The sequence below is a fragment of the Anomaloglossus baeobatrachus genome, chromosome 1 (assembly GCF_048569485.1).
Source record: "Anomaloglossus baeobatrachus isolate aAnoBae1 chromosome 1, aAnoBae1.hap1, whole genome shotgun sequence".
In the NCBI taxonomy this organism is placed as follows: Eukaryota; Metazoa; Chordata; class Amphibia; order Anura; family Aromobatidae; genus Anomaloglossus; species Anomaloglossus baeobatrachus.
Window position 1 is genome coordinate 864,740,090 of NC_134353.1, and position 72,089 is coordinate 864,812,178.

Consider the following 72,089-nt stretch of genomic DNA (forward strand, 5'->3'; position numbering starts at 1 on the left):
TGCCGAGGCCAGGCTTGTCCGAAGAGTCAAGGCTAACCCAAGGACAACAAGGAAGGAGCTCAGGGAAGATCTCATGGCAGTGGGGACATTGGTTTCAGTCAATACCATAAGTAACGTACTCCACCGCAATGGTCTCCGTTCCAGACGAGCCCGTAAGGTACCTTTACTTTCAAAGCGTCATGTCAAGGCTCGTCTACAGTTTGCTCATGATCACTTGGAGGACTCTGAGACAGACTGGTTCAAGGTTGTCTGGTCTGATGAGACCAAGATCGAGATCTTTGGTGCCAACCACACACGTGACATTTGGAGACTGGATGGCACTGCATACGACCCCAAGAATACCATCCCTACAGTCAAGCATGGTTGTGGAAGCATCATGCTGTGGGGCTGTTTCTCAGCCAAGGGGCCTGGCCATCTGGTCCGCATCCATGGGAAGATGGATAGCATGGCCTACCTGGAGATTTTGGCCAAGAACCTCCGCTCCTCCATCAAGGATCTTAAGATGGGTCGTCATTTCATCTTCCAACAAGACAACGACCCAAAGCACACAGCCAAGAAAACCAAGGCCTGGTTCAAGAGGGAAAAAATCAAGGTGTTGCAGTGGCCTAGTCAGTCTCCTGACCTTAACCCAATTGAAAACTTGTGGAAGGAGCTCAAGATTAAAGTCCACATGAGACACCCAAAGAACCTAGATAACTTGGAGAAGATCTGCATGGAGGAGTGGGCCAAGATAACTCCAGAGACCTGTGCCGGACTGATCAGGTCTTATAAAAGACGATTATTAGCTGTAATTGCAAACAAGGGTTATTCCACAAAATATTAAACCTAGGGGTTGAATAATAATTGACCCACACTTTTATGTTGAAAATTTATTAAAATTTAACTGAGCAACATAACTTGTTGGTTTGTAAGATTTATGCATCTGTTAATAAATCCTGCTCTTGTTTGAAGTTTGCAGGCTCTAACTTATTTGCATCTTATCAAACCTGCTAAATCTGCAGGGGGTTGAATACTACTTGTAGGCACTGTATATGGAGCAATAGGATTACTCCGTCCTAGGTGCATTACTTTACATTTATCAAAATTAAATATAATTTGTCAAGTGTCTGCCCATTCCGACATCTTATTCAGATCTTATTGTAGTATTGTACTATCAAGGTCAGTTTTTAATATCCTACATAGTTTGGTGTCATCAGTAAAGACTGACACTTTACTATCAATTCCATCCACAAGGTCATTAATAAAGAGATTGAAAAGAATCGGTCCTAGCACAGATCCCTGCGGTCCCCACTGCTGACTATAGCCCAACTAGAGAATGTACCATTTATGACTACTCTTTGCTTCTTATATTTTAGCCAATTCCTTACTCATCTGCTTATAGTTTCCCCTAGTCCTTGCTTCTGGAGCTTCATTACAAGACTGCTATGTGACACAGTATCAAATACAAACACAAAGTAGCAAGTATTGGTGAACTGTAAAGGAAATAATACATGGTTTTCTAAATATTTTAAAAATATAAATCTGACAATTGTGACGTGCATTTGTATTCAGCCTCCCTGAGTCAATACTTTGTAGGCCCACCTTTCTTTGCAATCAATACAGCAAGTCTTTTGGGGATGTCTCTACCATCTTTGCACATTTGGAGTCTGAAATATTTGCCTATTTGTCTTTGTTAAGTAGCTCTAGCTCAGTGAGATTGGATGGAGAACGTCTGTGAACAGCAATTTTCAAATATTACTACAAATTATCAATGGGATTTAGGTCTGGGCTGTGACTGAAACAAACACATGAATATGGTTTGATCTAAACCATCCATTGTAGCTCTGGCTTTAAGGTTGTTGTTCTGCTGAAATGTAAACGTATTCACCAGTCTCAAAATTTTTGCAGCCTCTAACAGGTTTTCCTCCAGGATTGCCCTGTGTTTAACTCCATCAATCTCCCATCAATTGATATCAGCTTCGTTTTTCGTGCTGAATAAAAACAGGTCCACGAATGATTCTGCCACCACCATGTGGGGATGGTGTTTTCAGGGTAATATGCAGTGTTAGTTTTCCACCAAATGTAGCATTTAGCCCAAAATTTCAACTTTGGCCTCATCTGATCAGAACACCTTGAAATTTTTGCACATGTCATAATGGGGACACAGCTACCCCCCCTAATGAAGAAAGGGTGAAACTTGCGTTGGGGAGTAGGGAAGCACTTCTACTACTTCATCACCAATTTTCTAAATAAATTCATTTCTAAAGGTGTAATTGACATGAATTTCTCAACAGATGTCTGTAGCAACCCATCCAATCCACACAGGCAAAGATATCAAACCATAGATGTCCCTATATTAAGTTATGTGTAATAATGAGAAATGAAAGAAGCAAAAAGCATTCAGCACATGAAAAAAGGGATGGGCAAAAGCCATGAAAAGTCATGATAACACCAGCTGAAAACTATTAGTAATTAGAAAGCAATTGTTCATCTGATGTCCTATAAAAAGGTCTCTCATTACCAAGGTCAACAGGTGAAAGAGGGTGAGGGTTTTGTATTTTATTTCAAATAAAGGATTTTTTTCTGTGTTTTTTGTTTGGACATGGTAATTTATAAAAATTGGGTGTAGAGAAATATCAATAACGTTGCTCAGAAAGTCTTATCTCTTTTTTGATTTCTAAGCAGTGGAATAAAAATGACAGATGGGATGAGATCGAAACTGGCCGATTTTCATAAATGTGTCATATTCTCCTAATTCCACCTAAGGTTTATGCATTCAGAGTAACACATTGCTCGTTTTAATCACTAGCCCCAGTAATTTTATCTTACAATTGTTCTCTCAATTTCTTATACTAGATTTCAGATCACGTTCCTTAGTAATTTAATTATCTTGGTATGTGTCATAATTGCTCTTTAAAAAGCCAAGTATTTCTGGCTTAGCACTTTTTCCAACTTTTTAATAAAGTTATAAAGTAATAAAAGATAGAGTGATATTCATCTTAATACCAAGAATATGATTATCATTGTATTCTCCATCACTATTCTTTGATTAAAGAAAAATTCAGCCGCAGATCAGACGAACAAATCTGTAATGAATTCATGACAAAATCCACATATATAGCAGATTTTGCCACAGACTAGGCAACGACAGTAAAATCGAGGAGAAATCTATGGCACAATAACCCACATTATCAAATCATCCAGTGACATCATGCAAATCCTCAGTCACTTGCAGTGTATTCTACTTTGCTTCTGAATCCACATAAAAAAATCAGCTTCCAATATAATGTGTGAGCATGGTCTTAGAGAAGATTATATACCGTATTTTTCATTTTATAAGACGCACCGGATTAGAAGACGCACCCCAAATTTGGAGGGAAAAAAATGGGGGCTGTCATATAATCCAGTGGTGTCTTACACGAGAGGGGGCAGCACTGGTGGTGCACCAGAGTAGGAGGAGGCAGGGGTGGTGCTGGAGTAAGGCGATGCTGCTGTCAGTGCAGCGGGTGTCCCAAATGTTCACTGCGGACAATGGCACTGAAAGGCCCTGCTGCGCTGTGGACGGTAATGCAGGTGCCGCCACCATCTTGAATGTTGGCGGTGCGGGCTTCAAAGAAATGGTTCCCGGAGTCTGCATATTCACAGATTGAGCTATCGGCTCAAGCACAAACCTAGATCTAATCTGCGTACGTGCTGCCTCCAGGCACCATTTTTCTTAAGTTTGCTGCTGGGAGATCAATGGGCCAAAAGCGGCGCGTGCGCAGATGAGATCAAGAGCTGAGAGCTCCATCTATGCACGCACTGACTCCGGGTGCCATTATTTGAAGCTCGCACCTCTGACATTCAGGATGGCGGCCCCTGCATCACTGCCTTCAGTGCAGCAGAGCCCATAGAGCACCGTAGCAGAGCCCATAGCACACCGAAGCAGAGCCCACAGCTCACCGCAGTACAGCCCAGCGCACAGCACAGCCCACAGCATCGCCCCTGCCTCCTGTGACCCTTCTCCAGCACCCCCCAGTATGCTATATCAGCTTATAAGATTTGCCTCCTAAATTTTTGAAAGGAATAGTACATATAATCCGAAAAATACGGTAAATTTAATTACCAATGGTGATGCCCCCAAATATTATGTTATTAATATGTTATTTTACCTTGATATATTATATACAGTAAATATCAAAAATCATTGGAATATCACTGACCCTGAACATTCATGACCACCATGACCAATGTCATAGTTTATAATGGAAAGCATATACTTCATGGGGTTATCCAATTTGGAAAAAAATATAAAAACACTATCAGATAAATAACAAATAATTATACTCATCACCTTTGTCCAATGGTGGTTCACCGCCCCAGCGGTGCCCCAGTTATTTACAACTGCAGGCAATCATTGGCCAAAAAGGCAGAAGGATTATTATTAATATATGGGGAATTATTAATATGGTGGCACAAGGGGTAGTTAAAGAGAACCAGTCAGTCGGTTAATGCTGCTCAAACCACAGTCTCTCCCCGCTCTGCTGTAGTTGAGTGATAGATCTTTTATAATGTACACGCATGGGGGAACCTGTCAATCAGCTGTAACAATGTGGGGAGAAGCCGGACTATGGTCTCTGCCGATAATCCCAGGCCAGTAGTGATAAGCAAATACTAAATATTCAGGTTTGGTTTCTTCAAACTGAATACCTAGTACTATTCCAGTATCTGTCACCAATAATAAACCTAATGCAAGTCATTGGGGAACCTGAACATTTTTCTTGAAGATTTCCAAGAAAAATGTTTATGTTCCCCAATGACTTGCATTAGGTTCACTATTCGTGATGAATACTGAAATAGGGCTAGGAATTCAGTATGAAGAATCTGAACCCAAATATTTAGTATTCGCTCATCACTACCTGCCGGATCTTCTCTGGAGTGTTTCAGAGAAAAACACACCTGGCTGCAATTGTTCAGACATGTTCTAATTCATTCTGCTCATAGATTGGTCACCATGAATCAACTGAAAAGTCTTTAAGGGAACCTGTCAGGTGCAATATGCGCCCAGACCCACGAGCAGTTTTGGATGCATTTTGCTATTCCCTGCCTAACTGTCCCTGTATATACTAGCATAAATAAAGAGATCTTTAGAAAAAGTATTTCTAAATATCTTTATTATATGCTAATGAGGCCAGGGACTAGTCACAAGGGTGTGAATTCCCTGAGAACTGAGTTCCATCAAGACTGAGGCACATACCTCAATCTTGATGGCGGCCGGCGGTGGATGGATGCAAGCACAATGTGCATGATCCGGAGTCCCCGAGACTTCTGGTCATACGCACTATACCTCACTGAAGCTGGGAAGCTTACACTCGGCATCAATTTAGTGCACATGATCGGAAGTCCAGGGGTCGAAGCTGTGTATTTATTAGCATATTAATACGCCCACAGGGGAGTGCTGACATGCTAAGGGGGCCGACTAGCCAAGGGGACTCAGGCCCTTGTGACTAGTCCATGCACTTATTAGCATATTATAAAGGATCTTTAGAAATACTTTTTCTAAAGATTCTATATTTGTGCTACTAGATATAGGGACGGTTAGGCAAGGATTAGCAATATATGTCGCGGGCGGCGGGGCGCTGCGCTCGCTAACGCTCGGGTCCGGCGCTGCTGTTGCTGCTGCTCGGTGGCTTGAGCGGTGGGCCGGATCTGGGGACTCGAGCGGCCTCCTCGCCCGTGAGTGAAAAGGGGGTTGGTTTGTTTTGGGGATTTAGTCCGTGACGCCACCCACGGGTTGTGGTGAAGATGGGCACCACCGCTGCTGGTGACGGGGATCCTGGGAGCGATGGTAGGGCACAGCTGGGATGTTGTTTTCCCCCTCCGTGGGTAGGGGTTGGTGGTCCCGGGGCCCGGTGGTGTGACGGGGAGGCAGGGTCGATGAGATGCAGGGTTGCAGGGACAGCGCGCCGCGGTACCGGATGGCACAGGTGTACTCACTCAGCAAGAGATGCACAAAGTCTTCGGTAAACCAAACGGCTGGATGGACAGGTCCCGCAGCCGGCTGCAGTGTCTCTCTCCCCAGACAGGTGATGGTGGCTGTCTCTCCCTGCACCTTTGTGTACTGTGTTGACTCCAATGGCTTCCCAACGGTAGTCCGCTTCCCGGTATATAGATACCGGAGGAGCTCGTTTCCCCGCAGGCGCTGGCCCTTGGATTTGTAGCCGTTGGCGGTGGCTGTGTATCCTCACGGTGTGAGCTGTTGCCTTCAATTGGGACTTGGTTGTTAGGGAACCCCGGGGGTTCCTGTCACATTCGGATTTGACTATTGACGGCGGCTCCAAGCCTGGTCGGGGTCCGATGGCCCTGCCTGGGTGTGCTTAGATTCACTCCATTCCCCGGTCCGGTACCGGTGGGCTACCGCCCAACCGCAGTCCTTTGGTTCCGCGTTGATCCACCACTCCTGCAGACGGCCACCACCGTCTGCCAACCTTGTTGTCAGTGCCTGGGCCACAAACGAAGACACTCTCCACTTCACTCCTCTCACTTCAACATCCTCAACTAAACTGTTCCTTTTCCCGCCTCCAGGCCTGTGAACTCCTCAGTGGGTGGGGCCGACCGCCTGGCTCCGCCCCACCTGGTGTGGACATCAGACCCTGGAGGGAGGCAACAAGGGTTTTGTGTCTGGCTAAGGTAACTGTCCGGGGTGGTGGGGGTGTGTGTGTTACCTGTGACGAATTGGCTAGTCCAGGGCGCCACATATGTACCCAGAACTGCTTGTGGTTCTGGGTGCATATTGCACCTGACAGGTTCCCTTTAATAATATATGGTGGTTCAATGTGCAATATAATGTGCAATATAATTAATATGTGGAGGAAGACGGGCACAAATAATAAATGGCACACAAAGCGAGCATAACATATTACATGATGGAACATAAGGTGAATTAATATTTAGTGACACAAGGGGGTAATACTGTTACTGGTAATATTAACCCCTTCACCTCGGACGATTTTACGTTTTCCATTCTTATTTTTTCCTCTCCTTTTTCCAAAAGCCATAAAATTTTTAGTATTTCTATGTTTCTGTATGAGAGCTAGTTTTTTGCAGGACAAGTGGTATTTTTGATTGACACCATTCATTATGCCATATAGTGTACAGGAAGACGGGAAAAAATTCCAACTGTGGTGAAATTGCAAAAATAAAGTTCAATTCCGCAACAGATTTTAGTGTTATTTTATTTACCATGTTCATTAATGGTAGAACTATCAATAAACTGTTTGGTAGGCACTCCACGCTAGTCTGGTAGGTGCTCAATGGTAGTGGTAAATTAATACGAGGAAGAAAATACTATGGCACATCAATTTGAAGCACTAACGATTTTATTTCATCGTAGTGATCTGTGCATATGGGCCAACGTTAATGTTTCAATCAATAGACCTTGTTCACAGCGTCAGTATGCTCCTGTCTGCCACTCTGCTGGCCATCATTAGGTCTATTGATCGAAACATTAACGTTGGCCCATATGAACAGACCACTATGAAGAAATAAAATTGTATATTACTTCAAATTGATGTGCCATGGTATTTTCTTCCTTGTATGGGAAATATGATTCCCCGGGTCAGTAGGATTACGTAGATACCAAGCATGTATAGTTTTGTTTATATTTAAGTGGTGAAAAAAAATTTTGAAATTTGTTAAAAAAAAAGAATTTTGCTTTTGGCGCCATTTTCCGAGACCCAAATGTTTTTATTTTTCAGGATTTGGCCGAAGTGATGGCTTATTTTTTGCACCCTGAGTTGATGTTTTCACTGATACCATTTTGAGGAAGATGCAATAATTTGCATTTTTCTTCTTTTTTCATATTTTTTTAAAACAATTTTTTTACATTTTACAGAATTTAGTAGTCTCCTTGAGGGATTTGAAGCTGCAATCTTATGATCACTTCTGTTATACTGAGCAGTGAATCAGCACTGCTTTGTATAGCAAAAATCACAATCTCCTATTAATGCCGGCTCATAGCTGGTGTTCACAGGAGGATCGTGATTGTGATGATAGGCAGCTGACCCTCGGCTGTCACGACAACCCATCGGCGCCCCGTGATCACTTGAAAGCATGTTGATGAGTGAGATTAGTGACACCTTTCCTGCCAGTGTATGTTAAATGCTGCTGTCAGAGACTGACAGCAGCATTTAACTGGTCAACAGTTGTGGGTGCATCGAAGTTGTTAGCGGTACTTGATGGCTAATTAAATTAGCTGTTAAGTGCCAGGAAAGATATGGGCTCAGCATGTGAGCATGCATAAGAGGCAGGGACCCGGCTGATTACATACATGTACAGGGTATAATATATACTGTGTGCAGAATTTTTAGGCAAAAGAGTATACAAAGGATACAATGCCCTTTATCAAGTTGTGCAGCATTATTAGGCAGCTTGTTTAGCATTGTAATACGTTAGTCACACGATCTCTATGGTTTGGTTGCCAAGAAAGTTCACCATTACATTTTTGAACGACTCCATGCCTTAGGGGTACTTTGCACACTACGACATCGCAGCTGCGATGTCGGAGCGGTCAGATCGAAAGTGACGCACATCCGGCATCGCTGTCGATATGGTAGTGTGTAAATCCTTTTTGATACGATTAATGAGCGCAAAAGCTTGTAATCGTATCATCGGTGTAGTGTCCGACATTTTCATAATTTCGCTGCAGCGACGGTACGATGTTGTTCCTCGTTCCTGCGGCAGCACACATCGCTGTGTGAGAAGCCGCAGGAGCGAGGAACATCAGCTTTCCTGCATCACCGCGGCTCACGCCGGCAATGCGGAAGGACGGAGGAGGGTGGGATGTTTACGTCCCGCTCATCTCCGCCCCTCCGCTTCTATTGGCCGCCTGCCGTGTGACGTCGCTGTGACGCTGCACGACCCGCCCCCCTAAGAAGGATGCGGGTCGCCGTCCAGAGCGACGTCGCAGGGCAGGTATGTGCATGTGAAGCTGCCGTAGCGATAATGTTCGCTACGGCAGCTATCACAAGATATCGCTGCTGCGACGGGGGCGGGGACTATCGCGCTCGACATCGCAAGCATCGGCTTGCGATGTCGTAGTGTGCAAAGTACCCCTTACTCTTGCTTAGTTTTGTGTTAAAATCATTGTCTTTCATAATTCCCCTTATTTGTGATCCTACAAAAATTCCTTCCTTGATCTTGGCCTCGCTGATTAGTGGCAACTTATTCTTTAGATATTTTATCAGCCCATGTTTTATGTGGAATGGAAAAGGAAAACTTTTTCTGGAGCCATCATAATTTGATTCAGGACATTCTTTCCTCCAGGAGTAAAACTGTCTTGGTGGCCACTGTTTTTTTTGTGGAATGTTTTTTTGTGGTCCTTGCTGTCCCATTCACAGAGAAAATAACAAAACTTTGTATGCCCAAGTTGCAACCCAAGCACCAAGGCATTACCTTCAGATCACCACAAATATTCCCCTTGTTTTTGTAATGGATGTTTGATAGCAGAAGGCGCATGTTTTCATACGTTTCTTTCAGACTTGCTGCATAAGTAAGAGTAACAGATGGATTTTCATTGCAATTATACAGAAGTACTTTTTAACTGTTTTTTGAAGAATCTATTAAAAGCCTCCATTCTTGAGGTCTGTGCTCTTGTCCCATTGCATCTATCAGAGAATTCACATTGTTGAGTAAACTAGAAACCCTTTCATTGAAAATAAGTGTTCAAGCTTAATGACAAAATGTATAATTGGTGGAGGAAGGTTGAACTAGATGGACCTAGGTCTTTTTTCAACAACCTATGTAACTATGCAAGCTTCAGTTACTTATGGTGGAAAGAACATATTTTGGTCCCTGCTCCAGCAAGTGCCATCCTTTGACCCTTGAAGCCTTAATCTTCACCTGACTTTTTAATAAAGTCAAATCGCAAAATAAATTATTTAGATCAACCTGGTTTAGTTTGTGAGGATCCTCAGACCTATGGCCTACAAAATCAGGATCTTTTCAATCAGCTTCTTCTTCAACCACATTAGCATCTGAATCTTCTGTCCAAGATGTTAGTGGAGTGGGGACTGGAAGGTTTAAGTTATGTGATATTGGCCTAATTTCTATAGGAATGTTTGGATATTTCACTGATTTATTGTCTTACTTGTTCTTCCAGCAGTCTTTGTCATACAGAAATGTCAATCTGTAGAATGGTCTCTTAGCTCCCGCCATACCATTGGAACAGTAAATGCCATGTGCTGTGGTTTACCATTGAGCCAACTTGTGCGAAGTTTAACACAAGATGAGCAACAAATATGGGGGCCCAAAGTTTGTCTTGATCTCCAATATTGCACTGAAAATACAGAAAATAACCTTTCTTTACCAATGGTGTTAGGTGTATTATCTGTGGTATTAAAGTCACTTTGCCACAAATGTAACAAAAGTTGTTGGGGTGGTTTACACAACTGTGTGACCTCCTTAACAGAATATCCTACGACATAAGAACCACAACAGAATAAACATTAAATTTATTATAATGACAGTTTAAAATAAAAGAAAACAGCGAAAAAACGCAACTGATATTCACAAAGGACAGTGAGATAATGAACCTTTTTGGTATGTAACCCATGAATACCTAAAGCTTGCAAATCCCTAAGATTAGTCAACCTCGGGAAAAAAAACAGAGCTCTGTTACCAAAGTATGAGAACAAACAGACTTCATAAGAAGGGAGCAAAGTAATAATCCAAGGACCAGAAAAGCAAAAGTAATTTATGAAGGGGCAATGTAGGATAAAATTATTGGGAAAAAAACAAAATTATGGAAAATTGGTGCCCAATAGGAAAATTCTGATTGCAGTCAGAATCGGCACACAAAAATGTTTTAAGAACAACCAACAGTATTCATTTAATAAAATCTTTGTTGATCAATGTCATTATTCTCACTTTAACAAATGAAAATAAACAAATGAGATGGGAAAAAAAAATGTTTTTTTATTTATTTGCCCAATAATTGTGCCCACATAGGTATTCTACTAAGAAAGACGAAACCTTTAACTTTCGTACATATTCCGGTTTCTGGTTTATAAATATTTTTATTTAAGCGGCATCATGTTCAATGATAAAATTAATAATAAAAAATCTAAATAACCCAATAATTGTGCACACAGCGTATGCATATACTGTATTTTTAAGATTATAAGATGCCCTATTCCTCCCAAAAATTTGGGGGGAAAATGAGGGGTGCGTCTTATAATCCGAATGCTGCAGGCACTGTACTGTGCTGGGGCAGTGGACCATTAGCACTGTGCTGTGCTGTGGGCCTAAGGTGCTGTGCTGTAGTCACTGTGCTGTGCTGGGGCTGCGGGAGCCATCCTGAAAACATTGGCGGTGCAGACTTCAAATAATGGGGCCCGGAGTCAGTGTGTGCGCAGATGGAGATCTCAGATCAAGATCTCATCTCAGCGCGCACCGCCTCCAGCCCATTGACCTCCCATCAGCGGACTTAAGGAAAGTGGCACCTGGATGTAGCACGTGCGCAGATGAGATCTTGAGCCAAGAGCACCATCTGCACATGCGCCTACTCCGGGTGCCATTTCTTTAAAGCCCACAACGCCGACACTTTCTGGAAGTTGCCTGCCTCACTGCGCCCGCAGTGAGCATCTGGGACATCCACCACACCAACCACAGCATCGCCCTACTCCACCACCGCCCCTCCCTCCAGTGACCCCATTGCATCACCGCTGCCGCCCGATCCTGGTAAGACACCACTAGATTGTAAAAAGGATCCCAATTTTTTCTTACCATTTTTTTTCCTCTAAATTTGGGGTGCATTTTATAATCTGGTGCATCTTATCAACCCAAAAATACGGTATGTATATAAAGTATATACTGTTTAGATATTCGGGTTGAATTTTTTAATTAGGGAGCGAATTAAGACATCAGACATGAACAGCAGAAAAGAGTAGTGTTGTTTTGTAGGGTAAAAAGTCAAAAGGGTAAAAAGTCAAACCATTTTTTCCAATCCCAAACAATCACTTTAACACAACTGTATCTCAAATGCATAATACTGGATAACACAATTGCTAAAAAAAATGGTTAAAACCCTATACATGGTTTTATTTTACTAAGACACTGAATATGTTGCTGCTCTTTACATAGTCCTTTATCACTAATATTAACTGGAAAATGAAAGAGTGGGGGCCTTGCTGGTGACTTCACAATGCTGGGCTTACACTGAGCTCGGATCCCTGATGCACCATTAAATCAGAAAATGTTAATTTCTAGTGACATATCCAATGTAAACTGCCAGAATTAAAATTCCAGCCATTCTGCCAGAATCAAATTTAGAACAGTAATGATTAAAATTAATTTGTGTTTGCATTCGTTCAACTTTTCAGAGAGCCATTCTCTAGCTAACTTCATCAAGCGTCAGAGAGAACAATGGAGCAGTGTGATAGAATAAGCGCTCGGCTGGCTCCATTTTTCATCCTTCTCCCTTCTGCTGTTATCTGGGGCTCTTTTTTTAATAAAATTTGTATAGTAATTATTCTGAAAGATTCATTAGAACAACTTGAGCATCTATAAGCAATCATACTCTTAATCACTGCTCTTTGTTTGAAAATATCCAAAATATGCTGGTTCTGTACCATGTTGATGTGTGCTCCAGATGCACGCAATAATTTGCCTATCTGACGCCCTGGACTAGCCAGGTAGTCATAGATAGACCCCCGCACTACACCTGTCCCCCAAAAAGGTAACATCAGCCAACCATTAAAACCTAGTCACCTCCCTCAGTGCTTGATGGACACACCAGGGGCGGAGTCAGGTGGTTGGCCACACCCACCGAGGAGTTCAGAGGGCCTAAGGCAGGAAAACAAAAGTTCAGTTGTTAGTGGAGTGTTGAGTAGTGAGAGGAGTACCGGGCACCTTTGGCTAGGAGGCAAACGGTGGCCTTAGCCTGCAGGAGCCGGGAAGATGGCTCGGTGGAACCGTGGTGGACCGGAACAGGGTAGTGGCCCGCCGCTACTGACCCGGTGAACCGACTCGGAAACTGGAGCACTCAAGGGGGTACTCAGACCTTGAAACGAGGTCCAGAATCCACTGGACTGAGTTAATTAACTGATTGCGGTCTGGACTATAGGTCCTTTCCCACCCAAGTCCCGACTGAAGACAACAGCCCATTGAGGGGGATAGAAAGCCACCGCAAAGGCAGAGAGATCCCACGGGCCAGCGTCTGCGGGCAAAAGGGCTCTCCCGACATTCACAAAGCCGGGGAGCGGACTCCCGTTGCTGAAGCGCAGGCAGCCCAAATACACAACACGGTGCAGGATAAAGGCCAAGACCACCGAACTGAGTGGGGGACCAGACGCAGCCGGCTGCAGGCACCGACCACCATCAACTTGGTTTACCAGAGACTTGTGTGTGTCAATAACAGTGAATACAACAGTGCCATCCGGCCGCGCACCGCCCTGCACCGCCCAGCTAACCCCCAACGGGTTTCGGAGCCACCATCCCTGCCCACAGAGGGGTTAACAACTTGCTACATAAACATCTCCCCCGTGTGCCCCGTAACTGCAGTGGTGGTGTCTACCTTCACCACATCCCGTGGGTGGCGTCACAAACTCAAGCGCGGCTCCGGCCGTGCACCTACCTAACCCCCACCAAAAGCACTAGCATCCCCTTTCAGAACGAAGTGACCCTGAGTCCGGAGGCGCTCGAGCCACCCACCAACGAGCCCGGATCTGAGCGGCTCGGCTGCAGCCGAGCGCGGGGTGGTACACATCGACTCTTCTGATTTCACGAACAGGATACTTACATATTCACTTACCTAGTGAAATGCGCCTTGAAGTGAAGTCAGCGGTGATCCGTTGCGAAATTTTCGGAGTCCGCCATCTTTTGGCACGAAGATTCCCGCCACAGTCTTCTTCCCAGCAGAAAGGGAGCAAAAAACTGAAGCCCCGCCCCCTGGGAACGCGGCCGTGCAGCAAAGCGAGAGGTCAAAAAGCGAAACTGCCTGGCCAAAGAAGGGAGTGTTGCGAAAAGACCAAGGGGGGGCGGGTGAAGATTCAGCGACATGTGACCGAGCTGATAAAGGGCAGGGACTCCAGGACCCTGTGTCACGTCCCCATCGGAGTCTGCTCCTGCGACTTCTGCTCCGATCGCCAGATGACGCCATGTTCCCACCATGGATAGTGGTGGTGATGGGAGAGGAGTCGGTACCCGTGGCTCTGCGGAGCACAGGCTCCGTTCATCCACTAGGCTGGGTTTCCCTGGAACCTGCAGTACCACTGGCTGACTGTAGGTGGCGTGTGTCTCCCGGCTGAAGTAGCCAACATTCACCTGCAGCCTATGGGAAGACACCACACCCTTCTTATTCCCCCTCCTGTCACATGATCACTGCCAGTGATAGTTCTATTCTCCTGGCTCATGTGCTGTTTGTATTGTGATTCCTGTGCGCTGACCTTGTTTGTGTTTGACTACCCTCCTGCCTGTCGTTTTTGTACCTTGCTGCCAGTTCCGGATTTGACCCCTGCTTTGTCTCCTTACTACGCCCTTGCCTGCCGATTCTGTTCCTGTTTTGCATCTCCTGGATTTTGACCCTGCCTGACGACCACGGACTACAGTCTACCATAGGTAGCGATCTCTGAGGCTCTGTGTAATTCCAAATCCCTGTACAGGGGTTAAAGGGTTGCAGAGTTCTTGGGGTCCTGCTTTGTGAGCGGCTTTTCACTAGATTCCCCTTACAGCCAGTCTGAGTCTGTGGATCCTATCAGGCATTACACCCTGCCACACTTCTGGTTCCTGGACCCCGCGAGAGCCCCATGGTCGACCCGTCCCGCAAGCCCGCAGCACCGGAGCTCGCGCCTGGAACAGCAGCGTGGGTGGATACCCTCACCACCCATACCGGCTACCGCTGCTTCCCTGCTCAGTCTGCTGCCCCCGACATCGGCAGCAAAGCCTGTCCAATCCGCCCGCGAGGACCCGCCGGTGGAAGCAGCCCGAGGACGGCCAGTCACCCGATCAACACCCATCCTGCTTCCATGGAAGATTGACCGCCAGCAGGTGTCCGGCCCTGGAGCGAGCCCATCGGTCCCAGAAGTAGCTGCGCCCCAGCTAATCCAGGCCCCGGCAGTCCGTCCGGCCAATATGGAAGTACCCGGTGACCGCTAGGAGGTCCAGCGGGCAAGGCTGGCCGCTCCCACAAACCAGGCCTCCGCTGAGGCGTCGCAGGGTTGCCGCTGCAAGGTAGCACAGCAGGCCACATCACAGCGGAGTTCCCCAGTGCAGAAGGTGCCGGTCGTAGCCGGCACGGGGGAGCTCCAGCTGGGCCTGACCCTCGCGCAAAGGGAGCAGGTAGACGCTTCGTATTGGGAGCGGCAACAGCGCCAGCTGGGCCGGAAGATCGTGGCACGTGAGAGGCAGAAGGCGGAGGTGCTGGCCCGGACGATCAAGGAGAAGGACAATCTCCGCAACGCCACCTATCTGGTATAAGGCCCGACCTACGAAGGCCAAGTCTGGCAGTTTGACCCTCGCCGTGGATGGGGGTTTATCTTTGAGCCCGGCCGTGAGGCGGAAGTGTTTGTGTCCTGCATGGACGTGTCCCCGCACCTGCCCATTGGTCACCCTGAGCGGGACCTGGAGCCCGGAGAGCTGGTGAGCTACACCCGGCATTGCGGGGAGAGGGGATGGTTCGCCCTCAATGTGAAGAGGAGGGTGAGCCGCAGTGCCCAGAGGCACACCCAGTCCCCTCCCCCGCCATACAGTCCCGAGGAGTGTTAAAAAAGTAGCGGTTCCTGGCTACCATACTGCCCGTCCCTGTTGGGACTTTGTTGATCCCCGTTACTGCCCGTTTAAATGAACAAGGCTGAGAACTTGCAAGCCACCCAAAAACTTTTGGGCTTGTAAATAATCTCGAACCACCCTTTCAGGTCCTACAGTCCCCGGGGAGGCTGGTTGGAGGAAGAGCCTGCGGCAAAGGAGGCCGAGGTCTCGTCACCATAGGAACCGGTGACTACCCTCCGGGTCAGGGGTCCCCTGAACATGGGGCCTCTGAGAGACTGCCGGGTAAGGAACTTTTTACCCGGCCCGTATGGGCAATACCCGGACCTGAACCCGATTCCTGGACTGGGGAAAAGGGGTGCTGACCTGTTTTTAGAGGCAGCATCAAGGTTTAGGTTTGCTTGGGTGGGCAAATGAAAGGACTTGGTCCAGTCCCGTTCCCGGTTAATAAAAGTGTTTCCTTTTATATGTTTACAATGTTTAAGTGACAGGCCTCCCGCAAGAGAAGAAACACAAACATGCTTAATTGTAAATACTGTTATTATAATTGTACATCTGTTCTCTTTTATCTTTTGCAGTTACAACAAAAATAAACGGTGGTGGTTGGACAGCCCGCGGACGGTCTGTAGTTAACCAAGGGGGAGTGTGACACCCTGGACTAGCCAGGTAGTCACAGATAGACCCCCGCACTACACCTGTCCCCCAAAAAGGTAGCATCAGCCAATCATTAAACCCTAGTCACCTCCCTCACTGCTTGATGGACACACCAGGGGGCGGAGCCAGGTGGTTGGCCACACCCACCGAGGAGTTCAGAGGGCCTGAGGCAGGAAAACAAGAGTTCAGTTGTTAGTGGAGTGTTGAGTAGTGAGAGGAGTCTGACAGATGCCGGGGTTGGAGCCCAGGCACCTTTGGCTATGAGGCAAATGGTGGCCTTAGCCTGCAGGAGCCGGGAAGACAGCTTAGTGGAACCGTGGTGGACCGGGAAACGGTAGTAGCCCACCGGTACCAACCCGGGGAACCGACTCGGAAACCGGAGCACACAGGGGGGGTACTCAGACCCTGAAATGAGGTTCAGAATCCACTGGACTGAGTTAATTAACTGATTGCGGTCTGGACTATAGGTCCTTTCCCGCCCAAGTCCCGACTGAAGATAACAGCCCACCGAGGGGGATAGAAAGCCACCGCACAGGCAGAGAGATCCCACGGGCCAGCGTCTGTGGGCAAAAGGGCTCTCCCGACGTACACAAAGCCGGGGAGCGGACTCCCGTCGCTGAAGCGCAGGCAGCGCAAACACACAACACGGTGCAGGAGAAAGGCCAAGACCACCGAACCAGATGGGGGACCAGACGCAGCCGGCTGCAGGCACCGACCACCATCAACTTGGTTTACCAGAGACTTGTGTGTGTCAATAACAGTGAATACAACAGTGCCATCCGGCCGCGCACCGCCCTGCACCGCCCAGCTAACCCCCAACGGGTCCCGGGGCCACCATCCCTGCCCACAGAGGGGTTAACAACCTGCTGCATAAACATCTCCCCGGGTGCCCGTAACTGCAGCGGTGGTGTCTACCTTCACCACATCCCATGGGTGGAGTCGCGAACTCAAGTACAGCTCCGGCCATGCACCTACCTAACCCCCACCAAAAGCGCCAGCATCCCCTTTCAGAGCGAAGTGACCCCAGGTCCGGAGGCGCTCGAGCCACCCACCAATGAGCTCGGATCCGAGCGACTCGGCTGCAGCCGAGCGCGGGGTGGTACACCTACACTGTAGCATAGTCTGGGTCCCAAGATGATTGTGTATAAAATGAAGCTAGTCTCACGTTCAAAGATGTAATGGATGGTGAGATATGGAGCCTGAAATTCAGAAATTCAAAACATTGGTACCCTTTTGCTTGTTTGTGTATATGTATCTGTTGATATCTATATATAAATTTGAGATGTACATCCTCAGTGCCGGCCCATCCCCGCAGCTGTGGTCCGATCGCATGATTGGACCTCAGTTGCAATAACACTCGCATGACACTCGGCTCCCGATGTGCTGCCAGCATGAGCCGAGTGTCATGCGAGGATCGCAGTAGTCCCCGTGTGGCCCCGACCTTATAGTCAATGACTGAAATGTAGATAAAAGATAGCTCGAGAAATAGACAGTAGCTCTGGAAAAAGGAGCTCAAAACACCACAAGGCTCAATAATAGACCCACAGAGAAAAGAGAATTCACCAGAACCACCTCCTGGATCACAAGCAGAGCCAAATCCTCTTAAGTATCAAACCTTATTCCTAGATCTCCAACTGCTTACACCCTAACCCTTTCTTATGCCCCCAATGCTCTTTGTGTTATATGCTGAAATCCCCTTAGGAGCAGGGACAGTTAGTATTGTCAGATGTGGGGAAACTACTTGTGTTTGTTAGTGTGTGCTTCTTTATAAGTGGATGGGTGATGGTGGTTTTACAGGTGTTTTCATATTGCAATCATGTTCAATTTTAGTATATTTCCTATTTGTTTGTATATGAATTACCAGGAGCTATTGTGATTTAAGCGGTCTTGTTAGCAAAAACACTTATTATATTTTATTATAACAAATTATCATGAATAAGCGCGCACATGGGCACACACAAGTAACAGAAATATAGAATTTTAGTACATGGAAAAAGTTGGGTAACTAGTCAACCCTTACAGACTAGTATTCTGTCCATTCAGGATTTTGTCCACTTTTAAAATGGCGAGCCAGCCAGGAAATTATTAAAATATTAAAATTCTGCTCCCCTTTAATAATCACCATAAAAAGCCAATCTGTCAGCAGGCTTTCATCCCCAAACTATTTATATGCACATATAGCTCTTTAAAAGACAAATCCAGCAATACCTTCACATGGCCAGTCCGTTCCTCTGTTAGTGAAAAATCAGCAATCACGTGAAAAAGGCCCATGAGGGTCGAAACGTGTTTTTTTTGTTGCATTTCCCAGCACCTTTTTTGTTTATCTAAAATATGTAAAATAAAATAATTGCAAATTATTGCAAACCACACCCTGAGAGTGCGGTGAACTCGTTCCTGATCTATGACATACGGGGTACGTCATGGTGATCGTGGGGGTTCAGGTATTGTACCCTCACGATCACCGCCTTATCTCTGGCTGATGTTACAGCTGAAACCCAGCTCTCACTGCAAAGAGTGGTGCACGCATCGCCCCCGGCAGTTTAACCACCTAAATGCTGCGATCAATAGTGATTGCAGCATTTAGGTGGCAAGGAGAGGATCGCACTCTTCTCCCGAGCAATCGGGTCCCTGTAATGCGATTATAGGGACACGAGCGCTGCCATGTTAACCCTGGGTCATCACCATGATAACCCCATGTTACCCAGCTATAGAAAGCCTCACACGCTATGCCAGATGCATGGTGTGTGAGGCAAAGTGTATAAGCTGCGAGTACATCACTGACATGGAACCCCCTGCAATGATCGAGCATTGCAGTGGGTTATATGAATGATTGAGGGAAGAAAAGAAATGTCTGATAAAGAGACTAAGTAAAAAAGTAAAAAAAAGTTTAAAAAATATAAAAATCTCAAAATAAAGAACAAAAAAATAAAAGAATATTCCAAAAATATTTATATTTATTTAAAAAAATAAAATAAAACTACACATATTTTGTAACACTGCATCCGTAACAACCCGTTCTATAAACTTGTTACACTAGTTAATCCCTTCAGTGACAACGGTAAAAAAAAAATTGTCTTTTCATCATACAGCTGACAAAAAAAAAGTGGAAAAAACGTGATCAAAAGCCTTAAATAATTAAAATGTTACCACTGTAAACGTCATCTTGTCCGCAAAAAATAAGCCACCATACAGCTCCATCAACAAAAAGCTAAAAAAGAAATAACTCTCAGAAAACAGCGATGCAAAATAAATTTGTTTTTATGGTGTAAAAGTGGAAAAACATAAAAAACTATCTAAATGCAGCAGCCAGGGTCACCTATCTGGCTAACAGTTACTCGGATGCTTCTGCTCTGTGCCAGTCATTGCACTGGCTGCCCATACATTATAGGATTCAATTTAAATTGCTTGTTCTCAGACTCAAAGCTCCCCACAGTGCAGCACCCCCCTACGTCTCCACCCTCATCTCTGTCTATGACCCCATCTGTTCTCTACGCTCTGCAAACGACTTTCTACTAACATCCACACTAATCTGAACCTCCCACTCCCAGATCCAAGACTTCTCCTGAACTGCACCAATCCTCTGCAATGCTCTACCACAAGAAACTAGGATGTACCACAACTTACACAGCTTCAGACGCTCCCCAAAAACACATCTTTTAGGGTGGCCTATCACCCTTCCTAAGAGAAATAAATTCATATAGAACCCCTCCACTACTAGTGGTTCATGCAGCCTTTATCTATTCCCCATTTGTTTGAGATGTTTGAACCGTTGTTTTAAATAAGCACATGAACCATGTCACCCCCAACTCACCCTCACCCCATTGTAGATTGTAAGCTCTTACGAGCAGGGCTGTCATTTTTGCTTTAATTATTGTATTTTCTTGAACTGTTATTTATACACTGCATGCAGAATTATTAGGCAAATGAGTATTTTGATCACATGATAATTTTTATACATGTTGTCCTACTCCAAGCTGTATAGGCTTGAGAGCCAACTACCAATTAAGTAAATAAGGTGATGTGCATCTCTGTAATGAGGGGTGTGGTGTAATGACATCAACACCCTATATAAAGGGTGCATACTTATTAGGCAACTTCCTTTCGTTTGGCAAAATGGGTCAGAAGAGAGATTTGACGGGCTCTGAAAAGTCCAAAATTGTGAGATGTCTTGCAGAGGGATGCAGCAATCTTGAAATTGTCAAACTTTTGAAGCGTGATCACCGAACAATCAAGCGTTTCATGGAAAATAGCCAACAGGGTCGCAAGAAGCGTGTTGGGCAAAAAGGCGCAAAATAACTGCTCATGAATTGAGGAAAATCAAGCATGAAGCTGCCAAGATGCCATTTGCCCCCAGTTTGGCCATATTTCAGAGCTGCAACATTACTGGAGTATCAAAAAGCACAAGGTGTGCCATACTCAGGGACATGGCCAAGGTAAGGAAGGCTGAAAAATGTCCACCTTTGAACAAGAAACATAAGATAAAACGTCAAGACTGGGCCAAGAAATCTTTTTCAAAGGTTTTATGGACTGATTAAATGAGAGTGACTCTTAATGGGCCAGAGGATGATCAGTAAAGGGCAGAGAGCTCCACTCCGACTCAGACGCTTGCAACGTGTAGGTGGGGTACTGGTATGGGCTGGTATCATCAATGATGAACTTATGGGATCTTTTTGGGTTGAGGATGGAGTGAAGTTCAACTCTCAGACTTAGTGCCAGTCTCTGGAAGACAGGTTCCTCAAGAAGTTGTACGGGAAGAAGTCGGTATCTTCGAAAAAAAACATGATTTTCATGCATGACAATTCTCCATCACATGCATCCAACTACTCCACAGTGTGGCTGGCTAGTAAAGATCTAAAAAAAGAAAAAATAATGACCTAGCCCCCTTGTTCACCTGATCTTAACCCCATAGAGAACCTGTGGTCCCTCATAAAATGTAAGATCTACAGGGAGGGAAAATAGTACACCTCTCGAAACAGTGTCTGGGAGGCTGTGATGGCTGCTGCACGCAATTTTGATCATAAACAGGTCAAGCAACTGACAGAATCTATGGATAGTAGGCTGTTGAGTGTCATCATAAAGAAAGGTGGCTATATTGGTCACTAATTTTTGGGAGTTTTGTTTTTGCATGTCAGAAATGTTTATTTCTAAATTTTGTGCAGTAATATTGGTTTACCTGCTGAAAATAAACAAGTGAGATGGGAATATATTTGGTTTTTATTAAGTTGCCTAATAATTCTGCACAGTAATATTTACCTGCACAAACAGATATCCTCCTAAGATAGCCAAATCTAAAAAAAAAACACTCCAACTTCCAAAAATATTAAGCTTTGATATTTAATCGAGTCTTTTGGGTTGATCAATAATAAAATAAATCCTCTAAAATACAACTTGCCTAATAATTCTGCACCCAGTGTAAATGTTTGTTTGTATATGAACCTCTAAATTGTAAAGTGCTGCACAATATGTTGGCACTATAAAAATAAAGATTATCATTATTATTATTATTATTATGGTATCGCTGTAATCGTACTGACCTGAAAAATAAAGCTGTCATCACTTTTACGGCACAGTGACAGCTTAAGAAAACCAAATGATTCCTGAATTGCTGTTTCTTCATGAGTCTGTCTCATAAAAACCAGAATAGAAAGCGATCAAAAAATATTATGTGGCCCAAAAGGGTTACAATTCACTAGTTACAGGGTGTACATGCAAATACCATAAAACCCTCTCTAAAACTTAACATTTAATCTTATATATTCTAAAAGGTACATTACCACATTGTGTGATTATGGTGAATTTGTGCACAGAAGAGAGAGGGAAAATATATCCCTACAATGTCCGCTCCCTCCTGTGCTCTACCTAGCCGTGGAGGTTGGCACCCTAAAGATACGTAGTGGCGCCCCCACTCCTCGACGGCTGTCCCTGCTATGACCCTATGAGCCCCTAGCCAAAAGATAAAGTGCAGTGCATATATATAAAGTGCAGTGCAAAACCATAAAGTGATACTGTGCCAAAATGGAGCTCACATTCAACCTCAAAAGATAAGAGGCCGCAATCCTTTCTCAATGAGAACCTCAATTATAGCAGAGATATATAAACTTAGCTTAATGTTGCCTTATTGCCTCAACGCGTTTCCCCATTTCATGGTTCATCAGGAGGCCGATATCCATATGTTGTGGTACGATAAACCTGTGGCAGCAAGTGTGCTGCCAGATTCACATGCTGCTAAGGGGATATCGGCCTCCTGATGAACCATCTCTTTTGTGCACAAATTCACCTTAATCACACAATGTGGTAATGTACCTTTTAGAATTTATAAGATTAAATGTTAAGTTTTAGAGAGGGTTTTATGGTATTGGCCCAAAAGGGTTCCAATAAAAACTCCAACTCACCCAGCAAGAAACAAATCCACACAGGACTCTGTCGGCAGAAAAATAAAAAAAAACCTATAGCTTTGAAAATTCAGTATTGCAAAAAACCTTTATTTTGTAAAAAAAAAAACGCTTTTAGTGTGATAGAAGCCAAACCTAAAAAAAACTATTGTTATCACTGTAATTGTAATGACCAGAGTAATAAAGCCACCTAATCATTTATACCGCAAGGTGTATGGCGTGAATAATAAATAAATTAAGCCAATTCTTCAACTACTGTTGATGTGATCATTCTGCTTCTCAAAGCTCGCAGTACAGTGTGGATCATATTTATCCTGCACTCTATGATGAGCACTTATTACTCGGGGATTACGTGTAAATCTCTGCATAACTTCGGTTGAATCGCCTCAAGAGAAGACAGGATAATACTAATCTGCCCTTCAGTTTTTCCCAATGGAAAATTCAATGTAATGAGGCAGAGGGAGTCCCTTTGAACTCCTGTCTGGCCTGTGGTGCGGCGGTGTGCATCTTTTTAGACGTACACAAAAATGCACTCATCAACAGTTTTGTTCACCTTGAAAAGACGGACATTGCTGAACAGAGGACGAATGGAGTCTGAAGTAACTCTGCTACACTATTATAGTGAGTGGATCCATCAGGGATTTCACCTGAATCGTGTATTTTAGAGATACAGATGAAAACCTTGATGTAAGTGCTCAGCGTAGCGCACAAGATAAATGTGAACCGAACCAAACTGCCACCAAATAACATTCAACTCAACCCACAAAAACACTCAGGATTGTCATCTGTTCACGGATGTATAGGCGGCTTCCATGTTACTGGTAGCATAATGGCTCTGGGATAACGCTATGGGTCCCCCCCAAAAAAGATCCTTCAAAATCTGCGATCCTAAATCTAAATGCCCCCCTCCCTTCTGAGCTCCACAATGTGTCTAAACCACAGTTAACATCCACATGTTTGACATTATTGTAGTGAGGAGAGCTCACTTAATTTATGGGGTGCAGGTTTCCAGAAACACAAGCTGGGCCCAATGTACGAGCACTACAATGTACTGGGCACAATAAGGACTTATTTTCAATTTTTAATTCTGCAACATTTATTGCCTTTGACTTAATGGGTGTTTTTCACATATTAAATCATCTCTACATCGATAGATGAATTCCCTGAGGGGTGAATATACAAAATTCGGTCATTTGAAGGGGGTTCTGTTGCTCTGGCAGTCAGGGGTTCTAGAAATGGAGGCCCCCAAACTATTCTTTGAAAATCTGTATTCCAAAAATCAAATGACACTCCTTCTCTCCTGAGCCTTGCAGTGTGGCTAAACAATACTGTGGGGCACTGCCACCTTCAAGAAAAATTGTGTAACACAATATGGGGCCTATTGTACCTATTTCCTTTGTGAAAACTGTTTTAACCCCAGATTTCCAATATTGTAGTGGTAAAAATGTCACTTTTTTTTTTCTTCACAGCCCAAAAATATAAAATTTTGTGACAAACCTGTTTTGTCAAAATAGTTACTTTACCCCTGCATAAATTCATTCAGGGTGCAGTTTGTAAAATGGGGTCACTTGGGGGGAATACCTGCTGTTCTGGCATCTCAAGGGTTCTGCCAATGTGACATGGCACCCGCAAACCATTCCAATGAAATTTGAACTCAAATATGGTACTCATTCCGTTCTTCGCTTTGCACTGTGCTTCAAAAGTAGTTTTCAACCACACATGGGGTATTGGCGTACACAAGAGAAATTGCACAACAAATTGTATGGTCCATTTTCTCCTGTTACCCTTGAGAAAATGAAAACTTTGGTGTTAAAGCAACATTTTTTTGGTTAAAAATGTATTTTTTCATTTTCACAGCTCAATATTATAAAATTCTGTCTAGCACCTGAGGGTTCAAAATGCTCACCAAACATCTAAATAAATTCCTTTTGAGTCTAGTTTCAAAAGTTGGGTCACTTGTGGGGGAGCTCCACTATCTAGGCACTTCAGTGGCTCTACAAATGCAACATGGCATCTGCTATCTACTCCAGACAATTTTGCATTCAAAAAGTCAAAAGACGCTCTTTCCCTTCAAAGCCCTGCTGTGTGCCCAAACAGTTGATTTCCTCCACATATGAGGTATCAGTGCTCTAAAATTCAAATGGCACTCCTTCCTTTCCAAGCCCTGCCGTATACCCAAACAATAGATATGTGGTTTCAGCGTACTCAGGAAAAAATGCATAACAAATTTTATGACGTATTTCTTCCTTTTACCCTTGTGTAAATGCAAAACTGGGGCTAAAGTTACATTTTTGTAGGAAAAAGTATCATTTTCAATTTTTCCTTCCACATTGCTTTATTCCCGGTGAAGTACATAAAGGGTTAATAAACTTGGATGTAGTTTTGAGCAGTGTGAGGGGTGCAGTTTTCAGAATGGGGTAATATTTGAGTATTTTCTGTCACCTAGGCCTCTCAAGGTCACCTCAAATGTGATGTGGACCCTAACAAAACGGTTTTGTAAATTTTGTTGGAAAAAAATTACATTTCTGATAAACTCTGAAGTCTTCTAACTTCCTAAAAAAAATAAAATTATGTTTCAAAAATTGCGCTGATGTAAAGTAGACATGTGGGAAATGTTATTATGAGCTATTTTGTGTGACATAATTCACTGGTGTAAGGTTTTCAAAATGCTCTTCAATATTCCGATTTTTTTCATAAATTAACGTAAAAAATATTGACCTAAATTTAGCACTATCATGAAGTCCAATATGTCACGAAAAACCGGCACTGGTCAGAGAATTGAAAAAAATGGCCCGGTCATGTGTGAACATAGCCTTTGCATAAAGCCTTCTAATGGCCGGAGCTCTTTACCTAGGTGACTGGACTCTTTGAGACTCTAAAGTGGTCAGTCATCTAAGCAACAAGCGTAACACAATAGAATTAACCCCTTCACCCCTGGGCAATTTTCCAATTTTCATTTTCGTTTTTTCCTCCCCCTTCATCCGAGAGCCATAACTTTTTTATCTTTTCTTCAATATAGCCATATGAGGGCTTAATTTTTGTGGGACAAGTTGGAATTTTAAATGAGACCATTAATTTTACCAGATATTGTACTGGAAAACAGGAAACAAATTTCAAATGTGGAGAAATAGTGAAAAAAGTGAAATTCCACAATTTATTTGGGTTTTTTTTATTCACCGTGTTCCCTATATGGAAAAACATGACATGTCTCAGCTCAATACAAGTTCGTAGATACCAAACCTGTATACTGTTACTTTTATCTATGTGGTGAAAAAAAATTCAGAAGTTTGTCCAAAAAAAGAATAGCACTTTTGTCGCCATTTTTCCAGATCCGTAGCGTTCGTATTTTTTGGGATCTGGGGCTCAGTGAACGCTTAGTTTTTGCTTCTTGAGCTGACATCTTTCATTGTACCATTTTTGAGTAGATGCAATGTTTTGATCACCTGTTATTACATTTTTATGTAATGTTGCAGCGACCAAAAAAAAAATTAAATTTTTGTGTTTGAAATTTTTTTTCTCACTATGCCGTTTACTGATTAGATTATTGATTATATTTTAACATATTGGGCATTTGTGAACATGGCCATACCAAATATGTGTATTTTTAAAACTTTTTTGTTTTATTTTGAATGGGGCAAAAGGGGGTGATTTGAACTTCAAGGGGTGTTTTTTTCAGATTTTTTTTTAAAAAATCATTTTTTATTGATTTTACTAGTCCCCTAAGGGTACTTTATGACTGTATACTTTGATTGCTTCTCCTGATCAGAGAGATGCTGCTCTATCGCTCTGATTAGCAGAAATGCTCATCACATGTGAGTGCCAGCGCTTTGCTAGCTCTCACAGGAAGGGACTCATGACAGTGTCAGGAGTCATCATCTGACCCTGCACTGTCATGGCAACACATTAGCGCCCTATGATCACATTGGAGAACAATTGGAAAATACTTGCGACGGCCCTTTAAATCGCACAGATTTTGACAATGAGCTCTAAGGGGTCAATAGGCTGCGCCTGTTAGCCGCACATGTTTGCTGATCAGATCAGCAGACGTGTGGGGAGTACTGCAGTCTCGCCACTGGAGCCAGCGGTAACCGACCAAGGACATACTAGTACGTCCTTTGTTGAAAAGATTATAAATACGAAGCAAAGTTACAGTATTTTTAAGTGCTTTACGTTTCAATTCTAAACACATAATAATTTTAGACAACCCTTTAACTTTATAATATACTGAAAATTTTAAAAAATCTTTATGAAATGTAATGGAAAAACAGCAACTCCCAATTATTTTGGGGTCTCATTTTCACAGAATTCACTGCATGGTAAAATTATAGAATCATAGAATGGTAGAGTTGGAAGGGACCTCAAGGGCCATCGTGTCCAACCACCTGCGAGTGCAGGTTTTCCTAAATCATCCAAGCTATATGTTTATCCAGCTTCCGCTTGATGATTTCCATTGATGGAGACCTCACCACCTCCCGTGGTAGCCTGCTCCAGTCCCTGACTGCCCTCACTGTCAAAGTTTCTCCTAATGTCTAATCTGAATCTCCTTCCTTTAATTTCATCCCATTGCTTCTTGTACTTCCTAGTGCTAATGAGAACAGGGTAGTTCCCTCTGTATTGTGACTACCTTTCAGATATTTGTAGACCGCTATTAAGTCTCCTCTCAGCCTTCTCTTTTTCAAACTAAACATCCCTGGTTCTTTTAGCCATTCTTCAAATTTACATGTAAACTGTACTCTCATTACAGCAGTACTATATTTTTAGATTTGTTATTTTTTATTACTTTAAAAAATAAATATTTTTGCTTGTGAAACCATATTCTGAGATCTCAGACTTTTTTCATTTTCCTAAAGATAGAAATAGAGGAAAGATAACTGTGGGTCATGTGACTTTCTGACTATTATCATGATGAGTGTTTTGGCACCACAGTATTTCCTGAGAAATACCTACATTTAAAAGGGTTTTCCCATGAACAACGTTCATTTTAAAGTTGATTTAACCAATAGATCTTATTATAATAATAATAATAATAATAATAATAATTATTTATACAATTGCATGTATTTTAAAAAAATGTCCCTGTGCTGAGATAATCATATATATGTGTCCCTGCTATGTGCTGTGTAATGGCCGGGTCTGACCATACAGGGACATGGTCTGATCATACCACATCTGGGCCGGGGTGTAAATAAAAAAAAAGGTATATAAACATTGCAGCACGGGATCACAAATTATTCTTTCTATGAGGTTAAATATTTTTTACAAACAGTCAGGGAAATGTTTTACCTTAAAAAAAGGATCATCTATGATCCTGTGCTGAAATATCTGTATGCTCACTTGCTTCCTCCCCTGCCCAAGAGATGTGGTATGATCAGACCATGTCCCTGTACCCAGTACACAACAAGGACATATATATAAGACTAGCTGTAGTACCCGGGAATTGCCCGTAATAGTAACTGTCTCTCTGTCTCTGTCCCAGTCTCTGTATGTGTGTCTGTGTCTGTCTCTCTGTCTGTGTCTTTCTTTGTCTGTCTGTTTCTATCTCTGTCTGTATTTGTATCAGTCTATCTGTCTCCATCTCTGTGTCTCTGTCTCTCTATCTCTGTGTATGTCTCTATATGTGTGTGTCTGTCTGTCTCTCTCTTTACCCGTCTGTCTCTTTCCCCATCTGTCTTTGTCTGTCTCTTTCCCAGTCTGTCTCTTTCCAGGGCTGTCTTTTTCCAGGCCTGTCTCTTTGCCCATCTGTCTCTTTCCCCGTCTGTCTGTTTGACCGTCTGTCTCTTTGCCCGTCTGTCTCTTTCCAGGGCTGTCTCTTTGCCCGTCTGACTCTTTCCAGGGCTGTCTCTTTTTTCCAGGGCTGTCTCTTTACAGGGCTGTCTCTTTACAGGGCTGTCTCTTTGCAGGACTGTCTCTTTGGCCATCTGTCTCTTTCCCCGTCTGTCTCTTTCCAGGGCTGTCTTTTTCCAGGTCTGTCTCTTTGCCCGTCTGTTTCTTTGCCCGTCTGTCTGTTTGACCGTCTGTCTCTTTGCCCGTCTGTCTCTTTCCAGGGCTGTCTCTTTGCCCGTCTGACTCTTTCCAGGGCTGTCTCTTTCCAGGGCTGTCTCTTTGCCCGTCTGTCTCTTTCCAGGGCTGTCTCTTTGCCCATCTGTCTCTTTCCAGGGCTGTCTCTTTCCAGGGCTGTATCTTTGCCTGTCTGTCTCTTTCCAGGGCTGTCTCTTTGCCCATCTGTCTCTTTCCAGGGCTGTATCTTTGCCCATCTGTCTCTTTCCAGGGCTGTCTCTTTGCCCGTCTGTCTCTTTCCAGGGCTGTCTCTTTCCAGGGCTGTCTCTTTCCAGGGCTGTCTCTTTGCCCATCTGTCTCTTTCCAGAGTTGTCTCTTTGCCCATCTGTCTCTTTCCAGGGCTGTCTCTTTCCAGGGCTGTCTCTTTGCCAGTCTGTCTCTTTCCAGGGCTGTCTCTTTGCCTGGCTGTCTCTTTCCAGAGCTCTCTCTTTCCAGGGCTGTCTCTTTGCCTGGTTTGTCTCTTTGCCCGTCTGTCTCTATTTCTCTGTCTCTTTCCCCGTCTGTCTGTCTGTCTCTTTCTGTCTCTCTCTATCCGTCTCCCCACCAACATCATATTACCTCACACATGCTTCTTATACTAACATTTTATTTTGTTCCTATAGCAACCACTGACAGTTGCTATTAATAGCCTATAGCTCCCACCTATTCAGTTTAATGGAAGCAGGATTTTGGAGAGTAATTGTAAAGCGCGGGGTTAAATTTTCCTGTCAAAACATAGTCTATGACGTTCCCTGGGTCACATGAGGCGTCTGTGCAAAATTTCGTGATTATAAATGCGACGGTGCGGTTTCCCTTAGCGGACATACACACACACACACACACACACTGACTGAGCTTTACAGTCATATGAAAAAGTTTGGGCACCCCTATTAATGTTAACCTTTATTCTTTATAACAATTTGGGTTTTTGCAACATCTATTTCAGTTTCATATATCTAATAACTGATGGACTGAGTAATATTTCTGGATTGAAATGAGGTTTATTGTACTAACAGAAAATGTGCAATTCGCATTTAAACAAAATTTGACCGGTGCAAAAGTATGGGCACCTCAACATAAAAGTGACATTAATATTTTGTAGATCCTCCTTTTGCAAAAATAACAGCCTCTAGTCGCTTCCTGTAGCTTTTAATGAGTTCCTGGATCCTGGATGAAGGTATATTTGACCATTCCTGTTTACAAAACAATTCCAGTTCAGTTAAGTTTGATGGTTGCCGAGCATGGACAGCACGCTTCAAATCATCCCACAGATGTTCAATGATATTCAGGTCTGGGGACTGGGATGGCCATTCCAGAACATTGTAATTGTTCCTCTGCATGAATCCCTGAGTAGATTTGGAGCGGTGTTTTGGATCATTGTCCTGCTAAAATATCCATCCCCTGCGTAACTTCAACTTCATCACTGATTCTTGCACATTATTGTCAAGAATCTGCTGATACTGAGTTGAATCCATGCGACCCTCAACTTTAACAAGATTCCCAGTGCAGTCATTGGCCACACAGCCCCAAAGCATGATGGAACCTCCACCAAATTTACTGTGGGTAGCAAGTGCTTTTCTTGGAATGCCGTGTTTTTTTGCCTCCATGCATAACGCCTTTTTGTATGACCAAACAACTCAATCTTTGTTTCATGAGACCACAGGACCTTCTTCCAAAATGTAACTGGCTTGTCCAAATGTGCTTTTGCATACCTCAGGCGACTCTGTTTGTGGCGTGCTTGCAGAAACGGCTTCTTTCGCATCACTCTCCCATACAGCTTCTCCTTGCAACGTGCGCTGTATTGTTGACCGATGCACATTGACACCATCTGCAGCAAGATGATGCTGCAGGTCTTTGGAGGTGGTCTGTGGATTGTCCTTGACTGTTCTCACCATTCTCCTTCTCTGCCTTTCTGATATTTTTCTTGGCCTGCCACTTTTGGGCTTAACAAGAACTGTACCTGTGTTCTTCCATTTCCTTACTATGTTCCTCACAGTGGAAACTGACAGTTTAAATCTCTAAGACAATTTTTTGTATCCTTTCCCTGAACAACTATGTTGAATAATCTTTGTTTTCAGATCATTTGAGAGTTGTTTTGAGGAGACCATGATGCCACTCTTCATAGGAGAATCAAATAGGAGAACAACTTGCAAGTGGCCACCTTAAATACCTTTTCTCATGATTGGATACACATGCCTATGAAGTTCAAAGCTCAATGAGGTTACAAAACCAATTTAGTGCTTTAGTAAGTCAGTAAAAAGTAGTTAGGAGTGTTCAAATCAAGAAATTGATAAGGGTGCCCATACTTTTGCACCGGTCAAATTTTGTTTAAATGCGGATTGCACATTTTCTGTTAATACAATAAACCTCATTTCAATCCAGAAATATTACTCAGTCCATCAGTTATTAGATATATGAAACTGAAATAGCTGTTGCAAAAACCCAAATTGTTATAAAGAAAAAAGGTTAACATTAATAGGGGTGGCCAAACTTTTTCATATGACTGTATATATTAGATTATCTCAGCAGAGGCACGTTTTTTTTAAACATATCCAATTGTATAAACTATTATTATTATAAAATCTTTTGATTAAAATCAACTTTGAAATTAATTTTGTTTGTAGGAAAACCCCTTTAACATCAGTAGACATGGCATGCAAGAATAAAAGCGGCATGCTTATTACTTCACCGGTAGCATATACCAAAGGAGAAGCATTTTAAGAAAAATTGATAGATCTTTTTGTACTGAAAACTATAGATAATGCACAATGTTATTGTTCCGTCATTCTGTACAAATAAGACCGCGTGCTGAGCATAGTCATAGATGTGACCCGTTTTTAACATAATGCATTGTGATATTAAATGACACTCTACATAACGTTGTCTAACTCTGTGGCTGCCTTTGGGTTTTTCTTTGAGGTTTCCTGCTTTTCGTCCACAATTGGATCCTTTGTGTCTCTGACTTACCATTAGGATAATGATACGGTTGGTGCAAATGAATCATCTTTGCTATTTACAAGTTCTTAAAAAAAAAATAGTTTCAAAGATCTTCAGACTGTATAATAGTTTCAAACTAAGTGCAAGGCAATATATACATTTTAATTTTGATTTTAAAACTAGAGATTTGAAACCATGTGAATAAGTTGTACTGTATCCTGCATCATAGGACTTATCAGCATCAAGTTCGTCAACAAATGAGCATGCCCTGCCAACAAGCTTCAGTCATTTCAAGTGATGGCGCCTTGATCAAAGATTGTCCCATAAGGGTATTATACAGATATGTTGAACCAAATCTTCACCCCACAAGGTGAAACTGATGGACAGCTTCTGCTTTCAGCCTTGTTGGAATCAAATTAAAAATGTAACTGTGATTTTGGTAATAAAATGAGACAACTCGATTAAGGTACTCTACAACAAAAAGAAAAGAAAGAAATGAGCATGAGTTGGGATACGTGTAGTGTGTAAGAGCACATTCACACTGTGGCCATTTAACAGAAAAAAATGTCTCTTCAGGGAGGAAGGAGACAAACTTTAGTATAACCTATTGGAAGTAGCAATCCTAAAAGTCAACAGTGACTCTTTAATAAGCCTTGTCATATGACTTGACTTAGGATTTATGCCAGATTAGAACCTCAATTTGCAGACACTGTGTTTTAGGGTGATTGCCCTTCGTCAGTGCAAAGTATGAGATCAGATCTCATACTTTGCACTGACGAGGGGCAATTACTTCGAAACACTGCGCTGTGAAGGAGAAAAGTTTCCCCTCAGACCCCATTATAGTTTCTCATACAGCCAGATCAAATCTCATACTTTGCACTGATGAGGCACAATCATCCCGAAACGCCGTGTCTGCAAATTGAGGTTCTGATCTGGCATAAATCCTAAGTCATATGACAAGGCTTGTTAGAGGGTCGTTTTTGACTTTTAGGATTGCTACTTCCAATAGGTGGCGCTAGAGTTCGTCTACTTCCTCCCTGAAGAGACTATTTTCATATTTATCAGAGAAGCACTGTAGCTCTAAGTCTCCTCACTGGCAGCCAGATTGGTTTGTCAGTCTCCGCAACGAGAAAAGTTTTCACATTAGACCCCATTTAACAGAGAAAACCTAAAATAAAAACAAAATGAGAATATACTCTGCAGTAAGTGAATAAATAGTAATAGTACATATAAATAACATAGGCTATTTTGTTAATACTGTTTTGATCAAAAAAGTGTAAAAGCCATCCCAATGCGGCAAGGTGGGACCATCCAATCGAGATGGTGACGTACCCAATCAGCACATAAACCAACTCATGCTCATTTCTTTGGTTTTGCTGTAGCTTCTTGTACTTTATACATACACGGGCATGCCCCCTTTTTTTGAGCTAGATATTTCATCTATATAGCTTCCGAACAGCAGGTGTGTAAACAGTCAGGCCTCGGTCTTTCTCTACCCTCATCTATAATGGAGTTGAATTACACAAGGTGAGGTTTTGATATTACACGAAATGACTGTTCCAATTAGGTACACCTTGTCATGGTGGGATGGCTTTTATGCTATTTTTTATCAAACCAGTGTTAACTAAGTACTCTATTTTATTTCTATGTACTATTATTATTTACACTAATGAGCAAAAGGGTAACAATGTTTTCAACTTTAGATTTTCAATCTCCATAGCTCACCATCCACTACAGCTTTGAGCGTGAGACTACCTTCATTTCATAGACAATCAGCTTGACTATCTTATACATAAATTTGACTACATAGCATATGATCAGTTATGCAGATTTTTGTCATGTCACTGCATTATTACTGTTTTGCTCCTGGAGGTTGAAATATCCTTTTCTTCCTGTACACTATAAACTACAACCTGTTCTCACATTCCCTAATAGCTCAGTGTGTTATTAGGTGGATTCCTATGCAAAAGGTCACTGGTTCAAATTGAGGAGCAGCCATGAAGCCATTTTTCCAAGAAAAGTGAAACCGCATCATCCAGCTCATCGATAGTGGTCTCTCGGCCAAGAAAATTGACAATCTGTATCATGTGAGTGCTTTTGCATCCTTTGTGATTGTAAAAGCTGTGCTCTCCTTTCTTCTGAGCTGTGTACCTCTTGGACATCTTTTGACTGATTATTGGTGACCTAATCACCTGGCATCTGCTCATAGTAAAAAAGCTAAAAACATAATAAAAATAAGTAGGTTAACAAAGCAATTATTTCCATTTCTTCTGTCCACAGTTTTACAGAAATTCCGGGTAGATGGCCAAAATGAGATGCCCCAGTCCACAAGATCCCAAACCGGGAATGGTAGATCCACTTCCCCCATATCAGGTGATACCCAGTGTCTTTTGGTTGACCCACAGGTTTTGTATCTTCCACCGGTATAGTCTGTAGTCACAGCTTATGCGCCTCCAGAAGACGGATACTACAAACGTAGAGTGCATATCTAGCTCCAGCCAACAACAACTCCCCATCCCCTCAGTGTTCTAAGTACCCCAAGTCACTCCCCGGGATTGAGATTAGCCTCCAGGAAACACCCCCCAATTCTAACTGTGCATAAGTGGAGGTAATTCAAGTATATGTATAAAGTTTTATAGGTGGTGTGAATACTAATGTGACGTTTTACATGCTTTAGTGATAAAAATGGTTGTCAGTATTTTATGCTTGATAGACGATGATAAGTTTTAATTATTTAATGTGTTGTCTATTGAATGCAAATGGCTATAAAAAATGTTCAAATGTTATGCAAAGTTCAAGTAATCTTGCCTACCCATAAATGGATGAATGTTTTGTTGTTCATAGCAAATTTAAAATGCAATATAACTCTATTGCTTTATTTTGCAGCTCACGAACGTGCTGGAATTTACCAAGGGGGAATATGGTGCCCCTGAGGCTTCAGTCGCCACAGGGTACGGCACCTGATTTTAGCTGCTGTGCTGATCCTGGATTTCTGGGTGATCAGTGCCAGTTACACACAACACCACATCCCAACACAGCAGACGTCTAATTACTAGTTCACACGACAAAAAGTCAGGAAGGGACTTCGGTCCAGGGATGAGCTCACTTAGTGACTTTGATGGAAAAGGAGTACGGTTGCTGGGAGAGTACGGTGACAGTACTTACGGGACTGAGCACAGACAGGGTGTGGAGCCCTAAATTAAGAGATGCTTCAGGCTTGCCTAATAAATCCACTGGGAGAGAAGATTTTACATTTCTCGGCCTACCAGAGTGTCCGAGGAACAGCAGCATACATAGAGCCTGGGAATTGGGACAGAGGTCCAACCCATTGAGAGGGGACCCCAAAACGCTTCAGGCCACGGTGACCCACCAATTACAAACAGGTGCATGGAGAAAGAACCCACCAGGTCACACAACCACCACTAGGAACCGAGGAGTTCGGGATCGCCTGGAGCCCATCATGGTGGAGACCGGCAGCCTGCGAGCATAAGGAACAATATGTGAGTAAAGTCATCTTGAACCCCAGCCCTTGTGTGCCTACTTCTTTCTGTGCCCTGTCAGTCCTGAAGAATACCGCTAGAAGTACTTCAACTCCTAGACATTCCGCTCCTCTCACTGAAGTTTATTTGATCCCTAACATTGGCTCTCTTAACGGTTGCACCAGGGTATCCTGCTCCTCCTGTGGGGAGAAGAAATACCTTAGCTGCCATAATATCATCCCCTGGGGTCCCGTCCAGCAGTCGCAGCCTCATAGCTGCAAAAACCACAGGTGGCGTCACAAATTTTATCCAACTGTAAATAGCCATCATCCCCTTCTTTTATTAAAAAGACACTACCAGGGTCATGGAGCCGAGCACCTCCACCGGTGACATCCCCGGACTAGTCCGGCCTGGTTCCGCGTACCCCCTGCCCTGGGGTGGGCGTGTCACATGGCAGTGACATCATGCACTGTCCATCACTTACAAACCAAAGTCAGTTGCCAGTATTAGAAGAGGATGCCAGGGGAGCAGTGGGAAGGTGAGTAGAATTGTTTATTTTTTTTATGTGTGTGGCATAACAAGAGGCACATATATCAGGATGGGGGACATATAATCCAGTATGAGGAACGTAAGTACCAGGAAGGGGCTTAGGATGGGGAACATATGCAGTACCAGTATGAGGGACATATATACTAGGAAGTGACCCTGGACGGGGAACATATATACCAGAATGAGCAACATATATATATATATATATATATATACACCAGGATGGAAGACATATAGATCAGGATGGGTCACCTGTATACAAGGATGTGGTTTCTGGGAATAGAAGGACAAAGCATCTGCTTCCTGACTTTCTATTGTTCCTGCTGTCAATATTCATTGTAATAGGTAGCTTTCTTGTTGGGTTTTCATCTCTTCCCCTTTAGAACCCAGCAGAAGTTCGCCTTCCACCCAGCTGCTGAACATCAGTATTCTCTTGGTGCTTAAATACTCCCTTCTTACCTGGACTGGTGCTGGTGATATTATTCAGTTCATTCTAGCTCTGGTTGCAACCAGGTGGATTGTAATCCTCTGTGGTATCATTGCAGAAAGCTTTGCTGAACTTCTCCCTGAGTCATCTGTGGACAAGCAGTTCGTGTTTTTCCCCTGTGTATCCACCTTTTGTGTTCTATAGTGTTTATTGGGGTTGACAAAGAGCTCATCCCACCCGTTCCCTATTTAGGGCCCAGCACTAGGGATACCTAGGGACAGGTATCTGGTTATGTGTATCAGCTCACCATGTGGAAGCTCAGTCCTGGTTTCGTCCTGGAGCACGGACAGGCACTGCCACAGCCCGATATAGCATAGAAGAAGAAAGGATGTCGAGCTCTTCAGGCAAAGAAAACCAAGGTCTTTATTTCATCATGCAGATACAACGAATGACATGACCAGCACTATGCGTTTCAGGTGAAACACTCACCCTTAATCATGATTAAGGGTGAGTGTTTCACCTGAAACGCGTAGTGCTGGTCATGTCATTCGTTGTATCTGCATGATGAAATAAAGACCTTGGTTTTCTTTGCCTGAAGAGCTGGACATCCTTTCTTCTTCTATACAGGTATCTGGCTCGGCGCATGGGTAAGGAACCTATCTAGGGTGGTGAGGGACCCCAGGGACCAGTAGTATGTATGGTCAAGGGTCACCATCTTACCCTTCCCTAGACACAGGTTTCCTTTCCCTTTCGCCGTTTGCTTGGAACTTCCCCATAACTAGCGTGGCAGATGGGGGACATATATACCAGGAAGGGGCCCAGCATGGGGGACATTAGTACAGATTTGGGGAACATTACCCCCATAATAGTATTGTCGCGGGCAGGGGACAGAACACAACAGGGGGGCCGCTCGAGGTGCTCGGATCCAGGCGGCTGCTGTGGCTCAAGTGGCAGCCGGATCTGGGGCTCACGCAGCCGTCCGTCCCCCATGAGTGAAAAGGGGTTATTTACAGGGGATAGAGTCTTTGTCAGTCACGCCACCCGTGGGTTGCAGTGAGGGATGGTGACACCGCCGCTGCCTTGTATGTGGGTGACCGGGGCTGATGGAGCGGGGCAGCAAGGTGCCATCCCCTCCACGGGTAGGTGAAGGTGTAGTCCCGGGGCCCAGAGGATGGTGGGGGATTGCAGGGAGCAGGCAACTCACAGTTCATTGTCGTGGTGCTGGATGAGCTGGTGCTGATTTGGACGGTCAGTAAACACACACAGTTTGTATTGTAAACCAAGTTGCCAGTGACCCGTTGCATTCGGGTCCCACACACAGATATACAGCCAGGGGCCCTTTCTTCTGCACTTTCTGTCTGTCTCTCTTGTCTGGACTAGTCCGCTTGAAACGGCCTCCAGACCGGATCCCCTCTCTTGACACCGGCGGGCTATAACCCTGCCCCGGTCTACCTCTGGTTCTCCGCAACCGGATCTCCATCGCCTGTAGCCTTCACTGCCACCTAGTCAGCATAGCTAGTTCAGTTGTCCGGTGGTCCAGGCCTCCAACCCCGACTACCACCCTCTCCAGGGAGATCCAACTCCCTCCTGTCAGCTCTCCACTGACTACAGCTCAAACTGCCTCACACTTCTCTCTGTCACTTCCTGAGCTCTTCACCTCAATCCCTCCCATTGTCCTGGGGGGGGGACTAGGAGCTGATTGGCTGGTGTACATCTGTGTGGGGACTGTAGTGGTGCCAAAGAGGAGAATGGCCTGCATTTTGGTGGATTTGTGCAGGCTCTGTGACAACCTGGTTTTTCCAGGGCATCATAGTATCAGCAGCAAGTCTCCTTCATAATAGTATCAGCAGCAGATAACCCTATAAGTGTCAGCAGCAGATACCTCCCATATGAGTGCATCATGACCATCTCCTCTAAAATTAAGGTGCGTCTTATGGTCTGGTGCATCTTATAGTCCGAAAAATCCGATAAATGTTTTGCAATGCATCAATGCGACACAATCTACACCAGTTCCTACTCTCTTGGTGTCCTCTACCTGAACACAGTTCAGTTTATTATAAAAGAAGAATGATGAAAAACAGGCTAATGTGATTAAAGGGAACCTGTCATCAGAAATTTAGCTTGAAACCTAAAAGTTTCCCCCTCTGCAGCTCCTGGGCTGCATTCTAGCAAGGTTCTTGTACTTTTTGTGGCCCCCTTTAAACCAAATTAAATACTTTATAAACTTGTACCTTTTGCTATGTAAATTTTGTAAATCGTCCATGGGGGCGGGCTCTCTGCTGACCGTTGCTGTTCCTCCAACACATTGACGCCGTCCCCCCACGCTCCATTTCATCCATCAGGACGCCGCCCACTGCGCCCGAGGTGCCACCCACGCCAGGATCGCTGGTGACGTGTGTCACAAGCACGAGATTATGGGCGGCGCTGTGATTGCATCACAAGTGCCCGCCCATAATCTCGTGGACGCGCATTCCCCCACTGCCTCCAGCGTTCTGCGCAAGCGCTTGTCGGCCAAATAACCCGACGTCACCTCCTTCCCATCTTACCCTACAGCAGGGCAAGATGGGAAAGAGGTGACGTCAGGTCATCTGGCCAGCAAGCGCTTGCGCAGAACGCTGGAGGAAGAGGGGAAAGTGCGGTCACGAGGTTATGGGCGGCACTTGCTGATGACACTCACAGCACCGCCCATAACCTCGTGCCTGCGCAAAACGTCACCAGCGGTCACACGTGCACACAGTGCACAGTCCCTCTACAGTCGCACAGCGCATGCGCGGGACCACGGTCTCCCAGGGGCGGCGTCCTGAGATATGAAATTTAGCATTGGGGGGCGGCGTAAATCTGCTGGAGGAACAGCAACGGTCAGCAGAGAGCCCGCCCCCATGGACGATTTACAAAATTTACATAGCAAAAGGTACAAGTTTATAAAGTATTTAATTTGATTTAAAAGGGGCCACAAAAAGTACAGGAACCTTGCTAGAATGCAGCCCAGGAGCTGCGGAGGGGGAAACTCTTAGGTTTAAAGCAAAATTTCTGATGACAGGTTCCCTTTAAATATGAAAATAATACAATCACAGTTATCATTGCATGGTGCAGTATAGGAACTTTTTATTACAATGAATCCTTTGTTTTTTTGCTATAAATCTGTACATGACTTTTGCCAGGTTTAATTATATGTGTAAAGAATACAGTTTGCTTTAAAATTCTTTTCTATAAACTTCACACTTTATGAATGCTAGAAACAGAAGCGACACATAAAAGCTTAATTAGTGTATGCATGGACGTGCACTGACAAGTGTATAGTCCCTCTTTATTAACCACTCATACACTGGACACATGCCGCACGTATGTCACTTACACATGTCATGGTACATAGAACATATGTTTTACACATCACTCACACTACACACCAATCACTAACACATAAGATTTATTTTGCCCAGAACAAACACATAGTAAATTCTCAAATTAGAGTAGAGTAACAGCACAACCCCATCACTAAAAAGTGAGCAGTAGGGGGAAATAGCAGACGTCCTGGATGACTGAACCACTAATCCAACAATAGAGATCAGAAACTGATTATTTTAGCTTCAAAAAGACTCAGGAATAGAGATGGGTGGACTCACAGATAACCGGGACCGGCGGATCTAACCGGATTAAAAAAAAAAATCTGTTTCAGGCATAGGATTGATCCCGGATTCCTCGCCGGACACCGGTCCCCATATATGTCTATGGGGACCAGAATATGATGCATAAAATTGGGGGGAGAAGGAATGGGGAATGGCGCTTTATACTTACCGAGTCTCTGTGGCACCCATGCGGTCTGGATGCCACAGCAGTGTTGCCCTCCCCAAAAGGGTTAATGCTGAGCCTGGAGCTAGTTGGGGAAGTCCATTGGCCAGTAAGTACCATCATTCAACACAGTTTCTCCCCCGGGCCAGCAGAGGGAGCTCGAAACCTGGAGCATTCCTTAAGCTCTGACCTGGGAGAGGAGTTAGTCAGTCTGTGAGGAGAGTTCAGTGAGGAAAGAACTCGAGTAGTGTGGTGCGTGAGCCGGGAGCTGAGCCGGATCGTTCAGCCTAGGAAAATACAGTCCACAGCGAGGCACAGAGGAGAAGGACACTGGGGAGTGGAGCGCAGCCAGCTTACCCAGACGTCATCGCTGAAAAACTGAATACTGGAGTTCGGGGCCAATCGAGTACTCGAGTACCGGTGGTCATATCCGGAGGACGAGAGGACTTCAGGTCTCTGTCCAGCCCACACCCGGAGGCACAGCTGTAGAGCCAGGACTTGGAGCCAGGACTGGAAGAGTGGCACCTGTGACAGTCTACGCAGCCTGCCATACAGGGGAGGTAATAAATTACCTCAGAGAACGATAGAACAGGTCTCAGCATTGCTAAAGCAGCGGGCCCTGCTTACACGGACAGAGCGTAGGGATCAGGCCTCATTACTCACCTGGCCAGTGTGGGTTCCCTGACTGCTTCCAGGCTACCGGACTGCCGCTACCAACTGTAACAGGCTCCCTGGAGGTTACCGGTTGAGGACAAATAAAGGAGAAGGTAAAAGAAATCATTGTCTGTGTCCGTTCCTTTTCATTGCCCTGTCAGCCTTGCACCTCATCAACATCCACCATAGACTTTACTAACGGTTGCCACGGGGTACCCACTCCACCTGTGGGGAGCAAGAAACACCTCAGCTGCCATAACACCAGCCCCGGAGGTCCCGTCCAGCAGCCGCGACTCCAAAACTGCCATCCACAGATGGCGTCACGAATCTTATATAAACTTTATTATTACCATCTACCCCATACCGCCATATTTTAATTGACTCAGCCAGGGTCACGGAGTCGGCCCCACCACCGCTGACTACCCCGGACTAGTCCAGCTCAACACCGAGTCACCTAAGGCCCTGGGGTGGGCGAGTCATCTCCACCACGGCTGTCACTGCTTTTACAGCCGCAGCCACTCACTCTTCTTCCGGGGCCGCTCATTATTACTCATCTATATTCACTGCTTCCCCTGCCCACCGGCAGTCCTGGCATCTGCGATTGGTTGCAGTCAGATGATCTCCCAGCCTGTGTGACAGTGTCTGGTGATTACAACCAATCACAGCCCCTGTCTAAGGGTCACTGTAGATTGGAGCAAAAATAAATAGTGAGGGTTGGAGTCTTGCAGTATTTGTGCATATCCTGGATCTTTGACGCTCCAATATCAACGCAGTCACATGAGATTATCTCACATGTGTGACGCCCCTGGACTATTCAGGTCGTCACAGGGTACTGCACACTCTCTCTCTTCAGCGCAGGATTCAACCCCCCATGGTTCTGGGTCTCCATCCTGCAGTACTGCCTCCACCAGCATTCACAAATCCTAGATACATCTTGCACCACACCCTGTCAGGCACACCAGTGGGCTGCTTAAGCAAGAATAGGGCTGCCCACCTAGGGGTCAGGCAGGGAGGTGGGAGGTGTCACATTAGTTGAGTGGTAGTGCAGCACCCTGGGATATGCTACCCCAGTGATCTGCAGGATCCTAGGGCTTTCTGGAACACCCTATGCTGACAACCCACACCTCACACACAGGTAGGGGCACATTCCCTGAGACCTGGGCGCAGCATGTAGAGGGTTAACAGTGGTCAGATGTGAGAACCAATCCCTTAGCTGTTAGCCTGGGAAAGGGGTGTGGCTTGTGGGAAGCAACAGGGGTTGCTAGGCAGAGTTGGCAGAGAGGAAAAACGACAGTTGAAGGAGTGACAGTTGAAAGGAGCCAGAGAGTGAGAGGGGTGTGAGGATTGTGAGGAGACCCCCAAAAAGGGCGACTAGGAGGTAGTAGCCCGAGGGTAGACAGATCCCAGGCACTACGCACGAGGGGGTACTGGACCCCAGAGTAGACAACAGCTCCAGGCGGTCTCCTGATCCAGCCGTGTGTGGGGACTTCCAGGGTACCACACCACCCATAGGCTCAGGGACACAGCCTCATATATAGGACCCGGGAGAGGGCACAGAGAAGTAGCCTACCCCACAAGGGACCGCGAGGCCTGTCATACTGGGCCCAGAAAAACAAAGGAGCGGAGCGCCGCAGGTCACCAACAGCTTCAGGCAAGGGGAACACCAGCTCTGCATGTGCACGGAGGGCTCAACTGGGACTCACGTCAGCACTGGGACAAAGGAAAGTCGGTTAACAAGCCGTACCAACCTGCACTTGCAACATCAAGTGAGTGAATACCAATTAATCTGCAAGAACTGTGTCTTGTTTATTACTGGCGCACCACAAGGCACAGCACACCTACATGGGACTTAAGCCCCTACTGGCGGAGGGCGCGAACACACTTGCTGCTATACCATCTGTCCTGAAAACCACAGCAGCGGCGGGACATCTTATTACCGCAACCCACCAGTGGCGTCACAAGTGACATATAAAATAACCCTGTTAACGAGCTCCCCCCCCCCCAGGTAACGGAACCGGGCACGGCTACCTGTGACGGCGATCCCCATTATCCACCACCCGGAACAGAGTATCCCAAGGGCCTGGAGTGTGGCAGCGCTCTACAAATTGGCGTCACGAACAGGATACAAACTAGGCCCAGCAACCCTGGGTGCAGTGTGCCTTAAACCGTTTAAAATTGTATATAGACTTTTGTCGCCATTTTGCCTCAGTAAAAACTACTGCGCCATCACTCTGGCTGTAAAAGAGCGCAAAGTTTGAAAAAGTGCGCAGGAAAACCTGGCTCCGCCACCCCACAGGGAATCTGCAGTGAAGCCAAACACTGAGCAGTAGCCTGACTTCAGGAGCTCCTGAACCGCTCGGGATCCCCATAGAGAAGGTTGCTGAAATTAACCAAGGGGGACTAAAATGGAAGCGCAAGAGAACGGAGACGCTGCTGGACCGAGTTGGAGCACAGACGCTGTGACGGTGGCACCGATCATGCCGCTCATGCTAGCCTACCTCCCAGGCGCGACCTGGATGCCCCAGTACAATGGCAAATCGGATACCTTAGCCGGATTCAAAAAGAAAATAACTACTTCAATGGACATGTATCCCTTAACCGGCAAGCAAAGGGCGTCCATTATACTGGGTCAGCTTAAAGGGGTAGCGGAGCTAGAAGCAGAAACTTGGTCAGATGCTGAACGCGAGTCAGTAACCACCATCTTTGACAAATTGAAACTTGCATTTGAGACCCGCACTGAAGCAGAACTGCGGATGGAGTTCTACAACTGCAGGCAGAAACCGCAGGATAACATTAGGGACTATGCCCTGAGACTCCAAGCAGCAATAAGGACATTAAAACATGTCAATCCTCTCAGTGCCAGAGAGGAAAACCGGATGCTAACGGAGCAGTTCATACAGGGCCTGTTGTCATCAGAGGACCGCAAGCAATTGTGCCTATGGTCCCTTGAACATGCTGATGCGGACTTTGCAACTCTAAAAGACCGGGCTATCAAGGCGTTGCAGCCCCCGGCAACCTCAGACTCTACCCTGACGGTGCTACCTACCAGTGTCCCTTCCTTGGAAGTGGAACCTGCCTACTCTACTCCAGCAAAGGCCAACAGGCAGGTTGCGCCCCCTAGTGCACCAGAGGACCTGCGTTCCCAAGTGCAGCGACTCAGCGAGGACGTAGCAAAGGTCCTCAAAGCCATGCAGCTTGCTCCAGAGCCCCAACCACCAAACCGTATCCTGCTTGCTGACTGCCCTGAGGACATCCCATGGATGAGGAACCGGTGGAGTCCCCCACTGCGAGGAAGACCCACCGATCGCTATTGTTCTTCAGGACAACCCATCTGCCGGCATTGCGGTAAAACAGGCCATCTTGCAAGAAGGTGTCCTTTAAATATGCAACCCCTGGGTCCAAGGGCCAATCCCCAGGTGTAAGTCGACAAGGCCCAATGGAATGGCATGACCGGTATGTGGGTGGACGTCCGATTCTGTCCATTACCTTGGACGGGATCCCGACTTCTGCACTGTTGGACACCGGTTCACAGGTAACCACCATTCCCTATGAGTTGTACTGCCGATTCTGGTGTGATGAAGAACTCACCCGACCTGATCCAAGCCTCACCATATATGCTGTAAACGGGTTACCGGTAGAGCAGATAGGATTTAAAGAAGTAACCATAAAGGTGGGATGGGTGGAGCTTAGGGGTCAGGGATTGATTGTTGTTAAAACTGATGCAAATGATAGAAATCCCCATGTGATCCTAGGTACCAATGTCATTGAAAATTGTTTGGGAGAAGTACTGTTCTTGCTCCAACAGATCGCCAAGACTGCTGATGCCAGGCAGCAGAGGATCCTGCAGAAGGAGATTAAAGTCATCTTGCTAAAACAACAGGTAAACCAGTCTGGTGGAAAACTGGGTAGTGTGCGGGTAATGGATTCTAACCCCATTGTGTTACCTCCAAGAAGTGAAATGATGATGTGGTGTCGGGCATCCATAGGTCCTAGAGGGCGAGATTACCAGGCAGTGGTAGAACCCGTGTACTCAGGGGACTGGTCCACAATCCTGACAGCCAGGGGGGTAGTCAATGTACACAAAGGGAGAGTTCCTGTACGTATATTAAATTGTGGGGATGAGGAAGCCAAATTGCCCAGGTACGCTACCATTGGTAAATTGTTTACCGTCACTGAAAATGCCATTCAAGCAGCAGAACCACTTGCCCCAACAGACCTGGCAGATGAGCAATTAGCAAACTGGTGCCAGGAACTCCATGTTGGTATTGACTCCACGCCTTCTTACCAGAAGCAAGGAGTATACCGGGTTGTGCAGGAATATGAACCAGTCTTCAGTAAGCATCCATTGGATTTCGGGAGAATTAAAGGTGTACAACACCATATCCCCACTGGGAACCATCCTCCCATCAGAGAGCGATACAGACCTGTACCACCAAAACACTATCAGAGGGCCAAAGAAATGCTACATGACATGAAGGAGGCTGGGGTTATCCGAGATAGTTGTAGCCCTTGGGCAGCTCCACTAGTCTTAGTGAGAAAAAAGATGGCACCATGCGGATGTGTGTAGATTACAGGCAGATAAATTGCATTACACATAAAGATGCTTACCCATTACCCCGCATAGAAGAGTCACTAGCTGCACTCAAGACTGCTAACTACTTTTCCACCTTAGACCTTACTAGTGGGTATTGGCAGGTCTTTGTAGCAGAGGAAGACCGGGAGAAGACTGCATTTGCCACCCCGATGGGCCTGTGCGAGTTCAACAGTATGCCGTTTGGACTCTGTAACGCACCTGGAACCTTCCAGCGCCTGATGGACTGTTGTCTGGGGCATCTGAACTTTGAAACTGTACTACTCTATTTAGATGACGTCTTTGTGTTCTCCAAGTCCTACGAAGACCATCTGGAACATCTGGCAGCGGTGTTTGAAGCACTATCCAAGTACGGCATGAAGCTGAAACCATCCAAGTGCCATCTCCTTAAACCCAAGGTTCAGTATCTGGGACATGTAGTCAGCGCTGAGGGAGTCGCGCCAGATCCAGACAAGATAACAGTCATCAAGAGCTGGCCAAGACCAACTACTATCAAAGAGGTACGTCAGTTCCTGGGTCTGGTAGGATACTACCGAAGATTCATCAAAGGTTACACCAAGATGGCTGCCTCCTTGCAAGACCTCCTGGATGGTCAACCCAAGAAAGGCAAGAAGTCTGATCCTCCATTCGAATGGGGTGAAAAAGAAGAAAGTTCCTTCAAACAAATGAAGTGGGCTCTGACGGTGGAAGAAATTCTTGCTTATCCAGACTACAACTTACCCTTTGTGCTGTACACAGACGCCAGCAACGTGGGATTAGGAGCAGTGTTGTCACAGGTCCAGAATGGGAGAGAGCGAGTAATTTCCTACGCTAGCAGGAAGCTTCGGCCTACTGAGAGAAATCCGGAAAATTACAGCTCTTTCAAGTTGGAGTTGCTGGCCATGGTCTGGGCGATCACTGAGAGGTTTAAGCACTATCTAGCAGCCACTAAGTTCACAGTGTTCACTGACAACAATCCTCTTACCCATCTAGACACAGCAAAGTTGGGCGCATTAGAACAACGATGGGCAGCTCGGTTATCCAACTATGACTTTACCATCAAATACAGAGCTGGACGTAACAACAAAAATGCAGATGCGCTGTCAAGAATGCCCCATTTGCAAGAAGAGGGAGAAGACATAGATGAGCTAGAAGAAATAGAGTTACCTGCCTTCCATCGCAAGAGAACATGCCAATGTCAACAAACTGGTTCTAGACCAAAAGAGGCAACCTTGAAACCCTTATCACATTTTAGTTGGAAAGAGACACAGGACAGTGATCCCACTGTCAGCTTAATCAAGAGACTCGTAAGCCAAACTGATTCTCGTCTTGCACCAGAGGCTCCACAAGAAGCCCAACATCTGTGGAAGAATAGGAATAAGTTGTTTATCCACCGGGGAACACTCTGTAGACAATTCATCAATCCAAAAACTCACGAGATGAGGTGGCAAGTGATAATACCAAAAAGAGATGTCCCAATAGTGTTAAAAGCGTACCACAACGACGCCGGACACTTTGGTTGGAAGAAACCTGAGATATTACTCCGTGAAAGATTCTACTGGGTTGGAATGAGATCTTCTATTGAAAACTGGTGTAGAAATTGTGGCCCATGTGCTTTAAGAAGAAAAGACAAAGATAGTCAAAGAGCACCACTGCAGCCTATTGTTACCAAACAACCTCTAGAACTAGTCGCCTTAGACCATGTGAAGTTAACACCGAGTACCAAAGGTTATACTTATGCCCTTACCATTGTAGACCACTATTCAAGATTCCTTGTAGTAGTACCAGTCAAGGACCTAACAGCACAAACAGCAGCAAAAGCGTTTCAAGCCTACTTTTGCAGACCTCATGGCTATCCAGAGCAAGTAATTGCAGATCAAGGACCAGCATTTGAAGCAGAAGTTTTTCAAGAGTTCTGTAATATGTATGGTTGTAAAAAGATTCGTACAACATCCTATCACCCTCAAGGAAATGGAATGTGTGAGAAAATGAATCAGATCGTCATTGATATGCTAAAGACCCTATCACTGGAAAATAGGAACAAATGGCCAGAAAAATTGCCTGACCTAGTGGATATGTATAACAACATCCCCGTAGGGTCTACAAACTTCACCCCAGCTTATCTTATGCGAGCAAGACCAGGAAGATTACCCGTCGACTTAGGGTACCTTCACACTTAGCGATGCAGCAGCGATCCGACCAGCGATCTGACCTGGTCAGGATCGCTGCTGCATCGCTACATGGTCGCTGGTGAGCTGTCAAACAGGCAGATCTCACCAGCGACCAGTGAACAGCCCCCAGCCAGCAGCGACGTGCAAGCGACACTGCGCTTGCACGGAGCCGCCGTCTGGAAGCTGCGGACACTGGTAACTAAGGTAAACATCGGGTATGGTTACCCGATGTTTACATTAGTTACCAGCGCACACCGCTTAGCTGTGTGTGCAGGGAGCAGGGAGCCGCGCACACTGAGCGCTGGCTCCTTGCTCTCCTAGCTACAGTACACATCGGGTTAATTAACCCGATGTGTAATGCAGCTACATGTGCAGAGAGCAGGGAGCCGCGCACACTGCTTAGCGCTGGCTCCTTGCTCTCCTAGCTGCTGTACACATCGGGTTAATTAACCCGATGTGTACAGCAGCTACATGTGCAGAGAGCCGGAGCCGGCAGCACAGGCAGCGTGAGAGCTGCAGAGGCTGGTAACTAAGGTAAATATCGGGTAACCACCTTGGTTACCCGATGTTTATCTTGGTTACAAGCTTACCTCAGCTGTCAGACGCCGGCCCCTGCTCCCTGCTCGCTTCATTTGTCACTCTCTCGCTGTCACACACAGCGATCTGTGTGTCACAGTGGGAGAGCGCCTTTGAAGAAAACGAACCAGGGCTGTGTGTAACGAGCAGCGATCTCGCAGCAGGGGCCAGATCGCTGCTCATTGTCACACACAGCGAGATCGCTAATGAGGTCACTGCTGCGTCACAAAAAGCGTGACTCAGCAGCGATCTCGGCAGTGAGCTCGCTGTGTGTGAAGCACCCCTTAGACCTGAGAGTCCTAAACCCTGAAGACCATCCACAAAGTGATTGGAATATAGCTCGTCAAGCTCAATACAAGAAGGTTCAAGAATGTGTTGAAAGGAATTTAGACCAAAGTAGGGAAAAACAAGAAAGAGATTACAACAAAAATGCAAAAGCTGTACCATTGATACCTGGAGAAAGGGTAATAAAAAGAAAAAGAAGACTTCACAAACTTGATGATCAATGGGAAGAAGAACCCTACATTGTCCAAACATCTAACTTTGACAACAAAAAAATCTGTATTATTAGCAAAGATGAAGGAAAAACATCAACAGCTGTTTCTAGAGACCATTTAAAGAAATGCCCAGAACAGTTAGCACCAAAAGAAAATACAGAAAGAATTGTAAATCTACCTCAACCTGAGCCAAAGAAGAAAATGATCCATACTGTATTTGGAGATTTCCCAGAAGATTGGCCACAATACAATGGAGCCATAGTCATACCTTGTATCACCTTTCCACAAGTACCAGAAGAACCTGTACCAAGACAAGAAGAACTTGTACCAGTACAAGAACCAGAAGAAATCTCAGGGGAAGTTGAACCAGAACATTCTGCAAACATTGACCTTGTCAATCCTACAGTAAGGGTAAGAACACGTAGATACTTACCAAGTCAACCTACCGTACCAAGTGTAGTACAAAACACAGACAACATTGACACACCAGAGTTGCGTAGGTCAAACAGAAGCAACATTGGTCATCCCCCATCCAGACTAGGAGAGTGGGAATACTACTAAAGATGGTCATTAAATACATATTAACTGTATGTAAAGTGTAAATAATGTATATTAAGCATGTTGACCCTACAGAGACTGACCTGTATGGACTTTTGGGTCACTAACAACTGATCGTAATGTTTGTTTAAGAACTGTGCCTCCCTTTGGGAAGAATCCAGGTTATTCCCCATCCTTTGTTTTTATGGACCTAAGCCACAGGACTGGCGTGGCATAAAAACATTTGTATATAGTTGCACACTTGGTGCTTTTCATTGGTATTACCCAGGAACTGAACTTTTGTTCCCAACACTCTAAAAGAGAGCCGGAAGTCGCAGGGAGGGTCTGCAGCGGAGCAGGCTGAGACCCCCATCACCATCATAACCGGTGATGTGCTCCCTAGGACAGTCCCCACAGGGAACAGTCACCAGGACGTTCGGAGAGGTCGACCGGATAGTGACCTCAGAGACTGTGGGTGGTGGGAAGAAAAGTGTACGGAGTACTAACCTGTTACAAATGTATATTTGTTATTTATTGCCGTTTTAAAAATAATATATATTTTGCAGATTTTCTTGTTTTGCAGCCCGCGGACGTGCTGGTCTTAACCATGGGGGAATGCAGTACCCTGGGATATGCTACCCCAGTGATCTGCAGGATCCTAAGGCTTTCTGGAACACCCTATGCTGACAACCCACACCTCACACACAGGTAGGGGCACATTCCCTGAGACCTGGGCGCAGCATGTAGAGGGTTAACAGTGGTCAGATGTGAGAACCAATCCCTTAGCTGTTAGCCTGGGAAAGGGGTGTGGCTTGTGGGAAGCAACAGGTGTTGCTAGGCAGAGTTGGCAGAGAGGAAAAATGACAGTTGAAGGAGTGACAGTTGAAAGGAGCCAGAGAGTGAGAGGGGTGTGAGGATTGTGAGGAGACCCCCAAAAAGGGCGACTAGGAGGTAGTAGCCTGAGGGTAGACAGATCCCAGGCACTACGCACGAGGGGGTACTGGACCCCAGAGTAGACAACAGCTCCAGGCGGTCTCCTGATCCAGCCGTGTGTGGTTGACTTCCAGGGTACCACACCACCCATAGGCTCAGGGACACAGCCTACCCCACAAGGGACCGTGAGGCCTGTCATACTGGGCCCAGAAAAACAAAGGAGCGGAGCGCCGCAGGTCACCAACAGCTTCAGGCAAGGGGAACACCAGCTCTGCATGTGCACGGAGGGCTCAACTGGGACTCACGTCAGCACTGGGACAAAGGAAAATCGGTTAACCAGCCATACCAACCTGCACTTGCAACATTAAGTGAGTAAATACCAATTAATCTGCAAGAACTGTGTCATGTTTATTACTGGCGCACCACAAGGCGCAGCACACCTACATGGGACTTAAACCCCTACTGGCGGAGGGCGTGAACACACTTGCTGCTATACCATCTGTCCCTAAAACCACAGCAGCGGCGGGACATCTTATTATCGCAACCCGCCAGTGGCGTCACAAGTGACATATAAAATAACCCTGTTAACGAGCGCCCCCCCAGGTAACGGAACTGGGCACGGCTACCTGTGACGGCGATCCCCATTATCCACCACCCGGAACCGAGGGTGTGGCAGCGCTCTACAGTAGCCCTCGAGCTGTGAGGAGCTCTGAGGAAGCTGGGAGTTGTAGCTCCCAGGGGAAAAGCAGACTAGGTCGCAGACGGTGGTCTGGACCTAGAGGAGTCAGACCCCCGGTTGCAGGGGATTGAGGCTAGGTGCCTGGGACCTGTCTTGGAGGACGGTCAGCAGCCTGGGCCTAATCACCAGTCCGGGACAGAAGGCACAATGGGGTACACGGACTGTTCCCACCAAGCTCAGAGATCGGGGGCACTAGCGCAACGAGGGGGATAGGGCATTCCAAACAAGCGGCCCACTGAAATCTCAAGCATGAGCCCCTGAGAGCAGGCTCCTTCACTTAGTCATAGTGGAGAGCGGAGACTGGAAAGCTTCAAGCTGATGGGCCACAAAGGACACTCTAAATTCTGTGCCAGGAGGCAGGTCACGGACCACCAGGCAGTGCTGCAGGGGACGGGACCCGGACGAGCTCCCCTTGAGAGGCAGTGGCAGTCAGAGACTTGGTTTACCCTGTTGTCCGCGTCTGCTTTATTGCTGAGTGAGTACCCGACTGACTCCTGCAACCAGTGAGCCTGCGCTCCCCCTGCGCCCCACACCAACATCCAGAGTCCCGGGGCCTTCCCCTACCTGTGGAGGGTAACGTCATCTTGCTGCCTCACTCCAACACCCTGGGTACTCCCAACGGCAGCAGCGGTACTCGCAATTACCGTACACCACGAGTGGCGTCACAAACTATATATACTTATCCCTTGTAAATACCCCCTCTTCCATTTGAGTGTGGCCCCTAGCCCCCGGGTCCGGAGACGCTCGAGCCACGAGTAATCACCACCCCCGGATCCGAGCGGTTCGACCACTGCAAGGGTGGCACACATGGATATTCCATTATTATAATTTAGGGGTAAGAGATGGGACAGGACAATACATTATGATGAATTGGGGGTTATGTGAGAGAGGACATTACAGTATAATGTTTTGAGGGTAGGGGTGGACATTAGAGGACATTACAGCATGGGGGAGTGGACATTGCATTATAATAAATTAGGGGATGGAGAGTGGGACACAGTACATTACATTATTATGAATTAGGGGTGGGGGGGTGGGAGAGGAAATTACATTATAATGAATTAAGGAGGGAGAGAAGACACTACAATATAATTAATTGGGGATGAGGGTAAGATAGAGGACATTACATCATTATTTTAATTCAGGGTGGGGCTTTAAAGAGGACATTACATTATAATGAATAGGGAAGGAGAAGATATTCCATTATAATGATCTGGGGGTGGAGATTGGGAGAGAGGGCATGATATAATGAATCGGGAGGCATGTAATTATAAGAAATTAGGGGAATAGACATGTTAGTATGATGAATTAGGGGAATGGGAGGTGCACAGTGGTGAAGGGTTGAGGACACTGGAGAGTGACTGGTAGTAAAAAGTTGAAAAGAGTACAGAAGTTAATTAATTTATATTTTTTGGGGGGTTGAGGAAAGTGGTTACTGGAAGCACACTAGCTAATTATATATTAATCATGCGGTGCATGTCTGTATTCAGGGGAGCAGGGTGGGGGATTTTTTTTATTCAGCAAACAAATATATACATGTATGTGTGACGCTCTGGGCAAGCCAGGGGTCACAGGTCATCACACCACCACACCCTACATCCCAGTTAGGAACACCAAAGCTACTGAAATCCTTGTTGCCTTCCTCCAGGGGCTGATGTTCACACCAGTGGGTGGGCCAGGTGGTTGGCTCCGCCCACCGAGGAGTACACATCCCTGGAGGCGGGAGGAACCAGGCAGTACAGTGAGGGAAGTTCCAAGTAGAAGGAAGTGGTAGAGGAGCTAAGTGAAAGTGAAGTAGTAGTGGAGCAAAGAAGAAAAAAGTAAAAGTGAGCGTAGAAAGCCCTGAAGTTGGTCCGGCTAAGTGCAGGACAGTGTCAGCAAGGTCAGCAACAGCGGTGATCGTCTGGAGGGGGACTGCTCGGAGGTTGCTGGAAGGACCGCGGACGGGTAGTGGCCCGGCGGTCTGGAGCAGTATACGAAGGACAGTCAGCACCAGGGCAGGGGCCTCTCGGACCCCGGCAAGGCTAAGAGTCGCCATAATTTGCCAAATCCGTCAGTGAAGGGGACGTCAATCCCCCAACAACCAAGTCCCGACTGAAGGCAAAAGTCCAACCATTAAGGAGGAACACCGCCACTGCCAGGGCACCAGTTCCTCGGGGCCAGCGTCTGCGGGCAAAGCAGGGCTCCTCCGGCCCATATCCAAGCCGGGGAGCGGGTTACCGGTGGGAACCCATCGCTACCAACACGGAAACACTAGGTGCAGGTCAGAGGGACATCACCGTTACCTACTGGGAGAGCAGGTGCAGCCGTCCGTGGGAACCGTCTTTCCAGCCGTGTGGTTTACCGTAAAACTGTGTCAACGTCTCAGGCTGAGTGAGTACCACAGTGCTGCAAGGCACAACGCTGCCCCCGCGTCCCTGCCCCCACCAGGCCCTGCACCTTCCACACCATCCCTGGGCCCCGGGATCACCAACCCCTACCCACGGAGGGGCAACACAACAACTGGCTGCTCCGCATCACCACTCCCGGGATCCCCATATTGAGCAGCGGTGGTGCTACAAATCACCACAACCGTGGGTGGCGTCACGGACAATAGACTATATCCCAAAACCCAATCCCCTTTCCCTCACGGGCGAGGAGCGCCGCTCGAGAACCCCCGGGATCCGGCCCACCGCTCGAGCCACCACTGAGCAGAAGCAGCCGGACCCGAGCAGAGGGGTGAGCGAGGTGCCGGCACCCTCCTCCCCGCCCGCGACAACTTGGCGTCACGAACAGGATCTTACCGCTCTGCCGTTGGGTAGAGGTGCGCCTTGTAACCGCCGGAGGTATCCGGCTGAAAATTTCCAGAAGTCGCCATCTTTGGCGCGAAAAGTTCCCGCTCGAGCGTCTTCTCGAGTAGCAGAGGCGCGAAGGCCAAAACTCCGCCCCAGTAAAGGAGGGGCCGGAAAGAAGCTAAGGGGGACGCAGATGGAGAAATGGCAGCGTCCTCGAATTGGAGTGCGGGAATACCCGCCACCGGAGTACCCAAGCTCTGGGGGAAACGAGGCGGAGTAGCTTTTGAGGACTGTGGCCCGGGTGAACTCCCCGCCGGGACCGCTGCGTGGCTGGAGCGGGAGTTGGGCCGGTTCTGCGTGAAGGTGAGGGCGCAGAGCCTGCAGCAGTTGATGGACTGGAAGGCAGAGATACGCAGGATGGTTGCCGTAGTGGGTACCCGTGAGCAAGGGGCCGCTGCAGCCGTGCCGCGTCGCGACCAGTCCACCCAAACCCCCGAACCAGCCCTGATTGAGTGGGAGACGGACATCAGCGCCGCGGCCGGGGGGCCGGAGAGAATGCCGTTGATGGAAGAGGAGGTCCCAGGTGCGCTGCCTCTGCCGCCATTCCCAGCGGCTGTCAGTGGTTTGGGGTTGAACTGCCAATGGAAGGAGAACCCCATGTACCGTTCGGTCCCGGAGTGGGCCGATCCCCTGAGGTGGCAGCCGCCTCAAGGGCAGCGGATGCCCGCTGCAGCAGTCCCCGTTGGGACCACCAGAGTGTTGTTGAATGTTTGGAAAAAGTTTAAAAAGTTTTGAGAATGATGAAAAATGATGATTACCGTGTACTTCACCTGATTAACAGTGATTGAACCGGCCAGAGCCGGCACCGTTGTCCCCGTGGGGACCGTTTAAAAGTTTGCATGGGAACTATCCATGGACAAGCCCGTGAACTTGCAGGGCAACCACAACCGTTTAGTGGCTTGTAAATATGTTGTTTTAACGTACCGTTTTCCGCAGTAGCCGCCTCCGGAGAGGCAGGTTGGAGGGAGGGCCCTCAGCAGAGCAGGCTGGGGCCCAGCCACCAAAGGAACCGGTGGCTACCCTCTGGAGGGGAAGGACAGATCCCGCTCGGGTAACTTGTGCTGGACTGTGGGTCAAGGGGTGCTGCCTGGGCTTTAGGGGCAGCATCAGGGCCAGGTTGCTTGGGTGGGAGAGAGCGGAAACCGTACCCGTAAAACCGTTTAGTAACATTTAAGAAATGTGCCTCCCGTTGTGGGATGATGTTATGCTTTACATGTTACCTTTTTACATTTACAGAAAATAAAACCGGTGTTGGACGGGCAGCCCGCGGACGGTCTGCATTTTGCTAAGGGGGAATGTGATGCCCTGGGCAAGCCAGGGGTCACAGGTCATCACACCACCACACCCTACATCCCAGTTAGGAACACCAAAGCTACTGAAATCCTTGTTGCCTTCCTCCAGGGGCTGATGTTCACACCAGGGGGTGGGCCAGGCGGTTGGCTCCGCCCACCGAGGAGTACACAGCCCTGGAGGCGGGAGGAACCAGGCAGTACAGTGAGGGAAGTTCAAAGTAGAAGGAAGTGGTAGAGGAGCTAAGTGAAAGTGAAGTAGTAGTGGAGCAAAGAAGAAAAGAGTAAAACTGAGCGTAGATAGCCCTGAAGTTGGTCCGGCTAAGTGCAGGACAGTGTCAGCAAGGTCAGCAACAGCGGTGATTGTCTGGAGGGGGACTGCTCGGAGGTTGCTGGAAGGACCGCGGACGGGTAGTGGCCCGGCGGTCTGGAGCAGTATACGAAGGACAGTCAGCACCAGGGCAGGGGCCTCTCGGACCCCGGCAAGGCTAGGAGTCGCCATAATTTGCCAAATCCGTCAGTGAAGGGGACGTCGATCCCCCAACAACCAAGTCCCGACTGAAGGCAAAAGTCCAACCATTAAGGAGGAACACCACCACCGCCAGGGCACCAGTTCCTCGGGGCCAGCGTCTGCGGGCAAAGCAGGGCTCCTCCGGCCCATATCCAAGCCGGGGAGCGGGTTACCGGTGGGAACCCATCGCTACCAACACGGAAACACTAGGTGCAGGTCAGAGGGACATCACCGTTACCTACTGGGAGAGCAGGTGCAGCCGTCCGTGGGAACCGTCTTTCCAGCCGTGTCGTTTACCGTAAAACTGTGTCAACGTCTCAGGCTGAGTGAGTACCACAGTGCCGCAAGGCACAGCGCTGCCCCCGCGTCCCTGCGCCCACCGGGCCCTGCACCTTTCACACCATCCCTGGGCCCCGGGATCACCAACCCCTACCCACGGAGGGGCAACACAACAACTGGCTGTCCGCATCACCACTCCCGGGATCCCCATATTGAGCAGCGGTGGTGCTACAAATCACCACAACCGTGGGTGGCGTCACGGACAATAGACTATATCCCAAAACCCAATCCCCTTTCACTCACGGGCGAGGAGCGCCACTTGAGAACCCCTGGGATCCGGCCCACCGCTCGAGCCACCACTGAGCAGCAGCAGCCGGACCCGAGCAGAGGGGTGAGCGAGGTGCCGGCACCCTCCTCCCCGCCCGCGACATATGTGACATTTTTATTTTAAGGGGTGCGATGATCAAAAATGACATTATCCAGATGAAATGTCAATAGTTTACTTTATGCAAATATTTATTCTGTATATATCTCAGAAGGGTTTGTTTATCGACCTGTTAACCTTTACAGATCAGCATTCATTTATTAGCGTGTTTACACAGTCAGACCACAGTAAGGGTACCTTCACACTTTAGCGACGCAGCAGCGATCCCACCAGCGATCTGACCTGGTCAGGATCGCTGCTGCATCGCTACATGGTCGCTGGTGAGCTGTCAAACAGGCAGATCTCACCAGCGACCAGTGACCAGCCCCCAGCCAGCAGCGACGTGCAAGCGACGCTGCGCTTGCACGGAGCCGGCGTCTGGAAGCTGCAGACACTGGTAACTAAGGTAAACATCGGGTATGGTTACCTTATGTTTACCTTAGTTACCAGTGCACACCGCTTAGCTTAGCGTGTGCAGGGAGCAGGAGCCAGCACTGGCAGCGTGAGAGCTGCGGAGGCTGGTAACGAAGGTAAATATCGGGTAACCACCTTGGTTACCCTATGTTTACCCTGGTTACAGCTTACCGCAGGCTGTCAGATGCCGGCTCCTGCTCCCTGCACATTCAGGATTGTTGCGCTCTCGCTGTCACACACAGCGATGTGTGCTTAACAGCGGGAGAGCAACAATGAAAAAACGAACTAGGGCTGTGTGTAACGAGCAGCGATCTCACAGCAGGGGCCAGATCGCTGCTCAGTGTCACACACAGCGAGATCGCTAATGAGGTCACTGCTGCGTCACAAAAACCGTGACTCAGCAGCGATCTCAGCAGCGATCTCGCTGTGTGTGAAGTACCCCTAAGCGATGTGCACTGAGCGCTCTTTAGTAGATCTGTAATAGATCACTCAATGCACATCGGCTGCCATAGTTTCCAGCAGTCACGAATGCGAGTCATGTTTACACAGGATGATCCACTACCAAGAACGATGATCTATTGTGCTGCATAAAAAATTTCACCAGATAAACAAGCGTTTTGCTCTTCCATTGGGTCATTGGCAGCCTGTTTACATGGTAAGATTATATCTTAAAAATGCAGTGAAAATGCAGCTTTACCTGCAGAAAAATAATGGGAGTGGTACTTTAGTCTGTAAAAGAACATCAATATTATGTATAGCATCGCCATTTAGTATCTGGGATCTATCTTGGTATGTATAGAGCCCTCTCTTATTTTATAGGGTCCCCTCTTGTTATGTATAGCATCGTCCCTTATTACATAGTATCTTCTATTGTTATGTTTAGCACTGTACACAAGGGAAAAAGTTTGGCACAGCACGTGTAGCAATCCGCTGTCCTTACTTCCGCAGATCTGCACCTGAGCACTTATGTGTTTATCAAGCGACTTATCACATGACCTCCCAAAATACCATGTAACATGTCACATGATACATAAAGCGCTGGGGGACAGACACACTCCAAACTCGCACAGGAAATCAAAAAACAGTGGGACATATGTATTAATAATCATTGTTAAATGGTTCAAAAGTAGACTAGACAGTTGAAATGCTCCAGTTTGTCACAGTGGCTTCAATTGTAGATTCTGTGGTCCACCACCTATTACCTGGCTTCCTTTGTATGCAAAAAATTGGCACATATTTGCAGCACTGTTTGGTGTTGTGGGCCACATCAAGTTCATGGCTGAAGATCATTTCTGATTCTGGCACAAAGCAGGTGAAAGATGCCTCAAATTCACTAATTAGCACCTGTGATGGTGGGATATTGTGGGTTGTGTATCATTTTGTGTAGGTTCGTATTTTAGGCGTGGTGCTCTGTCCATTCTATGTATTATTTATCCTGTCTGCAGGTTACTTATTCCCTTCAGTGCTTCTATCCCTAGGTGTGGAAGAGGAGGGCCTGGAATCCACCCAAACTCTCTGTTTATGTAAGGAATTATTCAGTCTGGCTGAGGATAACAGACAAGCAGAAAGATTTATCCTCTGGGGGAGAAGCTGCTGCTATAGGCAGCACCCCAGAGAGTTGTTGAGAAACCCTGATTTCCCTGGAAAAGGACTGCTGGAGGATTGTGACTGATCCCCGGGACATTTATCCCATTACTGGACTATTTTACCCTCTGTGTGGTAGATTATTTTCTGGACCTTCTTATTTACTTGGAATAAATGTTCTTTGGATTGTTCAATCATCTCTCGCTCTGTTGATTGTGTGATATCGGAGAAGGACCCCGTCACAGCACCGTATAATTAATTTGATGCATCAAGACTTATGTACAAAACACCATTCTTGATGCATCAGTTTCTTGTTTGTGCAGAACGTGAATCGAGTCAAATTTGAATTGGAAAAAACAGTCGTAGAAAACAGTCGTATCTCATAAAAACTTAATAAAAGATTGTTATTAAGCTTTATTCATTCAAAATTTGTTCCATTGACAAATCCAAAGCATGTTGCAAAAACAAGCCCTCCTACAGCGACATCAACAAAAAAATAAAATAAATTATGGGTTCTAAAAAGCAATTATGATAATGAAACAAAAATGTTTGGTTACTTAGGCCAAAATAGGCTGATTTACTGTGGCCTTCACATTCTGATCGGGAGAGAGATGTATCATCCAGTTTAGAAAAAAATGTGAAGGCTTGAGCTGATCAGAGGCTTCTGAGGCAATGTAAGAAGGTGGTCAAGTTCCTACCCGTGAAGACACCAAATGTATTCTTAAATATATACATATGTGATAAGATATAAAGTAATGTTATGTAGGAATGTATAAGTGTAAGGTATTGTAATGTATAAGATGTAGCAGAGTAGAGAATGTTATGTAGAGGTGTAGTAGTATTGATGATGTAATGTGTGTGCATTAGTATAAGGTGTAATGTTATGTAGTATATAATGTTAGGATGCTTAATAAGGTATATAAGTGTTATAGACATGCAGGTAAAAGGTTAAATCTGCCCGGCAACAGACAGGTGAGAGTAGGAATTAGCCTATAGGGGGAGGACCTAGTGCTGAGGGAGAGAAACGGTTTCTGTGGTAATGTCAGCTAGGGCCCAACCTGTGACAGACACAGACCCAAAAAATGAAACCCTCCCATAAAATGTCAATGTCTCAACAACTTGTCATGTGGCCTTGAGCATCAATTACATCTGACAACGATGTCTCCTGCTATTCACAAATCGAATTATTGTCTGCTGAGGCATCCCACTCTTTTTGAAGGGCGGCCCTTAAGTCATGGAGACTCTGGGGTACAGAGTTACAAGGCTCTACATGGTGACTCAGTTAAACCCATAGGTTTTCTATATGATTCAGGTCTGGAGAAAGTGCAGCTACTCCATTTGTGGTTCCCCAGTCTCCAGCAGCCATTCCCTAATGATGTGACCTTGATGAACTGGAGCATTGTCATCCATGAAGATAAAATTAGGCCTATGCTGAACATGCAGAGGCACAATGAATGGATTAATGATGTTATTCCCGTAGTAGGGGCTATCACTGTACCATTCATAAAATGTATGGCAGTTCTGTATTGACTGGACACATCCCCCAACACTGAAATACCACCACTACCAAAGGATTGTCTGGTGAAAATAGTGGCTGATACATAATGCTCTAATTGAAGTTTCCAACATCGTTGGTGGCCATCATTTCTGCTCAGCCTCAAACGACTTTCATCAGTGACCAGCACTGAGGCCCATTGGTCTGTCATCCAATGTAGATGCAACTTGGGCCATGCAAGATGATGATACCTGTGACTGGTGGTGTGGTCAGGTACCTTGCAGGTCATCTAGCATGCAGACCACAGTAAACAGTTGATGTAAACAGTTGTGAATGGTCTGACATGACACCTCTCACCTCCCTTACATGTGCTTGGAGTTGTGTGGCATTCATCATCTGGTTCCAAAGGGCATTGTTCACAATCATCAGTGTGGGAAGTGGGCAAAGGATGTCCACTTCTCTGTCTTTTTGTGACTCTCCAGTCTCTCTGTATCTGTATTGCAACAGTTCAGTGGCCACTTCTGTCTGAGGACATCCAGCTTGAAGCCTCGCAATGGTGAGGTACTGCTCATCAATTGTTAAGTGTTGTCTTGGTCCCATGATGTCAAAATGTTAACAGCATGATGAGGAGGACTGTGTAATACCAATTCTAATTGAGCCCCTAAATGTATTGGGCGACACATGGATCAAACACCTGATGTGAATTTTGCCATGAAGCTCCTTCTTATAGAACCACAAGTTATGCAAAAATTACTGAATCATTGAATAGTTCGACATGTGCAGTCAAAAATTTAGAGATGGTCACATTAGGTTCCCCTTAAAAAGTTAGAATGCATTTTAGGATAATCCTAAAATTTCACCCGAAAGCCAAATATCCCTATCTTTTTGTGAGTAGTGTATTTGTACCATGATACAAATAACATAGAAGACTTACATTTATAAAAGCCTAGTGGCCTGAGACTTGCTGGGAAATCTTTTTAGTTAATATTACAACATCCATAAAAACAATCTAAAACAAATATATCACCTTTGCTAATCACAATCCAGCCATACTTTCTGTATGTAATAACTCATGCAGCGCTGCCAAGTGAAAGTCTCATTGTTTGGATTTGAAGTTCTCATTTGAAAGAGTCTCTGGCTTCGTGATGTTGGTCTGCTCTGTTTGATTTGTGGTTTGTGCCGGCAGATTGTTCCAGCAGCTCTAGTGTACTGGCAGTCAAGCTGCGTGGAATATATTCGTTTTGTCTTGGGGTGTGTGCTCTGAGCAAACCAACAAAATCACAAGGAACATTTGTGTTCCAAGTATGAAATATAGGTCAGGGTGCAGGAATAATGCAAACTACCAAATATTCTACTTTATTCAGAGCATTGCATCACATAGATATGTAACACGCAGAAAAGCAAAGGGGTCATAGGGGGAAGTAACCTATGACATGATGCAGCACTCATATTTAGCCAGTCTAGCTTAAAAAACAAATCTACAGAATTTAAGCACAACAAAAAATTGTTCTGTTAAAGGAATTTATCAATCAAAACATATTTATGAGGTTCAGGCTTTAACGTTTCACACCTGGAGTACCCCTCTCCCTTCACGCACCACCCAAAGGTCCTAGTCCCAGAACCCTCTAGGAGGCAGGTCACCGTTTTTTTTAGTAACCAGATCTCGGCCGCCTCTGCCATAGACTTTTCCTGCAGCCGGCCTCTCCTGGGTGGTGGTGTCTAACAGGGTCCACTGGTTGTACTCTGGTGATGTTCAACTGGTGCAACTTTTTACAGGTAAAGGTTTTGGCTGCTGCCAGTCCTGCAGCCTGAGTCCATTTTTATATCAAATAAAACTGGTGAATGCAACAGCCAACATTTTCAGCAAACATTATTATCTGGAACAGTCAAACAAACAACTAGTAGCACAACAGGTCATAGCTACCAGGTCGTTAGAAAGGGGCCATCTGGTTCACTTGGTCTCCTGGGATCAGCACTCACAGTCTGGGTACACTGGTCCCGTCACCTGCACTGCCTCCTAGTGGCAGCTGGGGGACTGGTGCTGAAGTGGGAGTGGGGGCTGGCTTCTCTGTCGGCACATAGGGTTGCATCCGAGAACCAATCTCATGCCAGGCTGGAAACGGGACCACTGCGGGCTCGTACTCAGGTTCCTCTGGCTTTGGCGCCCAGATGTCGGAGACCGTGTACCTTGTTAGCACAACACAGAGGAACTCGCCCCCCCTACACGTGGTACCCATTCTGACTTCGGAATCAGGCATGTCGTACCCTTTACAGCGACTGGGCACAGTACTTGGGAGTAGTCGTCAGCCATGGTGGCGGCCTCCTCCGCAGCTCCTGATGATGCTGTAGCCTGGGCTGTCATCACTGGGTCAGACGGTGGTGCAGCTTGATACTTCTCCAGCGGAGAAGGTGATGCGGCCGGGTCTGATCTGGCCGGGGATATCGGTGCCACCTGGTCCTTCTCCCCCGGAGAAGGGGATGTGACTGGTTCTGGTCTCACAGGGTCCGGCGGTGATACGGAGGTTGGACTCCTGCAGCCGGGTTGGTGCGGCCTGAACAAGCGGCGCCTGCTTCTAGTGGGCCCGCATGGTCGCCGCCACTCCCATCATTTCTGCTCGCCATTCCTCGATGCGCTGGAGTTGCTGCGCATGCAGACTCCAGCACAGCCGCTGGACCTCTGCCTCTAGCCTCTCCGCAGTCCAGGTCCCTGGGTGACCCGGTTCACTGGCACGATCCCCTGGGGTGGACATAGTGCTGCTGGATACAGTTCTGGAGGCATTCTGTGGCAGGGTCTCCGGGTTCCCTGATTCTAGTTTCGTTTTACATTCTGGACACTCCCAGGGGGCAGGGCTTTTTTTTCGCGCCTGTGGCACAGTTACTTTTTCTACCAAAAATGGCAGCGGTTTTTCAAGCAGTAAAACACTGTCCAAAAAACACAGTCTATAACGGCACATGTCATCCAGTTTGACCGGGCCCAGTTCAATCCTGTTCGTGACCCAATGAAAAAGCTGTGTCGCCCAGGATTATGGGGTACTCGATCCCGGGAAGTGTATAACTGGGGAATGTCACTTTGGTGTCAGTTGCCCGGTTCCGTGCCCTGGGTGCTTTTTGAAAAGGGGAATATTTACAGGGGATTGTTGAATAAAGTTCACACGTGACGCCACTTGCGGTTTGCGGCTATGTGGATGGAGCCGCCACTGCACAATGTTCACTACTGGGGCTGGCGTTAATGGCAGCCTGGATGTTAGGCCCTCCACAAGCAGGGCCAGACCCAGAGGATAGGTGAGGTAGATGAGTGTTGAAAGAAGGTAAGTCACACAAGGGGTTGCAGTGTAACTGGTTCTTTTACTCACAGTAAGCTGGTAACTGGATACCCGAGGCTGGCTGGTGTTGTTAACCGCAGGTCCCCTTTGTTCCAGTGCCGGATTAGTGACCTGGTGGCTTCTTTCCCCTGCACCTGTCTATGATTGGTGGGTCCCCGTGGCTTGGATTGGCTGGGGGTCCCCTCCTGGTTGTCTTCTACAGCAGTCCATATGACGGTAGCATTAACCCTGTGGGGTTGGAGTCTCTGGTCCTGTCCATTGCTACTGTGTCCTAAACTTCAAAGTCAGTGAGGTCCTTGATGGTCCCCTCACTGTGCAGAATTTATCAGGTCTGCCTGAAGTGTTTTTCTGACCTAGGATTATGTACCCCGCTGGTGCGTAGTTCCAGGAGTACTCTACCATACTCCACCGGCAACTAACCGCCTGGGCCCTCAGGTCACTGTTACACTCTCGACAGTCCTTCCTTTCTCTTTCACTGCCACCTCTCGACTACTGTCTGTCTCCACACTGTCACTCCACTCCCATCTGGTTGTCTAGTGGACTGGACTGGCTCGACCTCTAGGCGGCCATCCATTGGTCCGACTCTAGCCTAGTACCATTCTATGGGGGATGTTGGGGAAAAAACAGTGATTATCTGGAGTGTTTGGTTGTTACCGGCACTGGTCTTCTGGGTCCCTAGGGGGTAGGCCCTGCATCATGGTGGGGATGCAGTACCTTGTAGCTCCCTGCTGGCTTCAGGGGCGCTACAGAAACAGGTCCAGGCAGGTACATGCAGGATGCTGAGGCAGGAATGGACATTTCAGGTGGGCACGGTAAGGACAGATTGGTATGGGAAGGCAGACTCAGGAATAGGTAATAGGACAGAAGCATGGAACCTGATAACTAGCTAACAGACAGTAGAACTGTCTAACTCAGGATGTGGCATAGGCACCTACCCTAGTGGGAGGATGCCTTTGGTACCTAGTTTCCAAGAAATGATGCACTGGCTCTTTAAGAGGAGGACAGGTGTGCACACGCTTGCCCTAAGTGCATTCCCCCATGCAGGAGAGTCTGTTCGGGTTTTCACAGGCTCCAGGGGGAGGAGGCAGCAGAGAAGCATGTGGACAGCCACAGGGCAGCGGGGGAAGATGCAACTCAGCTGTGAGGTAAGTCGGCGTCCCTGCTGGGGAGAGGCAGGATACTACAGAGACCCTAGTACTACAGTCATTATGTAATGATCACTGAAAAATTTTTTTCAGGTGCATTATAATTAGAATGAAGAGGCTGGACCAGCACTATTTACCTTGATGGAGCCGCATTGGAGTGGATGCTTGGTTGGCAATGCCCCACTATTGAAAAAAAAAAAAAATTAAGTGGGCTACAAACGCTTCTTTCTCAGGATCAATGGCAGTTCCAAATGTCAAAGTCCTAGTGATCATTAAGTTATGGCATATTCTTGCAATAAGTCATCATTTTGCAAGATGGAAAAAACTATTTAGGCATGGTATGGTAAAATAGTGTGGCGACCCTAGGCTTTAGGCGCCACAGAGTATTACACCACTTTTCAGGGGTAATATCTATCCCAGGTCAGGAGGGGGTTAACCTGCCGGTGCCTTCACAAAACACACAAACAACAGCAAGGTGCTTACTCACAGGGGATTGGACAAGGGCAGACAGGGTAGCCAGCCATCACAAAGCATGAGAATTCCCCAGTCGCTAGGACAACCACCAGGGACAGGCACTACATGGGGTAGAAGTAGGCACAACCATCACACTTAGAGGAGAACCTTTCTGGGCACAGCTTGGGATGACACCTAGCACTAACAACTGGAGTTAGTGTTTGTCTCTCTTCATGGGCCCATGGCTTGGAGCAGGAGGCTCAGCCCGGGTTCCAGACAGCAACTGAGGGATACTTCACTAAAAATCCTTCACGGGCACCTCCGACTATCCGGGATTGGCTGGAGCCCATCGTGGCAGAGATCGGTACTCTGGGGAAGCACCGGAACTACCTGTGAGTAAAAAGACTTGGAACTGCAGCCCCTGCCTACCACCACCCCCGCCATCCTCCACGGGGTAATCCTGCTTCGCCTGTGGGGAGCGACACTATCCCGACTGCACCGAACATCTGCCCTGCTGAGAGACCCTGAAGCGGCGGCCCCCATCCCTTGCCGCGTACCACAGGTGGCGTCACGATCATTTAATAGACTTTCCTAACCGTCACTACCACCCCCATCCTTTGTCCTGCCTCCCTACCACCCTCCAACCCTCCATTCTGTATGCCTCAGGGCAACAGAACCGGGCCAGGCCACCCCGTGATGACGCAGAGAATCTGCACCCCTCGCCCACGACAAGTAGCTTAAAACACCTGCCCCATTGGGCGCTACAATAGTATGGGCCTTGCTTAGTGGTATTGGTTGGTAATTTCATGATACTGTTCTTTATGCTTGGTGTGGAAACTTCACAATAACCATTAACCATTTTTATAAAAATCGTGCTGTTTTATGGTCAAAAGAAGAATAACACTTTCTAAGTCCCGGTCACGAGTGGAGGGGTTGCAAAAACAATTACACTTGGCTGTTCTCATAATTCCTCCTCTGGTGGTCGGAAACTATAAACAGTTATTCCAGTCTCGGCCATGAAAGGCTCAGACGATAATAACTTTTTAACATATAGAAGCAGAATACGTTATCTGTAGCTTATTGTTTAAGAACAAGTTTCCCAATCCCACTTCTCAAATTAGGGATTAATGTATTAGAAGCCCCTATACAGTGATATACAGTCATATGAAAACGTTTGGGCACCCCTATTAATGTTAACCTTTTTTCTTTATAACAATTTGGGTTTTTGCAACAGCTATTTCAGTTTCATATATCTAATAACTGATGGAAGTGACATTAATATTTTTGTAATCCTCCTTTTGCAAAAATAACAGCCTCTAGTAGCTTCCTGTAGCTTTTAATGAGTTCCTAGATCCCGGATGAAGGTATATTTGACCATTCCTGTTTACAAAACAATACAAAGCGATGTCGCTCGTGAAAGTGTCGCGGGCGGGGAGGAGGGTGTCAGCACACTACGCTCGCCCCCTTCTGCTCGGGTCCGGCGGCCGCTGCTCAGTGGTGGCTCGACCCGTAGGCCGGATCCCGGGGGTTTCTCGAGCGGCACTCCTCGCCCGTGAGTGAAAGGGGGTTGTTGGGTGTGGGGATGATTATTGTCCGTGACGCCACCCACGGTTGTGGCGATTTCACCACTGCTGCTCGATACGGGGATCCCGGGGATGGTGATGCGGAGCAGCCAGGTGTTGTGTTGCCCCTCCGTGGGCAGGGGTTGGTGATCCCGGGGCCCGGTGATGGGTTGTGAGGTGCGGGACCTGATGGGCGCAGGGACGCGGGGGCAGCGCTGTGCCTTGCGGCACTGTGGTACTCACTCAGCCTGAGACGGGGACACAGTTTGTACGGTAAACCAAACGGCTGGTAGGACGGTCCCACAGACGGCTGCACCTGCACTCCCGGTAGGTGACGGTGATGTCCCTCTTCCTTGCACCTATGGTTGACTTGTGGTAGCGGTGGATTCCCTCCGGTTACCCGCTCCCCGACTACAATCTGGGCCGGAGGAGCTCTACACTTTGCCCGCAGGCGCTGGCCCTGAGAAACTGGTGCCGTGGCGGTGGCGGTATCTCTCCGATTCGGGTTGGGCTGTTGCCTTCAATCGGGACTTGGTTCTTGGGGGATCTACGTCCCCTTCACTGACGGATTCGGCAAATTTGGCGACTCCTAGCCTTGCCGGGGTCCGAGAGGCCCCTGCCCTGGTGCTGACTGTCCTTCGGAACACTGCTCCAGACCACCGGGCACACAGCCAACGGGGTCCTTCCAGGAACTTCCAAACGGTCCCCCTCCAGACAGTCACCGCCGTCGCTGACCTTGCTGATCTGGCCCTACACAAAGCTGGACCCTTCAGGCTTTCTTTCTTTACTGCCACTTCACTTGCTTTCCTCCTTACAACTTCACTTCCTCCTCCCTGACTAGACTCTGTTGTTCACTCTTGCCCTGCCTGGGCTAATCCCTCTCTTAGCTCCTCACTCCTGCTCCTCCCTGAGCTAACTCCTGAACTGATTGCCTGGTTTCTTCCCGCCTCCAGAGCTGTGACCTCCTTGGTGGGCGGAGCCAACCGCCTGGCCCACCCCCTGGTGTGAATCATCAGCCTCTGGAGGAAGGCAACAAGGATTTGTAGTTTAGCTGTGATGTGCCTACCTGGAGTGTGGGGTGTGGTGGTGTTGTGACCTGTGACCCCTGGCTTGCCCAGGGCGTCACATTCCCCCTTAGCAAAATGCAGACCGTCCGCGGGCTGCCGTCCTACACCGGTTTTATTTTTCTGAAAAAGATAACATTTGAAATTAACATATATACATTTTTAATCATAACTCTTCCCAAGACGGGAGGCACATTTCTTTTAACGTTACAAACGGTATACGGTTACGGTTTCCGCTCTCTCCCACCCAAGCAACCTGGCCCTGATGCTGCCCCTAAAACCCAGGCAGCACCCCTTGACCCACAGTCCAGCACAAGTTACCCGAGCGGGATCTGTCCTTCCCTCCAGAGGGTAGCCACCGGTTCCTTTGGTGGCTGGGCCCTAGCCTGCTCTGCTCAGGGCCCTCCCTCCAACCTGCCTCTCCGGAGGCGGCATAGCGGAAAACGGTAACGGTAAACAACATATTTACAAGCCACTTAACGTTTGTGGTGCCCTGCAAGTTCACGGGCTTGTCCATGGATAGTTCCCATGCAAAACTTTAAATGGTCCCCACGGGGACAACGGTGCCGGCTCCGGCCGGTTCAATCACTAAGCAAATCTGGTTACTGTTCGGTAATTATCATTTTCATCATCTGCAAAACTTTCAACTTTTCAACAACAAACAAACACTCTGTGGTGGTCCCAACGGGGACGGTGCAACGGGCATCCGCTGCCCTACTCCGGTCCTTCTGCTGCTTCATCCGAGGGAGGGGGTGCAGAGCTCACCCTGCTCTCGTTGCTGCCCCTGAGCTTCACATCCAGGGCAAACCACCCCCTCTCTCCGCAGTGTCGGGTATACCGCACCATGTCCCCTGGCATGAGGTTACGGCCAGGATGCTCCTCGGGCAGGTGGGCATTCACATCCCGTCGGGCTACAAACACTTCGGCCTCCAGGCCCGGTTCATATATAAACCCGTAGCCCCGGCGGACATCAAACCGCCTCACCTGCCCTTCATACAACGGGCCCCGGACACGGAAGGTCGCCTGCCGAAGATTTTCCTTCTCCCGAATGGCTCGGGCCACCAGCTCGGCTTTCCTTCTCTCCCTCTCCGCGATCTCCAGGCCCAGCTTTGTCGGCTCCCTATCCCAATATGGCGCTGCTGCCAGCGCCGGCGCACGGGTCGGGCCCCGCGGGACATCCAGAACGTTACCCACCGTCAGGAAGGTGGGCGGTGTATCCCGCGGTGTCGTGGCCTTGGGCGCTGCCTTGCAGCAACAACCCGGCGCCATCTCAGCCGAGGTGTGGGGGATGGGTATAGGGGCTTTCCGCTGCTGGGCCTTCAGCTCGGAGCGGGCCATCAGCTCTGGCTCGGGAAACTGCTCGGGGACTGTCTCTGGCACAATCTTCGGGGCCTTCCATGGCAACACCTCCGGTTTGCTACGGGCTCCGGCTACAGGTCGGTCCGCTGGGGCGGACGGGCTGGGTATCGCTACCGGTTGCGGTGGTAGCGGGCCTTGTGGCGGGGTCACGGCCCCCGAGACGGGTGGCGAAGGAGGCAACGGGGGGAGAGGGCTTGGACCGGGTCCCTCAGCCGCAGCGACCGGTCCCTCCGGGACATAGGGGCGTGGGTCACTCACCCTCCCTTCCTCCGCTTCCTTCTCGCGTCTCCGCACGGTGGCTATAACGTCCGCCATGTCGGTCTCCCACTCCTCCCAGAGGAGCTGCATTTTGACCTGCAGCCTTAGATGGAGCTGCGCGGTCCGGATTTCCACCCACGCTGCGGTTCCCGGTGCGGGGGCCACGGTGTTTCGGGACGGCATCCACATGGTGTCTTTCTCTCTTTCTTCCGGGAACGGTATGTTCGCAGGGTCCTGGCGTCCCTGCTTTTATAGCTGCAGCTACATGCGTGCAGCCGCCATCGCGTCCCCCTTAGCTCTTTCCGGCCCCTCCTCTCTTGGGGCGGGGTTCTGGCCTTCGCGCCTCCACTGCTTGAGAAGACGCTCGAGCGGGAACTTTTCACGCCAAAGATGGCGGCTTCTGAAATTTTTCTGCCGGACACCTCCGGCGGTAACAAGGCGCACCTCTACCAGACGGCAGAGCGGTAAGATCCTGTTCGTGACGCCAAGTTGTCGCGGGCGGGGAGGAGGGTGTCAGCACACTACGCTCGCCCCCTTCTGCTCGGTCCGGCGGCCGCTGCTCAGTGGTGGCTCGACCCGTAGGCCGGATCCCGGGGGTTTCTCGAGCGGCACTCCTCGCCCGTGAGTGAAAGGGGGTTGTTGGGTGTGGGGATGATTATTGTCCGTGACGCCACCCACGGTTGTGGTGATTTCACCACCGCTGCTCGATACGGGGATCCCGGGGATGGTGATGCGGAGCAGCCAGGTGTTGTGTTGCCCCTCCGTGGGCAGGGGTTGGTGATCCCGGGGCCCGGTGATGGGTTGTGAGGTGCGGGACCTAATGGGCGCAGGGACGCGGGGGCAGCTCTGTGCCTTGCGGCACTGTGGTACTCACTCAGCCTGAGACGTGGACACAGTTTGTACGGTAAACCTTCCTTGCACCTATGGTTGACTTGTGGTAGCGGTGGATTCCCTCCGGTTACCCGCTCCCCGACTACAATCTGGGCCGGAGGAGCTCTACACTTTGCCCGCAGGCGCTGGCCCTGAGAAACTGGTGCCGTGGCGGTGGCGGTGTCTCTCCGATTTGGGTTGGGCTGTTGCCTTCAATCGGGACTTGGTTGTTGGGGGATCTACGTCCCCTTCACTGACGGATTTGGCAAATTTGGCAACTCCTAGCCTTGCCGGGGTCCGAGAGGCCCCTGCCCTGGTGCTGACTGTCCTTCGGAACACTGCTCCAGACCACCGGGCACACAGCCAACGGGGTCCTTCCAGGAACTTCCAAACGGTCCCCCTCCAGACAGTCACCGCCGTCGCTGATCTGGCCCTACACAAAGCTGGACCCTTCAGGCTTTCTTTCTTTACTGCCACTTCACTTGCTTTCCTCCTTACAACTTCACTTCCTCCTCCCTGACTAGACTCTGTTGTTCACTCTTGCCCTGCCTGGGCTAATCCCTCTCTTAGCTCCTCACTCCTGCTCCTCCCTGAGCTAACTCCTGAACTGACTGCCTGGTTTCTTCCCGCCTCCAGAGCTGTGACCTCCTTGGTGGGCGGAGCCAACCGCCTGGCCCACCCCCTGGTGTGAATCATCAGCCTCTGGAGGAAGGCAACAAGGATTTGTAGTTTAGCTGTGATGTGCCTACCTGGAGTGTGGGGTGTGGTGGTGTTGTGACCTGTGACCCCTGGCTTGCCCAGGGCGTCACAAAAGCACCCGCCCCCGTCGTTTGTGCGTCACAGGCAAATCGCTGCCTGTGGCACACAATATCGCTAGGAAGCGTCACACATACTTACCTTCTTAGTGACATCGCTGTGGCCAGCGAACAGCCTCTTTTCTAAGGGGAGGTTTGTGCACCGTCACAGCAACGTCACACAGCAGGCCACCAATAGACGTGGAGGGGCGGAGACCAGCCGCATTAACGACACGCCCACCTCGTTGCCGGCAGGACGCAGGAACGCTGTTGTTCGTCGTTCCTGGGGTGTCACACGTAGCGATGTGTGCTGCCTCAGGAACGACGAACAACCTGCATCCAGAACCAGCAACGATATTTGGGAAATGAACGACGTGTCAATGATCAACGATTAGGTGAGTATTTTTGATTGTTAGCGGTCGCTCGTAGTTGTCACACGCAACGACGTCGCTAACGAGGCCGGATGTGTGTCACGAATTCTGTGATCCCAGCGATATCTCATTAGCGATGTCGTTGCGTGTGAAGCGGCCTTTAATGATGACTCATCTGACATGCCACTGTAATGCCCAATCTCGCCTGGATTGATTACTATAAATTAGAGCTGCTATAAATAAGTAGTACACAGCCTATGCAGTGTACATGAAGAGTTACTTTGTCGATTGCTTGGAATTCCATAGAAAAATTCTATAGTGCTTTCTCTGCTTGACTTCACTTGTTTTTTTGAGTGCACATTGTATGCCATGAATTGCTCACATTTGAGCTTCTGATCCAGACCTTTGACCAGCTAACAGATTCTTGGAAATTTGAAGTTACGCTATTTCCTAGTAACTAGCAATGAGCGAGCACTAAAATGCCCGAGTGCCCGTCACTCAAATCAAGCAGATCGGATGCTCAAACAGGCTGAATTCGATTAACGAGTATAATGGAAGTCAATGGGGAACTTCAGCATTTTTCCAGAAGACCCTAACAGGAAAATCACTGAAATGAATGGAAACAGCTCTCAAATGTAACGGAAATAGCATGGGGAAGAAACTTGGACACATCTCTGACTCGCAGGTCATGGCTGGGAACTAAATAAATAAATAAATAAATAATTTAAAATGACGTGGGGTCCCCCCGCCCCCCATTTTTGATAACCAGCCAAGGTAAAAGAGATAGCTGGGTGCTGATTTATGACGTTGGAAAGGTCCATGGTTATTTGGGGCTTCCCAGCCTAGCTACCTACAGCAATCCCAGAATTGGTGTATCCATGTTAGATGTGCCAATTCTGATGCTTCACCTCGGCTCTGCTCAGTTGCCTTGGTGTGGTGGATATTTTGGGGGGTTGATGTCAGCTGGTATCAAGCTCAGGAATTAGTAATAGAGAGGTATCTATGAGACCCCCATTACTAACCTAGTAATCCAAAAAAACACACACAGAAAAAAATTGTTTATTTGAACAAAGACATCACCACACTATCCCTCTCTCACCAATTTATTATTAAAATTGTTCCATAGTAGTCCAAGATTCATAAATACAGTACCAGGGACTGTAAATAGCAGTAAGATAAGAGGTGCAGGTAGATGAAAGGGTTAAAAGCCACACTGCCATGAAAGTAGAATCAAGTCCAAACTGATAAGAATCTTTATCTTTATTTGTCATCTCATTTCAGAAATAGTTCTACTTCTTCAGGACAAAAATCACTCGATTCTACTTCCACAGCAGCGCAGCTTTCAACCCTTTCATCTACCTGCACCTTTTATATTCCATTGGGTGGCTGCAGTAGCCATT